At 38.0% G+C, this 60,948-nt stretch overlaps 7 protein-coding genes across 18 annotated transcripts; 3 read left to right on the forward strand and 4 right to left on the reverse strand.

Annotated features, from left to right (window-relative positions):
• Positions 1-4,335: 4,335 nt before the first annotated feature.
• LOC133716114 (uncharacterized) lies at positions 4,336-5,749 on the reverse strand. The gene is made up of 4 exons (XM_062142848.1): positions 5,378-5,749; positions 5,212-5,289; positions 4,907-5,119; positions 4,336-4,347 (listed from the first exon to the last, which is right to left on the reverse strand). Exons 1-4 carry the CDS (start codon positions 5,576-5,578, stop codon positions 4,336-4,338), a joined length of 504 nt encoding a protein of 167 aa, XP_061998832.1. The 5' UTR covers positions 5,579-5,749.
• An 8,229-nt stretch (positions 5,750-13,978) lies between these two features.
• LOC133714410 (uncharacterized) lies at positions 13,979-16,953 on the forward strand. Of its 2 annotated transcripts, XR_009848660.1 has the most exons (3): positions 13,979-14,250; positions 14,960-16,608; positions 16,729-16,953. XR_009848660.1 is itself a non-coding variant. In XM_062140520.1 (2 exons), the coding sequence occupies exons 1-2, from the start codon at positions 14,148-14,150 to the stop codon at positions 16,018-16,020; spliced, it is 1,164 nt and encodes a 387-aa protein (XP_061996504.1). In that variant the 5' UTR covers positions 13,979-14,147; the 3' UTR covers positions 16,021-16,953. The 2 variants fall into 2 exon arrangements, 1 of the variants encoding a protein (XP_061996504.1); XM_062140520.1 differs by having other exon boundaries at positions 14,960-16,953.
• Positions 16,954-19,439: 2,486 nt separating this feature from the next.
• Positions 19,440-23,515, forward strand: LOC133714409 (pentatricopeptide repeat-containing protein At4g20740). 5 transcript variants are annotated; one of them, XM_062140516.1, is made up of 5 exons: positions 19,440-21,670; positions 21,885-22,017; positions 22,199-22,311; positions 22,850-22,952; positions 23,035-23,515. In XM_062140516.1, the coding sequence occupies exon 1, from the start codon at positions 19,530-19,532 to the stop codon at positions 21,654-21,656; it is 2,127 nt and encodes a 708-aa protein (XP_061996500.1). In that variant the 5' UTR covers positions 19,440-19,529; the 3' UTR covers positions 21,657-21,670; positions 21,885-22,017; positions 22,199-22,311; positions 22,850-22,952; positions 23,035-23,515. The 5 variants fall into 5 exon arrangements, with proteins under 5 accessions (XP_061996500.1, XP_061996502.1, XP_061996499.1 ...); XM_062140518.1 differs by having other exon boundaries at positions 23,039-23,515; XM_062140515.1 differs by having other exon boundaries at positions 22,850-22,902.
• A 1,688-nt stretch (positions 23,516-25,203) lies between these two features.
• On the reverse strand, positions 25,204-26,333 carry LOC133717233 (uncharacterized). Its single transcript, XM_062143911.1, has 2 exons — positions 25,993-26,333; positions 25,204-25,616 (listed from the first exon to the last, which is right to left on the reverse strand). Exons 1-2 carry the CDS (start codon positions 26,269-26,271, stop codon positions 25,503-25,505), a joined length of 393 nt encoding a protein of 130 aa, XP_061999895.1. The 5' UTR covers positions 26,272-26,333; the 3' UTR covers positions 25,204-25,502.
• A 1,621-nt stretch (positions 26,334-27,954) lies between these two features.
• Positions 27,955-34,417, forward strand: LOC133717453 (protein MAIN-LIKE 1-like). 2 transcript variants are annotated; one of them, XM_062144168.1, is made up of 5 exons: positions 27,955-28,164; positions 29,416-29,671; positions 30,021-30,878; positions 30,954-31,367; positions 33,997-34,417. In XM_062144168.1, the coding sequence occupies exons 2-5, from the start codon at positions 29,417-29,419 to the stop codon at positions 34,024-34,026; spliced, it is 1,557 nt and encodes a 518-aa protein (XP_062000152.1). In that variant the 5' UTR covers positions 27,955-28,164; position 29,416; the 3' UTR covers positions 34,027-34,417. The 2 variants fall into 2 exon arrangements, with proteins under 2 accessions (XP_062000152.1, XP_062000151.1); XM_062144167.1 differs by lacking the exon at positions 33,997-34,417 and adding an exon at positions 31,447-31,707.
• A 4,232-nt stretch (positions 34,418-38,649) lies between these two features.
• LOC133715192 (glycosyltransferase-like KOBITO 1) lies at positions 38,650-45,019 on the reverse strand. Its single transcript, XM_062141585.1, has 11 exons — positions 44,573-45,019; positions 43,139-43,288; positions 42,930-42,982; positions 42,592-42,700; positions 42,334-42,468; positions 42,133-42,177; positions 41,234-41,421; positions 41,007-41,148; positions 40,229-40,275; positions 40,000-40,087; positions 38,650-39,310 (listed from the first exon to the last, which is right to left on the reverse strand). The coding sequence occupies exons 1-11, from the start codon at positions 44,918-44,920 to the stop codon at positions 39,026-39,028; spliced, it is 1,590 nt and encodes a 529-aa protein (XP_061997569.1). The 5' UTR covers positions 44,921-45,019; the 3' UTR covers positions 38,650-39,025.
• A 9,000-nt stretch (positions 45,020-54,019) lies between these two features.
• Positions 54,020-60,032, reverse strand: LOC133715909 (uncharacterized). 6 transcript variants are annotated; one of them, XM_062142601.1, is made up of 14 exons: positions 59,192-60,032; positions 58,693-58,858; positions 58,489-58,597; positions 58,163-58,238; positions 57,973-58,037; positions 57,304-57,405; positions 56,892-56,981; positions 56,670-56,744; positions 56,523-56,555; positions 56,315-56,395; positions 55,312-55,438; positions 55,078-55,207; positions 54,495-54,580; positions 54,020-54,376 (listed from the first exon to the last, which is right to left on the reverse strand). In XM_062142601.1, the coding sequence occupies exons 1-12, from the start codon at positions 59,286-59,288 to the stop codon at positions 55,173-55,175; spliced, it is 1,056 nt and encodes a 351-aa protein (XP_061998585.1). In that variant the 5' UTR covers positions 59,289-60,032; the 3' UTR covers positions 54,020-54,376; positions 54,495-54,580; positions 55,078-55,172. The 6 variants fall into 6 exon arrangements, with proteins under 6 accessions (XP_061998585.1, XP_061998584.1, XP_061998587.1 ...); XM_062142600.1 differs by having other exon boundaries at positions 58,693-58,888; positions 59,192-60,029; XM_062142603.1 differs by lacking the exons at positions 54,020-54,376; positions 54,495-54,580; positions 55,078-55,207 and having other exon boundaries at positions 55,921-56,395; positions 58,693-58,888; positions 59,192-60,025.
• Between the last annotated feature and the right edge of the window lie 916 nt (positions 60,033-60,948).

Consider the following 60,948-nt stretch of genomic DNA (forward strand, 5'->3'; position numbering starts at 1 on the left):
TCCCAAGTATTTCATGATTGCAGGTTCATAGCACTGAACCTTGGTCTCTGATTGCGATGTCCTTCCCCTTGGAGGTCCCTGCACAGTAAACACCAATTATACAAATCAAACATCATAACACCTTATGCAGCCACAAACGTCCAATAACCTTCTTCAATACTTTCTTTAGCTGTCTCTTTTTGTCATTACTTTACTCATTTACACTAACATTTGGCATGTCTAAACAGTTCAAATCCTTCCAAAACTATAAGCAATCACACAGCAGTTTCATTCCGAAGTGATAGCTAAAGATCTCAACAGCTAAATAATGTAACACCACAGATGAACAGAAACTGACTACAAAATGTAGAATCAGAAAGAAACACTTATGAAAACAAAAAACCTAAGAAACAGTACAATCAAAACTCACATATATGAAACTGTTCTCCTGGCTCTGATTCCCATCGTCCAACACTGCCATTGATTAAACCAGTCAAATCAATACACAAAGTTCAATCATATAAATTATAGGGATAATCATAGAGAATTCTTAAATCATCCAAAAATATGCTATTATAAAAGTAGAGGAAAAAACAGTTTGGCGTCAAAACATCAGCTCCATCATTTTAATTTTTGAGTAAGTTAAGAACTATCTATTTAATCAAAGCACCAAATGTTCACAACTCCCAAAATCATTTTTCCAGTTCATGCTTTTCTGCAATAAAGCACCAAGGCAGTCTTTATCACACTCTACAAAGTGATTGGCTAAGATTTAAGAGAAACATATGTATAGCATATATCATACTCACATAAATGAGCTTGAGCTTTTCCAAGTGGTGTTGTTGTGAGAGAAATCTCTCCATAGAAAATTTCAAATAATTAATCATAACAAAACAGTAATCTTATAAGAAATCGATGCTGCAGTTTTGTAGTTCATGCTTTTCTGCAATGCAGTCTTTATCACACTCTACAAAGTGATTGACTAAGATTTAATAGAAAGATATGTATAGTATATTTCATACTCACACACTCCCTCTATCACATTCAGTAGGAAGTGAGCTTGAGCTTTCCCAAGTGAAGTTGTTGTAAGAAAAATCCCTGCATACCAAATTTCAACTAATTAATCATAACAGAATAGTAATCTTATGAGTAAACAAAATAGATGCTGCAGTTTTGTATTTCATACACTGTCTTGATTTGTTTGAAGAACCATCCAGGTATAGTTTCAGTAAGCTTGTTTGCTGTAAAATATCTTTCTATGGTTATATGCTTTAGTTATAGGATATGAAGCCCGGCTGCGATTCTTTATAGTGAAAGATATTTATCAATGGATTACATACCCTTCTCCATTTCCTGCCCTACAATATTCCCTGAACTGTTGACATTCAGCTTTCACCTTTTTGGCTCCAATGCTGCACCAATTGGCAAAAGGAATTGTAAGATTAAATCTTGTTCTCTTAAAAGCCAATAGAGAATTTACTAATCGGACCATATGTTGAGATTGAGATGCTTACCTCGCGCTGCTTCCCTTAAAGGCTTAAACTGATGCATATGATTATCTAAATTATAAAAATCATGAGGGGTTTTCTCTCTGCACAGAACAAAAGCCAGTATTATTATTATCGGAACCAGCTAGAAGTGTAGGTGCAGAAAGTATTATTGAAGCACACTGACTTGTAGAATGATCAGATATGCTCATCAAATAAAGTATGAGACTAATGGAAATAGAAAAAAGAGGTGTGAAAAGCCAAAAAAAATTGAATGAATAGAAGACAATGTGAATGGCAAAGCACCCGAACTAATTGCTCAAATTGTTGGGAGCTGAGATTGAAAAGAAACTGGAACTAATTGCTCAAACTATTGGAGCTGAGATTGAAAAGAAATTGGATTCAAATACTACCTTGCAAAAACCCCATTACTCATCTAAAATACAATGCAGAAAAACTTACTTTTTAAACAACTCAACCCAGTACTCCATCGATCTCTTTCTCTGCCATACCAAAAAATCTGCGCACAATTATTTAAAAAGCATGAGTTCCAAGACAACAACTCAATAGCAAAAGAGTACCAATCCATCTCTAAGAGTAAAAATGAACCATCTTGTTGCCTACTAAACTTTCAAGAAATACCTTTGTTTCATTAAGATCAAACACTCATAACTGACCAATTAGACAATATGCCAAAATTGATTGCACCCAAATTCACAGAAAACACATGTTCCAAATACCCATTAAGAATTTCAATCACAAAATCCCAAAACTTGCCCAAAATCCAATCTTTGGCACACTTGAATTCCTTTTCACATTCATACATTTGCAAAGTAAAAGCAATGAAGAAAAGGGTATGTACCAGTTCCTTGTCCAAACCCACTGGAACATTGTTAGTAGCCATTGGACCCTGAAAACTCAAAATTAATTCACACAAACCCAAAATTGAATAGAATGGCAGAAAGGGTTTTAGCATCTTACTGGGTGTCTCACTCAGATAACCCTCTCTCTCTTTTTCTGTCGCCTCCTTGCTGCCTCTCTCTCAATGTTGCTCCAACTTTTATTTTATTTCATTTGTAGGTTTATTTCTGGCCAATATCGACCGTCATTTCAAACACAAATTCTTAAAACCTAGATCATGCCACAGCAGATATCATGTATAAGCAATGAGTAAACAGTTCTTTAAAACACTAACATGTGTGAGTAAGACAATTGAGCTCTTAAACAATAAGCATTCATTCAAATCAAATGTCACCCAAAAAAGCTAAACAATTATTGAAGCCAAGCTTAAACAGAGAAACGAAGAACTGGCTAACCTATGTAGCTTCTACAGAGGTAACCCAAATGATTAAGTATATATCACCGATCAGAAGCAACCCACCTCTGTACCTCCAACCTTTAACAGAACCCAGATAGAGGAATGAGAAACGCGATGGCTATTATGCACCAAATACCCAGTTGTAAAACACAAACAAAACACAGCTTCGTACCTCAATTGTTTTGTTTTAATACTGCGTTCTTCCTCTTTCAATTCCCAGAAGCTCCAAAATTATCTACAGGCTCCCTCAAAATCAATAACACACTTGGAAAAGCCTTTGTTACTCAAACTCAAAATCAATGACGTGTGAAATTTTACAGTTGTTTGTAAGAAATTTTTGGGTAAATTTCCTTTTACCACCTGATCTTTAGATTTTAAATTATTTGTGCCCCTGCACTATTAATTTCATAACGGGTGCTCCTATATTTACCAATTTCAATCAATCTTATCCAACCCTTGACTTTCTTACCACTATTGTGTAATATATTTTGAAATTGTAGTCACATACAATAAAATTTTGCATGCCACATTAGTGAATCATCATCATACATGAGAGCTCATTAGACCCACATTTTCAATTTACAAAATACTTGACAAAAAAACTAATGATTAGACATGATTGATTAAATTGGAGAGCACATGGGTACATATGATGAAATTAAAAGTGTAGGGCCATAACTGATTTAACGTGTAAAGGTTAGGGAAGTAAAATAAAATTAGCTCAAAAAATAACTCAAAAGTGGCCGGACCGTGGTGCACGACGGGTCTGGGAGGAGCCGGTGGACTGATCCAAACCAAGAGGGTGGGCCTGAGTGATCTCTTTGGTGACCCTATTGGGCTCAAGTTTTGGGCTAGGGTTTTGGCCCTAGTGCTTTATCTAGGATAGTATTTTATTACTTTCAATAAGTCCCTATTTTTCAGGGACAGTCTAGGTACTTTTGTGCATTTAGTTTTGGCATTTGGTTTGGTCTTGTCGACTTAATTCTCAGTGGATCTAGGTGTACACCAATTGAGGTCTCTAGGCAGCTAGGTTTATTGGTTAACGAGTTAGGTTGGAAGGGTCGGATCTTTCTAGCGCCTCCGGTGTAGTACCAAAGGGGGATTCCCGCTATGTTTACGTATTGATTGTACAATGAGTGGGTCTATGTTTCTATGTACCGTTGTGGGTACTACCACTATCTTCTTGTCTGTAAATGGCAGCGGAAGTGTATGCATTGCTTATTCTGGCTTTTGATGAATATATATATTTGCCTACTGGCTCCATTATCAAAAAATAAATAAATAAATAAAAATTTAGTATCATATTTTTTGTTTTCATTCAATAGTTGTATTATTGTGAGATTAGTTTTTATTAATAAACATATATTTAAGGACTAAATATTCATTACTCCTCATACTTTTGCATGAAAAATAGTTTAGTCCCTGACCTTTAAAATTAAATAGGATAGTCCCTAATCTCTCATTTCTCACACTTAAGGTCGATCCATTTCATCCAATCTCCGTCAAAAAAGTCTGTTAAGTTACCAACGTGGCAAATCCTACGCTGCCAGCTCAGCTGGAAGCCTGCCACATCAGTTCAAAATGTCCAAATTAACCCTGGCTTAATTTCACCCTCCTCCATCCCAAACTCCCACCTTCAACACCCCAAGTTGTTGAATTTTGAGGCTGCCACGTGTCATTTTATGGTTGGTTTAAAAAAAATTGAACTAGATAAATATAGGAGAACATATATGGTGCCAGCCCTAGAACAAACCAAGGTTACAAATGAAAGATAAATCTGGATAGTATGAAGCAAGATATTGCTGCCATAAAAATGATCCCAAAAATACATAGAAAACTAGTAACCTTCCTTCATTCATAATGATCCCAAAAATACAATCCTTGCAGCATTATCCAGCCTAAAACAACGCTCTAATTTACCCAAAAAAAAAACAAAATTAGAGCATTACATCCTCAATCATTGTTCAGAAAACTAACATATCTCTAATCATCTTATCAAAAGATTAAAGATAGCAACCAAGTGACACAACACAAGGTTGCCCCAAACAAGAGGATGTCTAATTCATTTGTTGGGCAGGCTATCTAAATTTGCATTTCAACAACTAATTTCCACTTTCTTTACCTGAATTGTTCTTGATCCTTTGTGAAGACCTTGTTGGTGTTGCAGCCTTGTCTCTTGATGCCCTGGAAGGTTGTACATGCCTTGAACTGATGCTGGTAGAGATGTAGCTTGTACAAGCCTTGGTCCTGTACTTGTAGTACTAGACTTTGGAGGCCTTCCTCTTGCAGGTTTGTTTGCATCAAGCCTTGCTGCCCTCAAGTTAGCCATCTTTTTCTGGACACACATTCATTTAGAGGCATATGAGTCAAGATAGCCCATTACAACAAAGATATACAAAACAATTACACAATAAAGTGGAGTATTACCCTTTGATACTCAACCTTCTCCTTGGCTTTTTGCCTCAGCTCATTTGCAGTCATGGGTGCTTTCTTCCCTTTCTTTGACTGTAGCAAGCAACAATCATATTAAATTACATAAATTTGATCAGCAAAAATGTCAAAACACATTACAAAGCATAATCTTAAATCTTACCATATTTTGGGAACTTTCTCCTCCATTAGTGTTAAGCCTCCTCTTCTTATCAATAGCAGCAGCAGTCTTCTTTCCCTTACTTGGCAAATGCCTCTGGCAGGTTTTCATATTGTGACCTCCTTGGCCACAATTGCTACACTTTAAGGGATCTTTGTATCCTTCCAATTTTGCCAGCACCATTGATGACCACCTTTGAAGCATCCTTAATCCTTTTCGTCTTCAGCCTACCGGGCTGCCTTGTATATTGTAGAGGTAGGATACTTGGACCTTCACCCTTGGACCACATGTCCATGCTATTAACAGGCTGTATAGGGTTGCTGTAAATACTCATATATGTCTTTTTGAGATAGCAAGGTGCAACAAAGTCATCTGGTTCCTGCCTCATGCCATTAATTGTACAAATGGCATGCTTGAATGGGATTCCAGTTAGGTCCCATCTTCCGCAACTGCATGTCCTCAAACCAATGTCGACAACATTCTTGGTGCCTTCAATATTCTCAATCTCAGCTTGGCCGGCACCATTGAATGTTGGGATGCAGTCCTCTGCTGCCTTCACTTTATTCTTCTCAATGATGTTCCTTATTTTGGGACATAAATTTCCATGGTATGCCTCCATTTTATCCCTTCTCTTATGAATCCTCCTCATTAGCTTCAGCCTTATCTCTTCCAACATAGTCACAGGTAGCTTACACCTTGCTTCTCGGATCAATCCATTGAAACTCTCACAACCATTGTTTATGAGCATGTCACAATCATAACCAGCAGGGAAATATGCCCTGGATCAATGTTTCGGGGGCCTCTCGGGCTCTGCAAAACAAAACAAAAAATTCATACATTAAAAGTGAGAACCATGTAGTGAAAAAGTAAGAACCATGTAGTGAAAAAGTACTGTAAATGATTTACCTTTCAACCATTTATAAGCATCCTCATCAAGGGACTTCAGCTCCTCCATCTCCTTCTCAAAATAAGGCAAAGTTGTTTCCTTTGCACACTTCCACATCTGATCCTTCATGACTTTTCCAGGAAACTTCTTGGTGAAGTTAGTCCATAAATGCCTTGCACAAAACCTGATCTGTGCAGATGGAACAACCTCTTCTAATGCAAGTTTCAAACCTTTTTTTCTTATCACTTATGAATATCCAGCCTCTACCATTATTCTCACAGCTCAAATCCTTGCACAACAACTCCAAAAACCATATCCAAGAGTCCTTTGTCTCCAGCTCAACCATTGCATAAGCCACTACCCATGAAGTGTTATTAGTATCAATACCTACAGCAGTTAGGAGTTGGCCACCAAAAAAAGACTTCAAATGAGCTCCATCCAATCCAATCAATGATCTACAGCCAGCCTTGAAACCATTATTCAAAGCTCGCAAGCAAATGTATAGCCTCTTGAAAACAGGTGCCTTGTCTGAGTTGTTGAAGTCACATTTCAGGTCAACTGTGGTTGTTGGATCAGCCCTTTAAAGTTCTCTTCCATAATCAACCAGCCTTGCATATTGCTCCTTAATTGATCCTTCAACCTCTAACAAGGCAGCTCTCCTTTCTCTATAGGCCATACTCTTTGAAATTCCAGCCCTAATGCTTGCCGACATCGTCTTAGCTAAATTCTCTTCACAATCAAACAAGAAGAATCAGTTAAAAATGTGAAACATAAACAACACTTAAGAGGAAAAATAACTTCAGAATATATACCTGGTCTTATGTCTTCATTTAGGGCAATTTGATCCTTGAACTTGGCTGTTAAGTATCTCTGCCTCACCATGGCATTGTTAAACTTCCTTGTGCACTTATGCATAGGATTATACTTCTTTATCATCAATGTGTCTTCATGTTGCATCTTGGAAGCAAACAACTCAAATGGACAGTTGTCTTCCTTGCAAACAACCCTCAACCCCATCTTATCATTCTTGATGAAAAAATACTCCCACCCTCCTTGGATTGCCTTCTCCCTCAATGCATCTCTCAAAATTTGGACATTTGCAAACTGCATCTTTAAACAGAAATTTGGTTGCTTCATATCTGCGTTGGCGTTGAATTCTATACCAACATCTTCTAATTCCCCATCTGAATTAATTGCATATTTCATCCTCTCTTCATCTGATTCATGATCCTTAAACATATCCTCATCATCATCATCACCCCCCATATCAGGTGCAGCTGACCCTAAATTGCTAGTTCCTACCCCTAAACCTTTTGCCTTTATAGCCTCATCCAAATCGGCTTCCTCCAACCAGTCATCCTCATCAGTACCATAATGCTCATATTCTTCATCATCGAACTCCGGATCATAATCACCATCATCACTTGTCTCCCCATCCTCACTCAACTCAGATCGGTGAACCCCGAATGTTTGAAGATAGTCCATCAAGTCTATCTCTTTCTCATAGTCTAATCCTTGCACACCACTAGCCTGCACACCCTCCTCATGTTTCTCATAGTCTTCATCTAGCACACCACTGCTAGGCCTTGAACCACTAGTGCCTACACCACTCCCAACTACCCCACTTGAACTACAACCTACACCAAAACCAGGATACTCTAACAGCAACTGTTTAAAACCTGAATCTTCTTCCAACAGTTTACTTTTCCCCTTCTCTTTTGCATCTCCTCCACCAGCACATCTTCCTTGAGTAGCACACACATCCTCAATCTCTCTAATAATTATTCCCTTGCTTCTGCTTGGTATAGGCTCATCAGTCAACTCCTTGATGACACAAGTTGGCTGCTTCCTAGGCTCATCAGGGAGTTCCTCTATCACCACGCTACTGCTACCACCTTGATTGAACAAAAAATCTTGTAAATCTTCATACATGTAGATGTCGTCATCGTCTTCCTCAAAAACTGCTTTAACCTTCATGTGGTCCAAGTATAGTGTAATAATCCTGAATTGGGGCACATCTTTACACATTGTCATCACATCACGATCTGTTTCCAGTTTGGTCAATGCAATCTGGTCATCACCCACCCTATACCAGTAGTCAATTTGCTGCTCTACATAGCCTGGATTAAGCTGCGTAACCATGTTATCCACTTCTACCAAGGACATCCTGTCCTTATATACATTATCGTATAAATCAATCTTCCCTCTCACATAGTCTTTGTTCCTTATGCACCCTCCATGAACCACTTTCATGGTGAAATAATCTGGGTGTGCTGCACAAAAAGTAAATGATAATTATTAGTCAACCATGGTTAGAACCAGCAAACAGTAAACTTCTAAAGCATGCAACCCACCAACTTAGGATTCCAACTACTTATTATACTTGCCCATAAAGAGGAAACTGCCAAATAGACCCCTTTACAGCCATATACTGATCACTAGCAAACAACTTAGGACCACAACAAACAATTCCACTGTGAATGCATTATTAAAAGCCAAACAACAATCAACTTTCAACATTGACAACACTCACAATATTAAAATCCAACCAACCATATTGAAACCATAGTTATTCATTCTGCATCTAAACTCCTCCGTACAAACTCAATTTTCATACTTTAAATCTCTAAACCGCATACTCTGCAACCAATAAAGATATAAACCCCATTTCTTAAATCCAACCAACCCATTTCAATAACCATGGTTACACTTTCTGAAGCTAAAGTCATGGTTACAAAAACAATTTTCAAACCCAAAAACCTAAACCCGAAACCCAGAAACCAATAAAAAAATAAACCCCAATTTTAAAATCGGCAAACCCTATAACTCGAAACCATAATCGACAAACCCTATAACTCAAAACCCTAAAACTAATACCAAATCATCAAGAGCTCAAAGAAAAACCCAGAAACCCCGAAAAGTTTAAAAGCCCAAAAATTTTACCAAACCGTAGAACTAGAAACAATCAAAAACTCGACAATAGGAAGTAAACTAGTTCGAATCAAAATTATATGGTTCAAAACATAATTAGAACTCACAATATTGTGGGATTTCATCCTTTCCGCCTTCTGCAGCTCGAGGAACCCACAAATCATCGTCCGCCATCCCAGCCACCGCCACCTCTATCTATTGGCCACCAAAAATCTTCGATTCGACTCAGATTTTCACTATCGTACTCGATGATGATTGATTCAAGATACGAGGTATGAGATTATGGTAGTTGATTATCGGGATTAAGATGCAGCAGTGGTTTAGGACTGATTTTGAATTTTTAGGGTTTTTTTGGGAGGAAATGGTTTACGAGGTCGGGCAAAACGGGGTTGAATTCGAGTTGGGGCATTTCTGACATTTTATCGTCCAATTGGTTTACGTGGAGCTGAGTCGTGTCAGAACGTTTGCCACGTCAGCCAACAAACGGATCCGTCAGACGGAATGGACCTTAAGTGTGAGAAATGAGAGATTAGGGACTATCCTGTTTAATTTTAAAGGTCAGGAACTAAAATGTTTTTCATGCAAAAGTATGAGAAGTAACAAGTATTTAGTCTTATATTTAATATTTAGAAAAAAAATACTTATGTCAAAACAAGGATATAATGTTTTATAAAACATGTTTTGAAGTTTGATAACAAAAAAAGTCAAGACAGCAGCAGCCTCTCTCTCTTGTTCCTAGGGTTAAGGTTATAAGTCATGTTTTGAAGTTCTGTTGATGCCATGGCTGCCAGTCTCGCCTCCTCTCTTGTAATCGCCGAGGGGAATAGGCAGGTGGATCTACGTCCAACACAAGGAAAAGTTTTGAGACAATCCGATGTTTTCATATTTGGAAAACTTCTCGCTACTAAGGAGTTCAAGGTTCGATCTTTCTTGGGTATGTTTAGTTCAGCTTGGAGGGTGAATGGTACACTGTAGGTGGAGGAGGCGGAGGGCCAGTAAGTACACTTTACTTTCTCGGACCCGGCGGATAGGATAAGGATTTGGAAGGGGGCGCCATGGGGTTTCAACTGTGCCCCTGTGGCGTTGGCTGAGTATGATAAGGTTGTTCCTGTGGAGACTGTGCCGTTGGTGAAGGCATCCTACTGAATCACACTGCAGGGCATACCTCCTGCCTTTCTTTATGAGAAAATCATAATGATGATTGGATTTACCTTGGGTGATTTCCAAGAGATTAACAAGCTGGGAAAACGGATGGGGGAGTATCGTATCTGGGTTGAGATTTCATTCTCTTGTCCTTTGTATTTTCAGCGTTCGTATTGGGTGGAGGACACTGTAGAGTTTCTGTGCAAGTTTCGCTACGACAAACTTTTTTGTCGTTGTGAGGTATGTGGTTTGGTTACCCACGTAGGACTTCAGTGCTCCTAGCCCGACACTGGATGAAGACGATGTGATGGCGAAGCGCATAATATTGGGGAAACTGAGGCGGTGCAGTTGGGGGCTGGTGTACAACCAAGTTCGAGATCGATGGCTTCTAGGTTGGACTCTACTAGCTGCGTAGGGTCAATGTGTTATTTCAACCTAGGGTTTTGGTCAACTACCAAACCCTAGCAAGGTTCTAAAAAACGCTAGGCGCTAGTCGGGCGGTGACCCGGGGACTAGCGCCTAGGGGCCTAGGCGGGGACTAGGCGGTTTTTAATTATTTTAATTTTTTAACTATTTTATAGTGATTTACCTAAGTTTTGAGATTTTGGAAATTAATTAAGGAAATAGAAAATGGGTGGAGCGATCCTAGCCATCCATCGTCTCCACCTCTTGATCCTAGCCATCCATTATCAATTGGACACATCTATATAACTTGGTGAACAGTGGGAAATACATGAAATTTCGAGAGAGAGGGAGAGAGAGAGCTCGGTGCTCTCTGACCCGAGACACAGCGACCCGACCGGAAATTCCACTTCCAGCCACCCCACGACGGCGCGCGGGCACCCACGTCTTCGTCTCTGCGTCGCCTACCTCCTTGCACCCTCAGATCGTCCATGCATCAACGGTGAACAGAGAAGCAATGACTGGAAGCTCCGAGACTTCCCCGGTGAGCTCTGCAATCCCCATCTGTTCCGGTCACCTTTTAGACTACCTGTGGTATGGAATCTCCTCCCCTCGTCTTCCTCTACATGTCTAAGTAATTAGTTTTCAGTTTGGATTGGGTTTTGATGGTTTGCGGTTCTGGGTAGCTATGGCTCTGCCTTGTTCATCATTACCGGCAACCTTTCCGGCTTCGTTCTGGCTTGGTTACACGCTCTTGATAAAGAAGTCGATCATGTTGCCAAGATTACCAGCTTGGGGCGTTACATACGGCATCGATTCGGATGAGGAGGAGGAGAAGCGGCGGGAGTGAGAGGTTGGTGGAGAGAGATGTGGTTATGATTTGCATCAGTCCGCCTACTTGCTGACCGCCCAACGCCAAGCCGGGGCCGCCCAGCCCGCCTAGGCGGCCGATTTTATCCCTCACGCCTAGCTCGATCGACTAGGCCATAATCGGAACGGCCTAGGCGCCGCCTAGTCGGCCGCCTAGGCCGATTTTTAGAACCCTGAACCCTAGTCTTCAGAACACATGTATCTAATGCTATGCCGAAAACTCTGTTGCACAACCTGACTTACCTTGTTCAAAAGCCACTCCGCACTGTTCCTATCAGAGAACTTGAGAGCACAGACACCATGGTTGAAACTGTGACTGGGAAACGAAAATCTAGGGTTGAGCCTGAGGTTACCATTTCTCCAAAGAAGCTGAAATTAAGCCTAGCTGTGGGTAAGAAGAATATGGAGTTGGTTGATATAGGATTGGTTCCAATGGCGCTGCAAATAAGAAGGGGGGAAGACCTATGGGGAGTAAGAACAAGCTTCCCTATGGCAATGCTAACAAGAAGAAGGCTTTGAAGCATGCAGATATTGTTGAGAACAAGAAGAAAGCAAAGAAGAATCTATTGGCTAAGTTGAATAATGCAAGTGATGGAACAAGCTCTTATCCGAAAGGAAAGGAGCTTGTGGTTGTTTGAAAATTATATTACTAGGGTTTCAAGCCTGTGTGAGTTAGGAGACTTTCTATAAGTTTTCGAAGACATTTCTAGTTGTTTATTTGTACCACAATTGCGTGATTGGCAGGTAAGGGCTAGTTGAATGATTTCCTTTCCTTGGAAGACGAGGTGATCCTTTATTGTGTAGGTTTGCATAATGCAAGTGCTTTTTAGAACTTAATTGTTTGCAACTGTTTAGATAGGTTGTATCGATTTCTTGCCGGGTTTCTTATTTGAGGCTTTGTAGGCTTTGGTTTTTTTTTTTTTGCTATCGATTCTAATGATATCAATTTCTATTAAAAAAAAAAGGATATAATGTTTTATTTCACTACTTTGACAACATTAATGAAATAGCATTGGTGGAATTGTCATGATATTTTGAACAAAAAATGTCTAATGTTCAAATCTTATCATTGTAATTTTTTAATATTTTTAAAAACAAAATGAAATTTTGTTTCATTTTGTATTTATAATAGGCCGGCCACAATATGTCGTGCTTGGGCCGTGTCAGGCCCATAATGGTCTCAGGCCGGGCCGGGCTAATGGACCAATATTCCTTGGTCCAACCCAACCCGATAGAATAACGTGCTCGGGTCGTGCCGAGCCACTAACCGGCTTGGGCCATGCCAAACCGCTTTTTAACGTGTCAGGCCCGTGCATTAGAATAACGTCCTTGGGTCGTGCCGAGCCGCTAACGGGCTTGGGCCATGCCGGGCTGCTTTTTAAAGTGTCGGGCCCGTGTTGTGCTCGTGCCTAGCAGCCCATTTGCCATCTCTATTCATTAGCCATTACATAAAAGATCCAAATAGCAAAACCAATTCAAAACAAAATAGAAAAGAGACCAAACCAAAATCAAAACGGATAATTTACCGGTTAAGTATTCTCCTTCACTCCTAGATTACTCTCTCACTTCACATTCACACTTTAATACCAACTGTAACCAAGTTAGAAGTTTAGAAGAGTCAATTACTTAATGTTCTTCTTGTCTTCCCATAGGAAGTTCAATGCTCTGATTTGTGGAAACATTTCATGATCAATGATTATTCTATGCCGAATTACAGAAATCCTACTTGTTTTGTTGCATTTTACTCAATTGTTGTCCAAATGTGAAGGCCAATCAGCTAAAAGAATGGAAGAAAGTCAAGAAATCCAGGCATGGAGAGGATATGGGAAGAAATCATCTCGTACCACTCATCAGCTACTTGTTGTGGGGAAGAAATCATCCCCTACAGGAGGCAAAATGGGAGCTACGGGGCTACAGCATGCCTCAAGAAAGAAACAATTTAAGCTACTAAACATCGGGCTCTGCTCTCTAAATGGATGAGGAGGCTCATGCAGTTTTTAGTTTAGTTTATGTTTTTTCATTAATAATGTAAACAGTTCACGGTAATGGGTAATTTTAGGGCCATGAGGCATTTATTTTGAGAGTTTTGCTCATCTCTTATTCCTTGTTTTGGTGCGTGCTGTGTTTGTTAGTACTATGTTATGTGTTGGAAACTTATTTTAATCAGGTCATCTCCGTAACAGGTTCCTTTGTATAATTGTTGGCCTCAATAATAGAAAGCATTCTCATTTCTTCTCAAAAATCCCATAAAATAAATAAAATAAAAAATTAATTTTATCGGAGAAACTCTCCTTAATTTGCATTGAAGTGTTAAAATGAGCATTTTTGAGGTTTGAACTCTTAGGGCCAAAGCCCAAAACAGTAAGAAGAATTTACATTGGGAAGACAAAAAGGTTCAAAGATTTAACCCAGTCTGCCGCCCCTCTCTCTCTCTCTCTCTCTCACAGAGACACAGAAAAGAAAGTAAAGCTTTGTTCTTTGACCTCATCAAGATCTTGGATTTAGTTGTTCTGAAAGCCAATCAGTCTATGATTTGATCAAATGGGTAAATGGGGACATCGCCCCAATCGCAGATTCTTCCGTCAAGAAAAGCTTCCAAGCCCATTCCCTCTTCCTTTTCACCCTCGACCTCCTCCCCCTTCAGGTAATTTTCTCTCTTTCTCATTCTATTCTTCATTTCAATTTGGATAATGTAACAGTGATGAAGATTTTTGCTTCCCCAGAAAATATTGAATCTTGCTAGAAAATTATTGAAAATGCGTGGTGGGTGTTAACACCCTAAGTGCCTGTGACCTGTTAGAAGTTAGAACACAATCTCTTTGGGTTTCATGTGCATGTTCTTTGTCCTCACAGTGCATTTCCTATTGAAATTGAATCCAACTTTGCATGCCTTGGGCTCCTAAACTTAAAATTTTGTAGAAGAGGATGCTTGGTTTTTTTATTTATTTATAAATGTGTGGTTTGCAGTTTGGAATGGCATTTATTTGATGTTTAAAATATTGGGTTATCTGAAGAAACAACTATTAGTTACATGATACATCAATCTGTGATATACCTGTTAGTACATTATTGCCAAGAAGACAAAGTCTTTATTTTCTTTAGGGTAACTCTCGTGCATTGTACAGTTTCTAACATAATTGGTAGTCCATAAAACAACTTTAGACTCTATAAGTCTCTTAGCACATTGGCACTAACTCTTTATGTCTTTGAAATTCATATGTATTCTCCTACTATCTTGTATGATCTCCTTGAGTATTGTTATGCTGGAGACTTCTGGCAGCAATACTGCAATAGTGTTGGATTTGGGTTCTTACTTATTTCTTTTATCTTTTCTTAACTTTTTATTTTATTAGAGTTTTGGCGGGATGGTGTACCTCAATGGGAAAAGGAATACTGCACTTTGATCGGGTCCATACCATGGTGGAAGGTGGTAGATGCCAAGAATTATATGTATGGCAGTAGTAATGTACTCAATTGGGACGATTCAGCTGGTGAGGAGGCATTTCAAAATGCGAAAAAGCGCTTTTGGGCAGACATCAACGGCCTCCACTGTGACATCTCTCTACCTGATTCAGATATTTATATTGATGAAATAGATTGGAACCCTTTCATCAATCCTGATATCGTGAAGGAAGTGGATCGTGAGTACTTTGCTCCTGATGATGGAGATGGAGAAGGAAATGACAAGTTGGGGCAGAAAAAGAGGAAGACAGAACATTCAGCTATTATTCCTTTAGATGGACATAACTGTCTTCCAGATACTCCTACAAATCCTTGGGAATGTGACAATATGCAAAGTAGTGGGGATTTGAAAAATGAAGCAGAGGGCTGGAACCAGGGGAATAATCATACAGATTTGGTTAGTGGTGAAGTCAACTCTTGGGAACGCTTCATTACTCAGAGCAATGAAAGAATGGAAAATACTGCATGGGAAGATAGGGATAAATCATGGAGATGGAGCCAGATGGCAAAAAACAGTCTCTCAAAGAATTGGGATGATGGTGGCAATCCTTGGGGACGGGACTGTCAGGGTGTTACCCATGTGAAAGTTAATAATAGATGGGGTGATCCCTTAAATAAGTCTTGGGGATCCAACCAGCCGGAGACAGAGAATTTGGATCATGGTGAAAATCCTTGGGAGTGTGGTCCTAGTCAATATAATGAAGCTTTAACAAAAGATCGAGGATGGAAAGATTGTGGAGGTTGGAAACAGTGTGACAGCCGTATTAACCAGAGAAATAATTTGGATTTTAGGATAAAAGGTAGCAGATGGGGAACTACGAATCACAGTGGCCAGAAGAGGGAACGGTCTCACCAATATATAGCAGGATCCCAAAGCTCAAGATTTCAAGGGAGTGATTGTCAAACAGGTGGATACTGGAGGAGGGCAAACAATAGAAAGAGGCTCAGCTGACTCAGTTTTGGCTTTGAGTAGCCAGTGATAGAGAACAAGGGTTCAGTTTTGACAAATGTTTTTGAACTGCTAACTGATGATAATGGATTTTGAAAACATCTATGGATGGAGACAATAGAACGGGACGTGTGAACATCATCTAAATACTATAGCATGTCATCTCTGTTGTCTCATGATAAGGCAATAGTCCAATCTTCCAGATTGGTAATGCTATTGCTACGTCAGCTATAGTTTGAGGGCTTTAATTTTAGAGGATGCCTAAACTTTTTTGCACCATGCATCCTTGTATAACTAGTAATTTCTTTAACTGAATAATAGTAATATTATTACCAGGACCAGTTTCCTGTTCTCCAGAAAGTACTGAGACGGGGGTGTGCATAATGTTGACTGGTTGAGCTCATAACTTGAAGTGTCCTTGTTACGTACCAGTTTTCTACTCTTTTGAAGATCAGCTTTCTGCTTGTAGCATTACACCAAGTGATTTGCTTATGTGTGCTCGCAGCTTGTGCAGACATGTGCTTTCATCTCTCTCCTAGACCAGCTTTCTGTTGATAGCATCGCACAAGTGGTTTGCTTGTGTGGTGTTTGGTGAGATAAATTGAAACGTTCTGTTTTAGAAAATGTCAGTCCCTCTTAGAAAAAATGTGTTGGTTCATTGATGTTGTTCCCCCAAATAAGATGAGGTGTTTTCATGTATATTGTTCTCAGGTGAAGTCAGCGAGTTGCGAAGTTGGTTTGCTTTCTGGGTTTCAAATTGCTACTGTGTCCGGTGTTATTGGTTTTATGCTTCAGAATGGAGTTAATACATTATAAGAATTTGTAACAACGTTGATCATAGGTTTTATCTTGAACAATACCCATCTCCATTGTTGATCATGAGCTTTGTGTTATAGGGGTAACACTTTCAAATCGACCTTCTGGATTTGTTTTTCTTTTGTCGAGCCATTTTCACGGATGATCTGATAAGCCAATGATTTTTCTTGGTGTTTCAGAATACGGTTAATCAATATGTTAATTAATCAATTACGATAAATTCTGAAAAAATAAAACTTATTGAAGAGAAGTGAAGACTTTCATAAAAGTTCTCGTAAAATAGTTTCATTATGTACATTGTACAATTGTACATGCCAGATCATTTATTAGTAAGATCAATCAGCCAAAATAACCATGAGCGGCTATGATATTATAAGGTTTTTTCCTCTTGACCAAATATGTCACCTTCATTAGCATATTAACTTTTTGGGATTTCCCCAATCAAACTAAAGGTTGAGCGAGTTTGTAATAAACGGCTGTCTTTATACATCAACGATTACAACAATTATCCCGAGTAATATTTGCCTCCAATGTTGATCATGACTTTTGTATTTATAGATTTAACACTTTCAACTTTCTCAACGAGTTTGTGAGAATAGTGTCTTTCCACAATAATAATTATCCTGGATATTATTATTTATCTTCGTTGTTCATCATGAAATTCAAATTTAACACCTTTTTTAATTTTATTTTTTTTCGAGAGAAGAGGAAAATATATTCCTCTGATAAAAAAATCATATGACCGTACTAGGTCAGGCTAGAGTAATCACATCACCAGAACAGTCTTATCATGGTGTCAAAGCAAAAGTTGGCCAGACCAGAAACCTACTTAACATCCTCAATACAATTTAACAAGCTCACTTATTCAAATGACTAAATTCATTCTCAAAAAAAAAAAGGACTAAATTAACCCAAAAAAAAAGAAAAAGAATACTAACCAAATGTAAATAAACTATACTAAAAAGCAAAATAAAAACCTAACATAAACCTTCTCTTCTAAGTTCTTCCATAACTTTATGCTCTTGCTTTGTGACCAGCGTTAGAACGTCTTTCGACGAGAAGGTCAGAAGACTTAGCAATCTCGCTCAGAAAGAGAAGCTTCCCGGTCAAATGGTGTATACTGTATCGGATGATTGAATTGACTCGGTTGAATACTCATATTTTCGGTTCGGATAGACTTCATTCAAGAGGGCGGCCCTAATCAGTTTCATTGCCCCTACTGACTTCACACCTTCGGTGCCTTTCTTTTCTTAAGGCTCTTCCTTCAGCAGTGTCAATCAGAGGCTAATGGTTGCCTATAGAAAGCGATTTGATACCGGTTACTTGTATGTTAACATTATTTCCTATACATCCAGTATGTCCCCCCTTATTCCCGACCTACTTTCCCAAAAGCTAAATGCAACCGCCTAGGAACATAATGTTGTACACTAGCACCAAAAAAAAAAAAAAAAAAAAAAAGGGAAGGCCACCAATTAAGGTCAAAAGAGTGTCACCCCCCCAAGGCACAAACCAACCCCATTCTAAGTGAGAGAGAGAGAAGGAGAAATGGACTGGCCCAAGGCCTAGCCCACCAAACTACATTCCGGCAACCAGTGGCGGAGCCTCATTATGCTATAAGATGAATGTGGCCCCCCCAAACCTCCATGTGGCTGCATTTGATTGGTCATAATTTTCATAAATTACACATTATAATCATTGAAAATTGCCCTCCCCCCCCCCCCCCCCCTAAATTTTTGGGCAAGCTCCGCCATTGCCTGCAACCCAGAAAGGCTGAGGCCCAAATGCCCAAGTCCACCACACTCATCTCTACCACAAAGTTCCATTCGGATAGAACCTTGAGGAATGAGGGGAACAGCCTACCATCACCACGCCGGCGGCCGGCCTCTAACCTCAGTCATTGACGCGGGTTATGGAGGAAGCCTCCTTGGACCCAACCTGGAAAACAACAAGCAAACTCAAAAGAGCCGCACTCCGATAAGCTAGCGCCAACGAGTTTTGAGAAAAATCAATGCCTCCGCAAGCCCAATGCCGCCACACAACAGACACACCGACCTCGATCTCAAACACAAAAGAGATCCAAACTTCCAAACTCATGTCCAACCAAATCACCACCGCTTCACCCAAAAAGTGAAGCCTTATCCTCCTGCTGCTTATGCCTAGAGGCTGGAGGTGTGACGCCAGAGCACCCTGCTACAATAGGATCCGAAGGGCACCACTGCATTGCTGCGCGAAACCTAGGGCTATATTTCGGTCTTGAGAGGTGACTATAACTCTTCTCAAATGTAACCATACGATTATTATATTTTGTTGCAAAAAATAAAAATTACTTTATCTACTAGATCAAATGTTAACTCGAACATGGGTTAATGGGTTATGTATGCAAGAATATATTACTTTTAAAATTTTTATTCCAAATTTCTAATCATTAAAGTACCGAAACTAGATCAAATCAATAAACAAATCAAATATGTCAATTCACCGTTCATATTCATAAATGATAAATCACGATTATAAATGCTTTAACGATTTTCAATTTAGTATAATATCTAAATATCTAACGAATCTGATTAGAAAGTTATCATTTTAGGCTAATATATACATTTTGTGGAAACCTTAAAATTGAAGTTGAGCTTTGAATCGAACCAGTAGGCCCATAAACAGCACTCCCTCCAAAATGTGACGGAGTAGCCATCAGAATGCCCCCTCCTCCCAAGTTCTCCTTATTCCACGGCCACCGCAACCCCTCCCGTAACCGCCCCACCGTCCGCGGCAGCCGCCTCTCTCCCCCAAAACCCAACCCCACCCCAACTCAATCCCAGCCCTTCGACCTCTCCAACTGGGACCCCCACCAATCTCCGCCGTCCACCTCCTCCACCCCCAACCCCAGCCCCGCCGTCCCCCTCTCCTTCCTCTCCCCCATCGCCCGCTTCATCCTCGACGCCTTCCGCAAGAACCGCAACCGCTGGGGCCCGCCGGTCGTCTCGGAGCTCCACAAGCTCCGCCGCGTCACCCCGGACCTGGTCGCCGAGGTCCTCAAGGTCCAAAACGACCCCGTTTCGGCCTCCAAGCTCTTCCACTGGGCAGGTAAGCAAAAGGGTTTCAAGCACACCTTCGCTTCCTACAATGCCTTGACCTATTGCCTGAACCGGGCCCACCGGTTCAGGTCGGCCGACCAAGTCCCCGACTTGATGGAGTCTCAGGGGAAACCCCCCACCGAGAAACAGTTTGAGATTCTGATCAGAATGCACTCTGATGCCAATAGAGGTCTTAGGGTTTATTATGTCTATGAGAAGATGAAGAAGTTTGGGGTTAAACCCAGGGTTTATTTGTACAATAGGGTAATGGATGCGTTGGTCAAAACGGGTCATTTGGATTTGGCATTGTCGGTTTACGACGATTTTCGGGGTGATGGGCTGGTGGAGGAGAGTGTGACTTTTATGATTCTGATAAAGGGGATGTGTAAATTTGGGAGAGTTGATGAAATGTTGGGGCTTTTGGATAGAATGAGGGTGAGTTTGTGTAAGCCGGACGTGTTTGCTTACACCGCAATGATAAAGGTGATGGTTTCGGAGGGGGATTTGGATGGTTGTTTGAAGGTTTGGGAGGAAATGAGGAGGGATAGAGTTGAGGCGGATGCTATGGCGTATACGACTCTGGTTACGGGGTTGTGTAAAGGAGGGAGGGTGGAGAAGGGGTATGAGTTGTTTAGGGAGATGAAGGAGAAGGGTTTTTTGATTGATAGAGCGATTTATGGTGTGCTGGTTGAGGGGTTTGTGGAAGACAGGAAGGTTGGGGCAGCGTGTGATTTGTTGAAGGATTTGGTGGGATCAGGGTATAGAGCAGATTTGGGGATATATAATTCTCTGATCAAGGGTTTATGTGATGTTAAGCGGGTGGATAAAGCTTATAAGCTTTTCCGAGTTGCAGTTCAAGAGGGTCTTGGGCCGGATTTTGCGACGCTGAGTCCCATTCTGGTGTCTTATGCTGAGATGAAAAAAATGGATAACTTTTGCGAGTTGCTTGCACAGATGGAGAAATGTGGTTGTCCTGTTATTGATGATCTTACGAAATTCTTCTCCAATGTTGCTGAAAAGGAGGATGGAGTCATGATGGCTTTGGAAGTGTTTGAAGACTTGAAAGTTAAAAATTATTCTAGTGTTGCGATCTACAATATCCTTATTGCCGGCCTCCACAAATTTGGGAAAGTGAAGAAAGCATTATCCCTCTTTGATGAGATGAAGAGTTTTGATTTCCAGCCTGACTCGTCCACTTATAGCTCTGCGATTATGTGTTATATTGAAGAAGGGGATCTCCATGAAGCTTGTGCCTGTCATAATAAGATAATTGAGATGTCTTGTGTTCCTTCTATTGCTGCCTATCGCTCTCTTGCCAAAGGGCTTTTCAATGTTGGAGAGATTGATGCAGTTATGCTGCTAGTCCGGGACTGCTTAGCCAGTGTGACAAGTGGGCCCATGACATTCAAGTATTCTCTTACCGTTCTCCATGCATGTAGATCCAATAATGCTGAGAAGGTGATTGATGTACTGAATGAGATGATGCAGCAGGGTTGTCCACCAGATCATGTTATATACTCTGCTATAATCTCTGGCATGTGTAAGCATGGCACAATAGAGGAGACAAGGAAGGTATTTTCAAATTTGAAAGAGCGCAAACTTATAACAGAAGCCAACATGATTGTGTATGATGATATGTTAATTGAACACATGAAGAAGAAGACAGCAGATCTGGTAGTGTCAGGGTTGAAGTTTTTTGGTTTAGAATCCAAGCTGAAAGCAAAGGGTTGTAAACTGCTGTCAGGTTGAAATTATGAAGCCAGGTACTGATTGAACAGATTACTATAGGTTTTACCATATTAAATATGAGATTGGATAAATAAAAATGAAATGCGTAACTGGATATCTCTAAATAGGAACATTCTGAACTTTTAAAAGCAAATGTGAAGTTGCATGAATATGCTTGCTCCCATTGCTATCTGTACAAATCTCAAAAGAAACCTGAAAGTTTCTTCTTCTTTTTTTTCCTTTGTTCAGCATCAAAGTGAAGAGAAGCTACAACATGCACCCCAGTGATATTTGTTACATAGAGTTGGCACATTTTGTCTAAAGCCCCATATTCAATCGACCATTCTCCTTTTCTGAAATTCATATATGTCTGCCACAGCAAGTGAGTTCCATATTTCCATGTCATCATCCAAATTTTAGAACTTTGTTAGGGTAAAGGATCTGAAAACCGTAAATCCTTGCTGTATGGACTGGCAATTGAAGCTTTAAGTAAACTTAGTTTTTTGGCCAGGATTTGGTGAACTGTTTATCATTTGTTCATAAATCATGTATGTCGTTTACAGATGTTGGACAACAAATACAAGTACAAGGTGGTGAAACTGGTGAACAATGGACCTGCTTTCATAATCTTGCGCTTGAGATCCGTTTCCTTTATTAATTGGAACAGATGAATGAGGTCAATCTTTCTTTTGTAATTTATGCCATAGTTAATTGGAAGTGCCTAATATGCTGCACCACTGATGATAATACAGTGTAGTGATAGATCCAGAAGATATTTGATTTTTCTGTTTGTGTTAGTTTTGAACTTTTATCCTATAGAAGATATATTGTAATGAAAATAATAATGCTAGTTTTTTTGAGTTTCATAATTTCTCATACATTCTTTTCCCTTAGGAGTCAGTGTTTTGTAATAAAATAGTGAGAGTACAAGAGTAAGTTTGTCTAACAATACTCTGAGGCTAGTAGGTATGTACAGTAGAGAGTTGACTTAGGCAACCTTTATACAGTACATCAGAATAGGAATTAAAAGCAATATCAATAGGTGATCTAACAAGTACTAACATTAATTGTAATAGTAATAATTCAAAATAAAAAAATTTGGGTTGCTGGAACTTTTTGAAGTTTGTTACAGCAGAATGCACGTGCAGTTCTTCAAGTTCTTTAATATGTTAGTGTGATAGTGTCGGTGCATCTGATGTAAGTCATCTTGGCAGGCTCTGTCCATTTCCAGAAAATAATGTCAAAATACCTCACATCCTTAACACAGGTATCCTCCATTTACTGAAGTGTCCCCTAGCTCACCTGTAAATCCCACAGGTTGTTGTTTGTACGTACAAATAGTACAGTTTCTTAATAGATGATGAATTATATATATGATTTGTCTCATTTGTTCATGCAGCTAGGCCCTGTGTCATTGAAGATTGGCTTGCTATCTCCTAGTGTACAAATGATCCAGTTATTTGCTGAGCAACTAAAGCATCTTGTGCTTTTTCAAGAACTCTTATGCTTTGTGCCAAACAGTGTGATGTTCTCAATGATGATTTTTTTTGGCATAGAAATTCGATTATGAAGGAATCAAGTTTGTGGCGCAATGTGAGGGAATTTTAAGGGACAAAGTATGGTGTGCAGCCTTTAAAGGGATGTGTAGTTTTCCAACTTGACGTTCTCTTGTCGTACCGGCGTTTGCTCTTTGCCAACTCCTACATTGGTTGAATCTGTGATCATTCCAGAGTCATTTTGTCTTATGTTCTGTAAATCGTTTTATCAGTGAGAACTTTTGGGCACAATTCAGCTCTAGCTATTCTAAAAGACAGCTTGAATTACTTGTATTTTACTCCCTGACCAATCATTTTCAATAAAATGACAGTCCATTCCCAAAATTATAGCATATATTGATTTAAATAAAGTTCTCACAATAATGGTTGAAGTAAATAAATTAACAGGAACTGAAGGCATTGATCTGCTTTTTCACAGAGTTAAAGGGAATGGAGTCCTTGTGAAAGTAGGAATATCCTACTGTTATGAAAGGAAGACACGTGTTCTCATGCTGGCGGATACTTCCTTTTTCTAATTGAGGTTTCCAACATGCAATAGGAAACATATTATTCTAATTTTCTATTCTCGTTTCCCTTTTTAGTCGGGAATCTAAATCATAATTTCCCAAAACGTTTACTATCTCTAATTGATGTTTTAAACATGCAATAGGAAACATATTATTCTAATTTTATATTCTCTATTCCCTTTTAGTCGGGAATCCAAGTCAGAATTTCCCAAAACGGTCATCTATTGTTACTCTATAAATCAGAGGAAGCCAATGTTTGGATTCCAGAAAGAGGTAACTGGGAGCCGGAACTACTTACTACTCAAACCTATAAGGTCAGAGCAAGCTCGCTTGAAGATAAAGTTCCTTCTTTGCATGGTGCTAGGAATAAGATCGATCGATATATGGCTATTCTTCCTTCTCCTAATAATAGAAACATGGAACTGTCACCTGATCATAGGAGGGCTCGCAAGAAGATGTATCGAGATCGAAAGATGAATATATTTAAGAAGGCGGAGGAGCTTTCCATACTTTGTGGTATCGATGTCGGTGTGATCCTGTTCCAACCAGCTGAGAAGAGTACTGCTACTACTCAACCAGCTGCTGCAGAGACTTGGCCTAAAGATCCTACAGAAGTCAAGCGCATTATCCGGAGATACAAGGCAAAGCCTGCCTACACTCTTGCTTCATCTCCTAGCGAAAGCCCGCCGGCAATTAAAGATACTATCAGTAGTACTCCTTCATCTTCATCTTCATCTCCATCTCCATCTCCATCTCGAAGTGTACTAGGGAAGAGAAATTTCCTAAACTTAGATTTGTCTTTGTCTGGTTTTTATGATTCGCGAAAGAAAATTTTAAAAGATGACAAAGGTAAGAAGAAGTTGCATGCTGATAATGATGAGAACATAAATTCAGAAGAGGAGATGGGGATGCAGTACGAGTTTCACACAAGATGGAATGCTGCTGGAAAAGATGAATTATACAAGGACGACGACAAATTGAGGATTGGATATGATGATCATGAGGCAAAGCTTGCTTCACTGGAAGCTAAGGGAGAAGCTATAACAAAGAGGATTGCTTCATTGGAGGCGACTTATGTTTAATTGTAACTCGTGTACTTTATCATACTAGTTTGATTCTTCATATACCTTTGTATCACTTTAATTGACCTGTTTGGCCTAACACCCAAAATTAGAAGTTGTTTGTTGTCTGGATATTAGTCTTAGTTCTTGATTCTTTTCAATAAAGGATGATTTTATCAGTGCAATTTGGGAATGCTAATTTCATGTAATCAATAATAGCTTAGGCCAATGCGCCGCATGTTAAGCAACTACTGAGCAGGATTCTTTTATCAACCTTTCTACTTTGTACTCTGCATCTTGAGATCGATGGTGGAGTAGGTAATACTTTCTCTTTCTGGTTAGATTTAGCCCCCTTCATTTCTGCTTTTCATGTCTCAGAATTGTGAACTGCAATCTATCAGTTCAGAATTTAAAAGACAACAATGAACATGCACATTGAAAACACCAGTAGGAAAATATCTTGTGCAAATCATAAGATTGATGTATCTTCATTCCATAGTTCTCTTTTTTACATACAAACATGGACACAATACATGCCATTGGGGGTATTCAACCTTTCAACTTACAATATTTGTCTTATAAGAAAGAAGGTGCAACTGGACTCAATGCTACAAAATTGTCAAAATAAGGTAACTGGCTGGAAGCTACAAGTCTACAAGGTTCCTCTATTCCCATTTTGAATTCACAAAATCACAATGAACGCCAGCAGCTGATCTAAAGATAACACTATTGCAACAAGAAAATCTAGACTTCCCTTTTGGGACGATTACGAGTGCGTGGAACGGCAGCTTTTTCTTCCAGAGACATGTCAACTTCATCATCCTCATCAGTTTCCCTGATAGCTTGGTTAATTGCAACCTGATTGAAAAGCTCATACATTATAATTTACTTGAAAATAAATACGAAAACAATAACAAAAACCAGTAAAACAAAAAAACACTACCAAAAACAGTCACTAATGATGACAATTACAGCTCGTTTTCCAAAAACATGTCATCCTATGTATTAAGTAATAAACAGTTACCATGGCTTCATAGCAAACCAAATGCCAAACAAAACTAGTTTGTGCTTCAAATCTAGTAAATGAACAAATCAAAAACTATCTCCACCCTGATTGGAACTACCAACCTTTCAAGTTCAACTAGAAAACCCAAAACCCTACATGAACTGAACAATCTAATGCATTGTTAAACTCATATAAAATCGAAAACCCAGTTGAAGAAAAGGGACAAACCTCCTCGAGATAGTCTCTGTCGAGCTTGTCAGCGATTCTGATGGAGGTGAAGACGGTGAAGGCGATGAGTGAGAGCGGCAAAACGAACGCGAACACGTACTGGCTCGTGGTGGGGCCCGCTCGAGTCACCACCGTGGTGACGCCTCTGTTGCTGGATTTCCCGGCGAGGAATAACCGAGCCGGCGGCACGTGCGGAGGGTTGAATGAAGCACGTGAGGAGGAGGAAGAGGGTGGAGAGAGGGAGAGAGAGGCGGTGTTGGAGATGAGAAGCTTTGCCATGATGGTAGCTCTGAGCTTTTTGAGCTTTTAGCTCCCCAGTGGATGGATAATACGGATCACCATTCCTTTGTGTTTTTATAAGTCTCTGGAGCTTACGTCAGCATTTCAAAATAAACAATCTGATATTTTTTATTAAAAATCTCTGATAGAACCAGTGGCGGATCTGGGATCCAATTGTTGTCTAGGCTAATTAGAAGTGCACAATTTTTTTTTTTTTTTTTTTTAAAGGTTTGGAACTCAGTGGGAAGCTCATCCTCACGCTTTTATTATTTTCAATCAAAACATACAACGGTCGGTAATTCTAACCAACAAAAGCTCATTCACTTATTGTTACTTTATTTTTCTTTTTTTTTAGCCAGTAATTTATCATCAAAGACATCAGTCGGTAATTCTAACTAAAAATACAATCATCATAGCCTCATAGGCTATCCACCGAGGCACCGACCATGATCCTCAGCTAACATGGAATCTCTCTCTCTCTCTCTCAATCCTCAACTCATACACAAAAGCCCAACTCACAATTACTCAATTACATCCGCTACTGGTAGCAATTAGCAAACAGAATCAGCGAGAGGAGATCTGAGATTTCTTTGAGAAAACCCCATTGGGAAAAACAGAGCAGGAAGAAGAACAGAGATGTATCAAAAATTCAAAATAGGGGAGATCGACAAAGCTTCATACCTTGTTTACGAGAAAGCGAAAGAAAGATTGTTGCTTTGGAGATTCCTTGGTCTGCGTCGCAGACTGAGGCTACTGGACAACAAGGGGTGAGATTTTCCACAAGAAGGGAATTTGGGTGTGGATTGCTTGAGGCATTTCTCTTTCGAAGAGAGACTTAGCTAGGAGTTGTTTCATCGAAACACACAAATCTGACCTACTGAGTGTCTGAGTAGTGTGACTCTGTAAGGCTGTGACTCTGTGAGACTGGGAATACACGCGACTTTGATGGATAATTTTTTTTTTTTCTTTGGGCTGGTATGGGCTGAAAGGTAGAGATATATATATACCTTAAGGTTTTTAACCCAAAATCTCGTCTAGGCTTGAGCCCATATAGCCTTCCATGTCCTTCCGCCACTGGATAGAACACGGAACTTAATTAATTAAGACAAAAATAGCTGAGAAAAACTGGAGCATCTACTGTAAAATTTACCTCTATATTCATATTGAAGAAAATCTTAGTAAAATGATCGCTTGTGATCAAAAAGTTATGACCTAATGGGGTTGGTTTAGTGGAAGCATGCTAGGCTACAAGTGGGGAGAACACTACAGGGCTTCTCCTGGTAATAGGTCTTTGGTTCGAACCCCAGCTTGTGAAAAACATCCCTTAGGAAGGGGTCATACCCAAAGTTCTCGGCTCCATAGTGGTAACTCACTCGGCCACCACTTTTGTGTTAAGAGAAAAAAAAAAAAAAAAAAAGTAGATTATATATCAACATACTTCGATTGTCCAGATTTTATGTCTGTCAGTACCGCAGGTTTTCACATTGGGTCTTTCTAGATGTACCCAGCAAATTTCTATTTAGACCCAGCAAAATTTTTACCTTCAGTAAAAAAATAGAATTTGTAGTTACACCCAGCAACTTTTCCAACAATACCCTTATTTTTAACTCACACCCAGCAAATTTCACACCCAAAACCTCACACCCACACCCACACCCAAATCTCACGCCCAAAACCTCACACCCAGCAAAACCCTGATTCTCTCGACATCAATGAGGGTCGCACCAAACTCGTTCTCCAACTGAGAGGAACTCGTGCAGAGCATTATTATAGAGGACGGACTCGACACCGAGTAGAGGAAAAAGAAGCGCAGTCTCAAACTCAAGAATTTCAAGGTATTTCTCAAACTCGGCACTGAGCTATTTCCTTCGCTCTCACCCGCCGAATTTCAAGGTATCTCTCACCCTCTCTCACTTCTTGGTTTAAATTTCTTTCCACGAGTACTTTATTAGTTTAATTTCTTAATTTAGGATTTGAATCTCGGGTTCATTTGTTGATATTTTCTTTTGATTCATGGGTATTGCTTTGTTTAATTTTGTTTTGCTTTGAATTCAATTTGCTTATAAGAGAGTTGATCAGTTTGATACGAAACACTTATTTTATGGGTATTTGTTTGGATGCTTTAACTCATATGCTTGAATGAAGTTGATGACTTGAGTTCTTTATGTTGATTACAACTGAGTTGTGACAATGTTTGGAATCGAGGCTTTGTTTGCATTATTTAGCATTGCATTTGCACTTGAGAGTCAACACAAAACCTGCTGTTGAATGATTATTTAGAGAAGCTTCTGAAAATTATATCTTACTAGCTGAATGATTATAACACTGGAGAATTTAAATAGGGTTTAGGTGCGTGAGAATGGACAGTTGTTTTGAGGAAATAGCTTTTGATTTTCACTTTGCATTTATCATGAAATTTCTACCTGATGTTGGAATGCCAGAACTCTATCTCAAAACTGTCTTCAACATGATATGATGAATAAACAAATGTTCCATCATTTCTACCTGTGGCCATAGTTTGGCTCCGTTTTGAGGTACACGTATAGTTTACGTTTGATGTTTCTCACTATAACTGTCTTCCAACATATTAATGTCTCCTTTTCATGAGAAATGCAATGTGAAAATCAAAAGCTATTTCCTCAAAACATAATTTTGATAATGAACTGTCAAAGTCAAAGGTAGCCTGGTAGGAGTAGGACACAATGTCGAGATTACCATAGAATTTCCTTCTCCTTGCAGTAGAAACCTATCTTTCCACCTAACAATGTGATAATGCAGAATGAAAGAAAGTAGTTCAGATGCAACGTACTAACAATGACCCTTGGTAGCATTTGTTCTATTCAAATTCAAAATGGTTGCCTACCAATTTCATGCACTGACTTTGTAATCATTTGCACTACCCAATTTACAATTTTCAAAAGTTCTACAGGGTACCACTATCACATATTCACGTTAGAAACTTGATGCCAGGACATGCATGGTTTTTTCACCCAATTTTCTGATATTAAACTCTTTGCAGAACCTTGTATATATATATATATATATATATATATATATATATTATTTTTTTCTCCACAATTATAGCTGCTTTGGTATTTAATGTTTTTCAACTTTACCTGATAGACATTATTATTTATTTTGTAGTATGGCTAGAGGTTCTAAACACCATGATTGCCCCATAACCTCAAAGACAAAAAGAAAATTTTGTTCTCAACCTTCTCAGTCAGTAGTGGATGATGGTATACTAGAGGCTGGTGTTGATACTGGGGAAGAACAAGCTTCTGAACCCTTTACAGATGCAGATGAGCCTCTAAGTGGTCCATTTCCGGGAGGTCCTCATGATCCATCGGTATTGAAGAGCTTTAAAAGTCATGTAGCAGCTGCTATATGGTTTAATAAGGTATGATTGGTTGCTTTGTTCTTACAATAACATTTCATTATATGACAACAGCAAAACTATGCAACTTGAATTTTTATTTTATTTTTTTTGGTCTTGCCATTTCTGGATAAATGAGATTAAGCTTCTGATTCATCATATACGCAACTTATACTGAGCATACTTGGACACCATTTACAGTTATATCATTAGACATCATTACTCTACTTTCAGTTATTTTTTTTTTCCTCCTTTTTTTCTCAAGAAACTTCAATTATATATTGAGGCATTTTATTTCTTTTATGTTCGTATTCTTTTTTAAGAGTCCAATTCATGTATCACAAAAGTTTTTATTCTTTATTTTTTTTTTCAGGAACGTGATCCGTTGAAACTTCAGAACCATTCATATAAGCTCACACAATGGGTATTTGATGAACATGTTACTAACCATAAGTTTTGGAGTTACATTGATGGGTCTAGGTTGAGGCCATTAGTTAACTGTTCATATTTAATTGGTAATAGAGTTGTTGTGTCAGCCTTTTGTGAGAGGTGGCAGCCTGAGACGAATACATTTCACTTACCCTTTGGTGAAATGACAATTACATTGGATGATGTTTTTAACATTTTAGGTATTCCAATTCAGGGTGATTCCATATCTGTACCTGACGGTGTGCGGTTAGACAAAACTTATTATGCATCTTTACTGTCATCTACACTAGGAGTTACTATAGATGAGGCAAAGAATGAAATGAGTCGATATGGTGGAAATGGGGTAACACTAGAGTGGTTGAGATTAAGATTTCAGAGTGTTTCAGATGATAGTTCTCTTGAATTTATTGAGTTCGCAGCAAGAGGATTCTTGCTATATATATTAGGTTGCACACTTTTTGTGGACAAGACTGGGAATAGGATAAATGTGATTTACCTACATTTTTTACGGGATCTTAATAGGGTTGGTCGGTATGCCTGGGGAGCTGCAGGGTTATCATTTTTATATCGACAGTTAGGACTTGCATCTAGAGTTGGTTGTAGGCAAATTGGGGGTTATTTGACATTGCTTGAGGCTTGGATATATGAGCACTTCCGGAATGTAGTTTCCCCTCATCTTCGTGTTGAATATTCAGAGAATGAGCCACGAGTGAATCGTTGGGAACCTCGAAAAGATGCAGGTTTGTCACTAGTTTACGTGCAAGCTCTTCGCCAACAGCTTGATCATATGCAGGCACACGAGGTATGTTGACATTTCTATATTGACAGTTAGAATATTGCTCTTTTTTTTATACCTAATTTATTTTTATTTTCTCAGGTCATATGGGATCCATATCGTGGTCATAGGGATGCTCATCCATTATTGGAAATCACATTTTACACAGGAATGCTTAAGTGTTTAGATATTGTGGAACCATATTATCCTGATAGGGTTCTAAGACAATTTGGTCGAGTTCAAACAATTCCTTGCAACCCTTACACCCCATCTCGTGTTCGACGAGTTTCTGATTCCAAATCGTACAAGGTTGTGTATGAGTACTTCGATGGATTGTGGCAAAGATGGCGAGATCACGTGTTAGCAGATGCCAACCGAAGCACTCCAGTTAAGTTTTCATATGACTGCACTCCAGAATACTTATCGTGGTACCAAAAGATCACACATCCCTATGTTCAACACCCTGATCGGGTGTCTGCTGCAGTTGATTCAAATGAGGAAAATCATCCATTACAGGTATATATTTCTTAAGGTTTAATTTAATTATTTGTCTAGCACTACTAACTTACAAATTTTTAATACTTGCTTGATGCAGCGTATATCACGGGCATTGTGTATCACTCAATCTATTGTTGATGTTGGCCGAGATGATGCTATAAGACAACCAATGAAGCTATATGAGGCAATTGAAAGCATCCAACATATACTATTAGGTGACCAAGTGCAAAATACACGCACATATCAACGTCGGCGGCGTGTACAAAATAATGAATAGATTTAATTGTATTTGAAATTTTTTTCATACATTAATGTCAACTATGATTGACTTGTAGTAGAAATGATTTTGTTCTTTTCCTTTTTAATTGTTCTATATGGATCATAAACATAAACTAAAAGCATGCAGTAGCATTTACAGACTCGTTTTTTGAATGCAATCATCAATCCAATTAATAATAGAAACACCTATGTCTTTGAAAACAGTAACAATTAAGAACCTAAACTAGCTCAAGAGACATAACGAGCAATTCATAAACAAACTAATCACTATCAAGATGATAAACTTTTTCATTGTCTGAATAATTTGGACAAAAAATATCTCTGCCATTATGAAGACGATCACTATAGGGAGCTAACCATCCATTTGCACGAGGTAGAGAGTATTTAAACCAACAATTGATAACAGGTGGCATAGGATGCAATGACCTCAAATGAACCTAATAAGACAAGAGAAAAAGATTACCAATTCGTTACAATTATAAGACAAATACAGTATAAAAAAATGTATTTTAGCAACATGTATAGAATACCTGGACAAAGTGACATCTTTTGACAAAACCAATTGAAATTTCACGACGATCAACTATAGGAAGTGGGATACTATTCATTGGTAAGAAGGTAAAACAAGACATCAAAGGCAAACCAAAATGCATCAGCACAACGTTGTAACAATTTGCGACAATGTATCCCATATCTGGTATTAAGAACCAATGTTCTTCAGGCGGAAAATCATTAAAATAATCTAATCTCCTCTCCACCTCCTCCAGTCGCTCAGCATATCGGAATAGTAATCGATATGCATGCTTATTTCGATGAAACTCTTGCAACAACTCCTTGCGTACACGGCGCCAATTATTCTCACCATATCCCATAAACTCAGCTATAGCTCTAAAACCACAATTACCATCATCCTTTACATCATTGGCTCCTAAGAAAAATGGCCACATTTCTTGAGGAAACCAGTCATTATACTCCTGTGTCAATTCAGATGGATTGACATGTTGACGTAGATTCAACTATAGAATACAAAATTTAGGTGAGTATTGCTAAACAATTAGTGAAACAAATCTACCATTATAAGCAATAAAAAAAATGAAATATTACTAAATCTACAAACCTGCGTGGGAATTAGTGAAGGACTGATATGTTCTCCCACTTTGGATGGTCGTTTCTTTGTCTTCATGGTTGTCTCACTAGTACTAGTAGTTCCAGGAGTTAATTTTGCTGATTGAATATTACCTTTTGCCTCTTTTGGTCGTCTCCTATTTGGTCTCTTCAATGCAGCTTTCATTATAACGCTCCCGACACCTGGTGTTTGTGAATGACTATCTTGACCTGACAATGCAATCTCAAAAGAAGATAACATACGACGAGTAGAGGCTTCTTCTTTAGTTGGACGTCCTTTTGTGTTGATCTTCGCTAGTGGTTCTGTAAGCAGGGTACATCCTGGATTCATAATTTCCTCTAACTTTCTCCTTACCTGTCTCTTGGTGTCATCGTCCCTTTCATGTAACCAGGTCATGAATCTTTCCTCTAGTGACTTCAATGGAATATCTATAGGGTCATTACTTTGTGGGGAATGAAACAAATCTAATTTCCTCCAATGACGATGAACACAATCGAGTGGAATAGGGCTGCCATTCTCCTTATAAATTGCCATCTCATGTGCACATGGCAACCCATGTGTTTTTCTCAAAGTACAACCACATGCATTCTCATTAGTTCCAATAACATCGATTCTCTCAGACTCTCCCAAAATATAATCTAGGGCAGCATGTGATACAAAACCCACTATTACCTTAAACTCATTCTTCATGAAGTCATGTCGGACAAATATAAGACTTTTCTCAAATGAAGCCTTTACTTCTGTGTGTTGCAACACCAATAAGGCGTGAATCTTTTTCCATGATGTGTCAAAGTTGCACAGACTAGACATCAAATGTCGCTTCAATTTTGAATGAGCACTTTCCGCCCTAGTTAAAAGTACACATGAACAGTATATGAAAATTCAAGTAAATTATATGAAACAATACGTAGTTTATTAACAAATAAAAAATATCAATTGAAAATTACCTGTTTGAAGTCATCGTTCCAAAATGCATATAATTGTTCGTCCATGCTTCAACAAATCTTTCCTTATATTCATTCAACCAAGTGCCTTTCACATAGGTTAGTACTTCATCATATTTTTTGTAGTCTCTCTCGAACTCATGTAAATGTCTTTCATAGTCAGGTATCGTATCTGAAAAGACCAATGTGTTCCATGCCTGCATCAACTTTTTAAACTTCACTTGGTTATCAACAAGCTTTTTGCATTTTCCCAACACTGCCCTATTAATATGCCATCTGCACAATAAATGTTGAGCAGCAGGGAACACTCGACGAATGGCATTCATGAGTGCTAGCTCTCTGTCAGTAACAATCACACTTGGAAGACAGTCTTCATTCATCACACTCTTCAATCTAGATAAAGCCCAAACGTAATTTTCCTCTTTCTCAGCATGGATGTATGCAAATGCAGCATGGAATGTTAATTCTGTAGATGTCACCCCCACAATCTCTAACAATGGATATCGAAACTTATTTGTCTTGTATGTGGCATCCATTATTAAAACATAAGGAAATGCACGTAGCAGATTTACACTATCAGGATGAGTCCAGAACAAGTCACTCACAATGTTCTCTGTGCCATAACTCCTATGCCACTCCACATAATTGTATTTCTGCAAATTGTTTAGCAATATTTGCATCTCTGACCTACCAGCTTTTTCAACCACCCTTTGAATATGTCGAGCATTGTAGATTGTCTTCATAGTGCTTGAATTGAGTGGGTCATTTTGCTTCAAAGTGTATAATATTTCTTTTGGATTTACCAAGTTCTTTGACATATCAACCAACAAATTATTTTCTTCCTTGGTTAATCGCCCCAGGAAGGAATGCCCTTCAGGATACTTTGCAGCATGATGGTTATGCATCCCATTTACCACCTCAAGGGTCCACTCATCCTCAGGGCCAACATTTTTGCCCTTCAAGCGAAATGGGCAACCACACCTCTTTGTACCACCACTCCTTTCACGCTTCTTCTTTTGAGGATTCAGATTGGCATTAAGCTTCTTCTTTTGCATGCATTCAGAGGCTATACTATTCTTTTGATAAAAGCCACCTCTCTCACAACCAAAAGTTATTCGCCCTCTTTTTAACCTACAATTCCCTGGAGCATCAGACCTCCTTATTACAACTACTATTCCACACTTTCTTCCTTCTTCACGAGTCCAGTTAACTAATTCATTTCGACTTTTGAATACCTGTACAAACAAACAATTACTATTGAAATTGAATGGAAACCCGAAGCTAATCATCTTGACAGTTTACAAGCTACTTACCTCACTAGTTATAAATTGATTTGTTGTTTCAAAAACACATTTAGTCCAACCATTGCCACTTTCAATAGACTCAGATTTAATCTGTTAAAAAAAAAAAAGACGTCACAATAATAAATAAATAAATAAGCTATAAGTATTTTAGATAAAAGGAAAAGAATTTGACAAGTAGTAACATTCGGTGGTTGTCTGCCGCAAATTATACCAATATTCGGTGGTTGTCACCCGAACAAAACAGTAAAATTCGGTAGTTGTGCTCCGAAGTTTTGACAAAATTTCGGTGTTTAGCTGCCGAACTTTCCTATGTTTTCGGTAGTTAGCTGCCGAATATTCTAACTTCTTTCGGTGCTTGTTGACCGAATGAAGTGCGATAAACTGCACTAAAAATTATATTGTTTTTTCTGGTTCTATGATAAACAAAATGCACAAACCTTATTTGACTCCTCCGAAATCATAATTGCAGTCACAACTCTGTCAATATCATGCGTATTAAACCCTTGAAGCAATTATAAAGGAAAGTGAAATTTGGGTTTAAGGTTTTGCTCGAAGAAACAACGTAACAACGTAAACACAGTGAACTGCTGGGTACAAATAGAAAAAAAGAGTTTTGAACTTTATGGTTTCTTTTATTATTTACCATGACTATTATTGTCATTTCGTACGAGGATATAAGTGTCTTTTAATGCAAAACTGATTTGCTGGGTCTAAATAGAAATTTGCTGGGTACATTTAGAAAGACCCTTTCACATTTTGCACTGATAGTTAAGGCATTCAACTTGATCAAATTACGTCTCCATTGATTTCATTTTTCAATGGAAAACTCAACCAAATTTGGTAGGAACCTCCATAATTTTTAGCAAATTTGATTCTATGTTTGTAGGCGGGCTGTGCCCGCGACTATTGCGGTAATATCCATACAGAATCGAATAGCTCTCTTTTTTTTCTTTTTTTTTTTGTGAAATAGAGTTGAATAGCTTTGTAAGTAGTCGTGAAGAGTTTTATTTCACTAGTTTGTGGGAATACTTTTGTAGAACTGATATCGACCTGCAAGTCTGCAACTGTTGTCTCTAGCTACTATAAGATGCAGACTTGCGACTCTTAAATTCAATGACTCCCCTGTCAACAGACTCGTAGTCTCCTCTTGGTGTCTTACCGTGGTGCTTTCAGCTTCTTCCTTTTGACCTTTAGGCCTCGTTGTATTTTTGGTGCTCTAGCTTAGCTTTTGCCGTGGTGTCTTGCCGTCGGACGGAGGGTAGAAATCTTTTCCGAAGAAACCCTAGCAGCGGCGCTTGAGAGAGAAACTTTCGAGCTTGGAATAAGTTACATTTCCCAGCCAATCTTAGCTACAAAGACACAACTTAATCTTAGTCCAAGACCCCAACCAAGCTAGCTCTTCTCAAAATCCAGATTCCTGTGCATATATATATTAAAACCATGGAACCCATTTAATACGTATATTAAAACGGCAAATGGGACAAGTATTACTTATTTGCAGCCACTCAGAAAGGCAATTTTTATGAAAAGCGTGCAAGCAAGGCAATCGACTACCGTCAAGTTCGACATCAAAGTCATCCAAACACAAAACACAGTCTCCATGTCTCGTAGAGTCCATCTTATAATGTAATTTCTTTTCGCTCCAGCAAGAATTAGTATGATGCACAATCACAAGCCCATCTATCGACTTCACATCGATAACACGATCAGGAGGCAAAGGAGAGCCGATTGAGTTCTGAACTAGTTCAATTACCTTGTCCACAATAGAAGACGGTTTTACTTCAGGAAACTCGGTTTTAATGAAGTCCTCGATCATACATATGGAATGAGATTGCTTAACACTAGCCATATCCTCAATACATAACTCAGAAGGACGGATCGAGATGAACTTTCCAGCTTTACTGATAAGAAATCCTTCATAAACATTTGCAAAGGTTCCAATAGCATGTTGGGTTGACCTGCCGAATACAAATTGGATCCTAAGCACATCAGCACTCGTTGGCTCATCCGTATAGCTGCATGGTACAGTATTCCATTCCACTTGGGTTTTCTGAACAAATTCGAGGGTAGAATGTCTAGACCTTAAATTTGATGGTGCCATGCTTGTTGAATTTGTCTAGACCAAGTAGAGTCCTATATATAGGCTGGGAAGCCTATAAAGGTTTTCCTAAACCTATTAGCAATAGGAACATAGTTCCTGATTCATGTACAGATTCTTTATTGAACTTAATGTACCATGCAGGTTTTCCTAAACCTATTAGCATTTTAGCAATAGGAATGGCCAATAACGTGAGTTTCCCACAATGAACTAGGACTCCTAATTCATTTTATGAAAAACTGGGAGACGGGAAATTTTGCACTTCCAAAATCACACAGCTTGACTTGATGAGTATGCCCCAACGTATTGTGGTGGTAAATACAGTCCATCATATGATGACATTAAAATATAGAGGGGAGAAAAAGAAAGATGTTCTAGTACAAGCCAAGAGATTCTGTGGCTTAATGTCCCTGGCATACTCCTATGCCTCCATGAATGTGTGCCAAACAGAAGGTGGGTGTTTGCTCTTGATTGGTTTTATAAGGGGGGGGGGGGGGTGTTTTCCTTGACAAACAGAAGCATCAAACCATTAACTTTTCCTAAGGAACATAGACAAAGAGGACGGCTACTGAATCAAACTATATAGTTCACACCAAACCCTTGGCAGCTAGATTTTAATAATTAGAGTTAGATCTGCTTATTATTAATGTTTTGTATTCGTAAGCCACCATGCACTCTTCATCTTCTGTATAAATTATTTCAGGTATTAAATGATCAGATAGGATCGGTAACTCAAGTGGAGAAAGCGATAGAGTCTAGTTTCGAGCATCTAACTTTCCATCTTTCGTCACTGGATTGGGTATTTGGATTTTCTTTTACACTCTGTACTGAATGCAGCAAGCCATGAGGTGTCCAAAGGAGATCTTGTGAGACAGGTATTTGATAAGGAAATGGATAATCATCATAAGGAAAAACTTCTGATCTGCCAGCTTTGCTGTTCTCAATTAGAGAAGCTTCCGATTACAAAATCTTGTGCTGTCGACATTCCACACAAACAGCAGTTTAGGGATTATTATAATCGGAGACTCGGGTTTTCCTGCCAATTGATGTCGCATAGAAGCACCTCCAACCAGGTTCAATGTCGCACAACGCATTTCTACGACACCGAATTTTCCCTCTTTTCTTTTTCTTCCTGGCGTTTAACCATTCAATCATTCATACTCTTCTATATGCTTCTACATACACATATATATTGCGTATTCAAATAAAACTAGCGCAAATACTCATCCGAATTCTCAACCTAAACCCTAACTATTTCCTAAGCTATATACCAAAATCTATTTCATATCAAGATCCAAAACGCAACAGAAGCATGCATGTTGAAGATTAAAGTGAAATTGAATGCAGAATCAAAAGCGATTGAAGGAGAGGGAAGAATTAGGTACCTGAGAAATCCGAAGGAGATGAGCTCTGGACTGTTTGCACTTCCTTCTTGGAACCAAAACGTCGCCGTTCAGGGCCGTACAGGCTGACAGGAGAGGGGGCGGGCATAAAGAAATGTCATCTTAGTAAATGATAATGAGCTGATGGCCATACTTTACGAATCATGAACGACAACAAGCTATCTAATATTTTCAAAGACAGCATATAATAATAACAGATCCAAAATGTATACACAGTAGCTTAGTATCCTAATAGACAGCTTTCTATACTACAGAACAATTCCAAAAATAAATGACTCATCACAGGTTTCTATCTATACACAACAATGGAAGATTTCTCGTTGAACCCCAACTAGCCTAGTACAAAGAGGCTTGCCCAGAAATCCTAATCAATTGTTCACCACGCTTGGATAATGATCGGGAAGAACCAACCCGAATGAACCTCCAACAACTAGCCTGTTTACTCTCTTACTTTTCTCTCCTGATTCTTCATGTCATTTAACTTGTTCACATTCAGAATAAGCAATCAAGTTGTGAGATCTATTACACTTCAAAGCTGAGCTGGTTATCATCCATTACTGGAGGGGATAATGGTGGAACGGCCAGTTCTTGGAATTCAGCAACTTCAACATCCAAGGTCTTCCTGGCAGTAGCCATACTCTCACTGCTTCTACTAATCTTCCTCGACGGGTGGGATATAGAGGCAGTAGCTCTAGAGGAGTTACTACTATCAATTGTTGCCAAGAACTTTTCCTTTGAGAGTGTAGTTGAGGCAGATGCAATAACAGAGCTGAAGACTCCCGACTCCTTTAGTCCTTGGATTATGGCCTGAGGTGTACAAAAGACATAAACTTCAATATAAAATAGATACATGTATCCATCAATCATTAAAACCGATTAAATGTGTGTTTTGAAGACACTTCAGTTTCAAACCTTTTGACTCCTAAAAGTAGTAACTTCATCAGTTTATTATCAGAAACAAACAAAAGGCTAAAACATACTTTCATAATTCTTTCTTTGTATTCTTTTTAATTTATAGATAAAGCACTTTCCACTATAGTATGAAAGATCGTTGGTGAGATTCAACAGAGAGAGATGGGGAGAGAACGATGAGATTTAATGAGGTGGAAAATGATGGGAAACGGTAAGGAAAACATAAATAACAAGAGATGTTGAAGGTGGAAAACTGACAATGAGGACAATGAGAAGTTAAAAACACGATAACAATAAGACAACTGCCAAAAGAAAAAGAAAGACGTCTACAAACATTATGAGACAAATGAGAATGTTAATGTGTAGTTATGTGATTTTTTTTACTTCATCTTTCACAATATATGAAAACAAAATTACCACGTATCACATAATGCAAAAATATAACTACAGTAGTAAAATTCAAATGTTTCCTCTTCTATATATAATGTCAGCAGATAAAAACATTTTCCTGCTCTGATAACTTGAGTCTTTATCTCGTTAAATATTCCTCCTGTGGGGCTAAGAGAATTGGAAAAAACGCTTACCATTGGAGCATATATTCGAGTCAAGATGCCTTTCCTCAAAAGTTTTATTCTTATATCTTTGTCATCCCATACAATGTGTTCATGGTACCTAGAACAGGATCAGAGAACAGAAGTCAATTAGCAGCAAAAGGATTAAAGAGAAACGAAAAAAGTAAGCTACTGTCAATCGGTTTCTCATAAGAGTAAGCAACAAAATTAATGTTAGCAATTAAAAAATAAATGAACTTACCATTTGAGCATTTCCTCCTCAGTTGCAGTTGAAGCAATTATGAATGCCTGCAATGCTAATTGCTTAGTTGAATATAAAGGAGGGGGGGGGGAGAAAAAAACAGAGACTAACAGCTGGCACATAGTATAACTGTTACGGTGTTACCAAAAGAAATAATAAAAAGGGGCAAAAGCTAGTTTGTATACTGGAATTCTTAGAATACAAGTCAAATCCCCTTAGTGGTTTTACAAGACGTTCTTTGCTACATACAGTCAGTTGATGCATGGAGATGTATATAATGAACCATATTCTTCTTTTAATATGGCAAATAATAGCTCTACCAATAAGCATATATTCATATTTTCAAGAATTTTATATTTGTCCATAATTATGCACAATAGTCACCACTGAATCCCTAGTACCCCCACTGACTGCTTTCAATAATAATTGACCACTTACAAGAAGTAAAACATTTTAAAAACTTTTTAGATTATCATTAATCTAACACAAATTGCAGCAGCATCTCATTCTTGGTCACCAAACTATACCCTAGGCTTGAGGTATAATAATTGTATCAGTATTTCTTGTGAATTCTCCCTTTCTCTATATATAGGCCTTTGAAGCACACCTTAACACCTTTCACCTTTCATATGATACAACTTTGCAGTCTTTGCTCCACATGGACCAACTAATTGATTCATCTAAAAGATTATAAGCTTAATTGGCCATTTCATGTACTTCATAAGGCTGTAAAAAGCTAAAGGGATAAACAAATGACTAAATAATGCATTGAACTCACAGCTCTATCAAATTCCAACATGAAGCATCTTTTGACATCTTCCCTTGTAGGCTTGCAGCCACACCGATCACGTCGTGACGTTAAGTCCGAAAATTTGGCATATGTGTAGTGTAGAACAGCAGCCTCTTCCAATTTGATCTCACTAAAAGGAATTGCAAGAAAAATGATTACTACAATCAATAAAATAAAAAAAAAACAGTGCTCTTTTCAATACAAAATTACTGTACTTTGGGGTTTTCATATAATTGTGCCATCTGTGTGCGCCATTAGGACGGAGATGATCTTGGATTCGAGCAGCTGATTTCCCATTTCCATAAGTCAAAAAGTAGTTTGGGTTGCCACGAGTTGATTCTTTGTACATTCCAAAGTATGTATCTTTTGGTACATGATCGTAATTCTTCTTGAACATGGATACCTATTAGTGTCAGAAATACATGAAGAAAACAGGTCAGGAACCATATATGCATTTCTAATTAAATGCAAATAAACTATAATAAAAAGAGAACATGTAACTTTTTAGGTATCAACAAGGACAAATTTCTAGCAACCTTTCTCACTGTGGATGCCACAATAATAAATAAGGACGATACTTACTGCTCATAACTACCAAATCTTTATGCAGCACAATCCTTGTGACATCTTCCTTCTCCTAATCCCACACCTACTTCTTGCCAAACTAAAAGCCCGTATTTGAAGTTTTTGACTAACCACTTCAAAGTCTATGTCTAGATTGTGAAAAAGGGCTAGACCAAGGTGGGTGTCTTGCAAATTGGATATAGTTCTGTTCTTCAGTAAAAACTTGCATTGAATGGCTGGTTTAATCCATTTAGTTGGGTATAGAAAAGATAATCCTGTGTCTATAAACTTTATTGTTGCAGATTTCGATTAAGCAACAATAGAATTCTGTCTTTCAGCATTTCAACTTAAACCTACGACTAAGACGAGGATACAAGCTCATCACTGATTAACAATAACGGTACACATAATAAAAGATGTCTCCAATCAGACAGGCAGCATGGCATGACAAGTATAATAATTTACTACTATCTATAAGACTAGAACAAAATTAAAACGAATCTACTGAACCACGTAAAAAGCAAGAATAATGGACAATAGAGAAATTTACCTCGGTAAAAGGTTCCTTAATATCATCTCGTTCAACACTGCTCTCCTACTCAACAAAATATCACCGTTAATTACATTTACCGAATAACAAGCATCAGGGTTGAAACGAGAGACTATGTAAAAGTACAAAACTAGCATGTGCAATTAAGTTTAACCACCTGCCTACCACAATGTTTAAAAGTACCACTACAAATTCACTTACATAGTTCGAAAAAATAACCATATCCACATTCCCAGGCACATCAAGCAGCAACTGCCTCAAAGAATACTCCTTGGCACCAGCTGGGTGTAGTAACTCATCAGTATCAAGATGAATAATCCAGTCCATTCCAGCATCCTATTGTTTTTGTATGCAAGAGAAAATTCCAAGAAGACAAAAAGAAAGAAATCAACACAAGCTCGTATCAGAAAGTAAGAATAACAAGAGGGGAAAAATTATATGAGATAACATCTTTCATACCCTTGCCATAACAATAGCCATCTCCATATTGAGAGATTGCTTCACAAATAGCTCATAATTGCATGGTTTGTAAAAGAAACTTGACAGCCATGTCTCATTCCAAATCCGACTGATGGTACCGAAAACAAGAAGCATAAGAACAAGTAAATCAGTAAAGATATATCCAAGAAACAACTATAAGAGATAAATGTAGAACAATGTGGAAGCATTTAAAGATGATTATTCACTGATCACGAGCTAAGGAAAGAGCCTAAGCAGCCAGGAATATAGCAATTATAAAAGAAAACTACATTAGCAGTTAGCATAAGAGTGGTCCTAGCAAAAAAGTGGCAACTCACCTTCTAGCTTGTTGCTCCTCGAGCTCCTTTGTTCTGTATATCAATTTTACTCCCTGAGAAAATACCAAAAAGTTTATCCTCAAAAGATTTTACCCAAAGAAAATGACAAGATATAATAGAAATGCATTTGAAGTGGGGGAAAAGAGAACCAAAAGAAGAATAAATCAACTAAGCTGAACATAAGCAGACCAAGGCATATTTTGACTCACAGGTATAGACTCCAGAACTTTGGATACTTCAGGAGACGCAGCCTTTCCTTCCACAAAAAGAAAAAAGGTGGAAACTCCAATAACCTTGTGATAAAACATCCATGGTAAAATCTGATCTAAGCCTGCCGACGTACTTGTAGTAATTACTATCTGCAAAGTCAGAAGCAAAAAAACACAAACAATTCATTAAAGTTTGTTTTTCAATAGAAATAATAATAATATGAGTCATTGAGAGAAGGACAGGGTCATTCCACTGAAATGTCTTTCTGTCGAACAAGTGATCGTATTAAAATCCAGTACTCAAACCTAACAACTATCATTCATCATCTGAACAATTGGGTTACACGAAATGTCATCAAAAGTGTTATACAATGGAAACAAGACATCACATTAAATCCTTATAATCACACTACTTAATAAAGTAGAATGGGATCTCAAAAATAGCCGACTCACATAATCAAGTTCTACTAGCCAAGGATTCACTCATAGTCTATATACATGTGCCTGTGAAGCAATGGTATTGTGTTCGTCTATTCCAATACCCAAATTGCTCGAGTTAATACGTTACTTAATCAGTCATAACCACATAAAACTCATTAAATGGATGTAGCTAATTCACCATTACTTTCCATTAGTATTAACTGGTTTAGGCTAATTCTACCACTGTAGAACCACTTGACTTGCCCAGTTGACATATTGAATTATCAGAGCAGGCATGCATAGGGTTTAAATAAAGGAGATCCCTTCTTTCAAAAATCTAAAGCAAATGTCACCGTGTCTATTTGGAGAGCAAGGTTAAGTTGAGGTTGCCAGAAAACAGATGGAGTTACTTCACATTTTACAGCATGTGAATAGAAATGCTTTGTAATTGAGATGATAATACAGAGATTAGCATCATACGTAATCTCCCGTGAAGAGCAAAGTCTGAGTACCCATATCACAAGCTGTTGTAGCTACAATGGTGAAACAAAATTCACTTCTGTCGTAGGTTTCGCTATTCATTTCTGTGTCACTCAATTTCTAGCTGTGGCTGATCTCTAAGTATTTGCCTGTTGAAAAGCAACTAACCATCTCGCAAAAGCAACTTAGCAATTGCTTGTGCCCATATTCAAGTCAAAAATCGAAAGCACATCTCTAAATTAAAGCCTATAGTGATACTTGCTAGCTCCTAGTTTCGCAAAAATAGTAAATTCCTAATCAATGCGCTAACAAATCACACCTAATAGCCACAACAAATCATTTCGATCAATCAAGAAAAATACAAAACAATAATCAAGAAAACCAGATCATCCATGAACTGAAATCACTAGCATCAATCGGACGATCAATGAAACACTAGCATGAATTTGAGATGCGTTCAGATACAGATCACAGCGATCACAGAGGAATTTCTAACACCACATGAATCTGAAATTTCAAAGAAGAAAGACGAACCTTCGGTTTCAAATCGGCGGCAGAATCAAACTTCCAGTTCTGATAGTAAGGAAACGACGGGGAGTTGCTGCGGCCGAGATTGACGCAATCGGAGGAGGAGGAGGAGGATCGGACGACGGCGGAGGAGAGAGGAGAGGCCTCCATGCCGGGGAAGAGGTGGTTGGATCCAGGAGGGGACCAGCGCGTGGTCGGGTCGGGGATGCCGCCGCGCCATTGGAGGATGAAAGCCAAGGCGGCGAGGGAGAGAGGGAGGAGAGTGAGGAGGAGGAGGAGCTTCGCCGTGAAGGTTTGAGAGGAGGATTGAGGGGCGGAGCGCAGAGGCGCGTGGAGGTGGTAGGGGTTGGTCATGGCTGTTGGGTTCGTTTATGGCATTACTGTTTCAGTCTTCACTGGAAATCTGAGAGACTTGGGAGAATTGAATTGAATTGAATACTATATCTTTGGTCTGATGTACATTTTCCTTTGTTACTAAGAAAATTAAAAGGAATTGATCAAAAAAAAAAGAAAATTAAAAGGAAAGAAACACACGTCGAACGAGGGGTAGAGTTCAATATTAATTTTTTAATTTCATGACTTTTCCAATTTTCATTCGTATTTTTACGCTTTTAATTTCATTACATGTGTTTAAATTATTAACTATTAGAGACCGTGGATATATATGAAAGAAAGTTCTCTCTCAAAGAAACCCTAAAGGTCCGCGGTGGCTTCCACTAAGAGATCGCTCTCGTCCTGTGGCGACTATGGCATTTGGGCTGGCCTTTCGGCCTTGCCAATGACGCGTGGTTTGCTGCCGGACGAGACTTGATGCTAGCGTTCCGGAGATTCTAGTGTGGGTGTTGCTTGAAGTTTTGCAGGTGGTTTTGGCTCCAGGTCCAATGGAAATCTTTGAGATGCGTGCGGTGTAGTTATGGTGGGTCTCGGTTGCAAATCAACGGTGTTGCAGATGTTGAGGTTTTGACTTCGGTGGCGCCGTAGGATCGCGGGGCGCTGGGTCGTCGCGGTTTCGTGGTGACACTATCAATGGCAGCAGGGTTTCGTGGCGGTGTTTGCGTCGTGACTGCGGGAATCCTAGCGGAGCGGACGTGGACACTGTGGTGGCTGAGGACTACTGTGCTTGCTGCACGTGGTTGGAGATGGAGGTTTGGTTTGGGCCAATCCAGGCCTGTTGGGCTTTGGAGTAGGCCCGCTATTGGAGCTTCTTTGGACAAAAAAATTTTGGGCTAGGGTTTTTTGCTCTAAGCTCATCCCTATGTTTTTAGTTTTGTCTAATTACAATAAATTTCCTTGTATTAGGAACCTAGGCACTTGTGTGCACTCTTGCTATTTCTAGCGCCACCGACGTAGTACCAAAGTAGGATCTCTGCTATCTCTACATATTTGAATGTACAATGAGTATGTCTATTTCTATGTACCACTTGTGGGTACTACCACTATCTTCTTGTCTGTCTATGTCCTTAAATGACAGCGGAAAGATATGTAACAGTCTATTCTGGCTTATGATGAATATATTATTTCCCTTTATTCAAAAAAAAAAAAAATTATTAACTATTTTCTCTAATAATCCCCTACTTTTGGGAACTATGCTTGTTATTTTTAATGAGTGCTAATTAGTTGTAGTTTTTACTTTGCTTGTTTGCTAGTTCTAACTTACAGGCTCACTTAATTAAGTGAGCATTGATTGTATAATGAATGGTCTACACGTATGTACTATCGTGGTACATGTCTGTCTCGCGATTGGCTAATGACAGCGGAGGGGTATGTAATGGTTATTCTCACTTGAGTAATGACAATTATTGATAGATTGATTAAAAAAAAAGGGCTAAATACTGGTTACTACCCTGTAGTTTAGGTCCATAATCAATTCAGTCCCTGAACTTCTAATTTCATCAAAAACACCCCTGTATTTTAAATTTTGATCTAATAGGTCCAATTCGTTAATATTCTGTTATGAGTTCAAGTTATAGTTGGATTATTTGTTGAAATACTATTTATTTAATAGATTTCTAATAGTGGGACTCACTCCTAAATTGACTATGTAGGCCACCTTAACACCACATCATAAAACATAGGTCATATATGAGTCACGTCAACAAGTTAAATGACTCAATTATCAAAAGACTAACAAATTGGACCTATTAGATCAAAATTGAAAGTGCAGGGGTGTTCTTGATGAAATCAGAAGTTTAGGGACTGAATTGATTTTGGACCCAAACTACAGGGTAGTAATCAGTATTTAGCCAAAAAAAAATAACTATTTATTGCCAAAAAAAGTTTATTGTTTATTTTATTACTAACTTGGGTAGATAGCACTTTTTTTTTTTTTTAATCAGCAAAGAACTTTCATCGGTGAAGACCTCAATTGATGTATTTACAATCGTGATTGAATACATCACGAATACACTCAGGGACCTGCTCTACTCATACTGAACTGTGTTCAGCCTCAAAGCCTATACCAGCCAGTCTATGTGCTACCATATTATTAGACCGGGGATGGTAACAAATTCGAATTCTTGGGATTCTTTTCATGGCACACTGTATGTCATCAATTAATCCCCCATTAGCCAACATAGTGTGGTCTAGGAAGAGGGTCTCAACAATGGCTACCGTGTTGTCACTTTCGATAACAGCATGTTGTACTCGACGGGAAACTAGGAAATCAAGTCCAGCTCGAATGGCTAAAAGCTCACAATTTTTCGGAGATGCAGCATGCTCTACTGGACTAGCAAATGCTGCAACAAAACACCCTGAGGCATCCCTCAGAACTCCCCCAATACCGCTCTTAGTTTGTTGGGGTACAAAGGTTGCATCAACATTCAGTTTTAAGGCCCCATCTTCTGCAGGTTTCCATCTTGGTCTCATTTGTCTATGAGGTTGCTTCACACTGCCTCGAGCTTTCTGAAATTCATCAAGCCATGTAAAACTGCTTAATATCACATCCTGAGATGTTTGTAGTGTGTGTGCTTGTAATAGGTTGTTTCTGTTCTTCCACAAGGCCCAGATTATCATCATTAGTCGTGCAAAGAGCTCTGAATTCAAAGTTAGTGCCTTTTCCAACAACCATTCTTTGAAGTTGATAGATGGCAGTTGAGTAGCTTGCAAATGAAATGGTGCTTCTAAAAGGATTGTCCAAGCTATATGACACTTACAGAAAAGGTGTGCCACATCTTCTAACTGATGATCACAAAGTAGGCATCTTCTGTCTCCATTAAAACCTTTAGTAGGTAGTCTTTCTCTGGTGGGGAGTAGGTTATTGCATGCTCTCCAAACACAAATGCTAACCTTCCCAGGTACTTTAGCCTTCCATATATATGCTCCTCCAAAGCTCTTTGTATGGGTTCCATTTGAGGTAGACGTGAGAGTATTCTGCATGACATCCAACCTTGCAATCCAATACGCTGACTTGACTAATGAATTTACAACAAATGAATTCCTGAGCTAGGTATGAATTTAAGGTTCAAGAAATAGCCATGGTCTAATAAATCCTAGGGTAATTGAGTGAATATGAAATCAAAGTTCAAAGCAGCCAAGAGACCAATAGTAATGATATGCTTTTGAACTGCATAAATTTCTAACAATAACCCAAACAAATACACTGTTAGAAGAGAGTGTGATACTCACTGAAAAGTCAACAAAGAGGTGAGTTTTTCCCAAGGAATTCAACTGGAGGAGAGATGATGGAATTATATTTGGTCAAGTCCAGTTGTATGCCAAGAAGCTTACTTGAATTCGGATATGCAAAGTTAAACTAAATTTCTCAATGAGTAGGACAATTGTGTAAACGTATTTGACCTAAAAATTGAGTGAAAATATATGAACTTGATTGTACAATGATCTTACTAATTATTGAAATTAATTTCAAAGGAAGTTTAGGGAATCTGGGTTGATCGCAAGAGGAAGAATACAATCTAAAATTCAGAGCAGACTCGTTTCTAAGTAGCTCCCACTTCGATTGATGCAAAAGTCTCAATACACCTCTGATCGGGCTGGAATTTGGAGGCTAGATAGAAGAGACGAAAATGAACAACTTTGATAAAGAAAACTTTTAATCACAGGTTTCGAGCTAGATGTTTTTAGATGTACAAACAGGATGATGTGCTCAGGGATATGAGAGAATTTGAGAAGATGAGGTGAGTGATTGTTCTAGCTGGGATGGTTTCTTTTGAAGGCTTGGAAAGTTCTTTTGGAAACGTCGCCATATGCATGGTGGCAACGTGTAGGAGATTAATTGAACGAGGCTCTCCTTTCTCTTTGTTCAATTTGATGAAAACAAGTAAATAGTAGCTTGGGTATTGTGTTTAGAGTAAAAGACTTAAATTGGATAATGAAAAGAGTTTGAAATCAGCTAAGTTATGTCGCAAGAAAATAAGTTTTTAAATAAAAATAAAAGGAGATGAAAGTATAATAGATTAATAACAAGAGAAACTTCAAATAAAAATGTTGACAAGTTCATCTTAGAATTGGATTTTCTAAACTTGTATATATATAGACAGGAAAATGGCGGGCAAGTTTAATCGAAAATTGCTAGAGTTAGAACAATACATTGAGTAAATAAAAAGTAGGACTAATTTCAGTTTACCTCCCTGAGGTTAGGGGTCGTCATCATGTTAGTCCCTCTAGTTTCAATTTAATCATGTTAGTCCCTGTACTCTCAAATTTCATCATCCGTGTCCAATTTTTAGACTTCCGTCCAAATTGGACGTTAAATCAGTCCAGTGGGCCCCCTTTTGGGGGTAAAATGGTCATTTTGAGCTCCAAATTATATTTTAAAAAAAAAATTTAAAAAAATTATGTTTCCTTTTTTTTTTTTTTTTTCTGTTTCTTTGCTTATTTTTTTTTTTTTTTTTTTTTTTATAATTTTGTCTTCAACCTATACACCACAAGTTATAATAGGTTTATAAAGTGAAGAATAATAGGATATATCCCCAACAAAGTGAAGAAATATCTATAAAATATGATTAAAAAAAATAAATACAGATATTTCTTCACTTTATTGGGGATATATCCTAAAATTCTTCGCTTTATCGGAGATATACCACAAGTTATAATAGGTTTATAAAAACAAAAACAAAAAATAATCTAGGTGTTTCTTTTTTATTTTTTTATTTTTTATTTTTATAAATTTTTTCTTCAACCTATACACCACAAGTTATAATAGGTTTATAAAAAAAAAAAAAAAAAAAAAAACTCTAGGTGGTTAAAAAGTCGCTCGCTGGTCTACGATATTTGTGATATATCTTCGATAAAGTGAAAAATTTTAGGATATATTTGTAAAATATATTTATAAAATATAATAGGTTTATAAAGTGAAGAATAATAGGATATATCCCCAATAAAGTGAAGAAATATTTGTAAAATATGATTAAAAAAATAAATACAGATATTTCTTCACTTTATTGGGGATAGGGGATATATCCTAAAATTCTTCGCTCGCTGGTCTACGATATTTGTGGAACATCTCCGATAAAGCGAAGAATTTTAGGATATATCCCCAATAAAGTGAAGAAATATCTGTATTTATTTTTGTAATCCTATTTTATAGATATTTCTTCACTTTATTGAGGATATCTTAAAATTCTTCACTTTATAAACCTATTATATTTTACAGATATATCCTAAAATTCTTCGTTTTATCGGAGATATATCACAAATATCGTAGACCAGCGAGCGGCTTTTTAACTACCTAGAGTATTTTTTTTTTGTTTTTATAAACCTATTATAACTTGTGGTGTATAGGTTGAAGACAAAATTATAAAATAATAATAATAATAATAAGCGAAGAAAAAGAAAAACAAGAAAATAAAAAAAATGCAAAAAAAAAAAACAGAAAAAAAATGCAAAAAAAAAAAAAAAAACGAAAAAAAGAAGAAAAAAAATCTTTTTTTTTTAGTTTTTTTTTTGTCTTAAAATGACCATTTTAGCCCTCAAAAGTCAGACTTAACGGTCCAAATTGGACGGAATAGTAGAAATTGGACACGGATGATGAAATTTGAGAGTACAGGGACTAACATGATTAAATTGAAACTAGAGGAACTAACATGATGACGACCCCTAACCTCAGGGGGGTAAACTGAAATTAGTCCTAAAAAGTATTTTTGAAAGATAGAGAAATGCATGGTTGATAAGTAAACGTCAAATAAAACGAATTTTTTTTATATTTTTTTTTATTCCGAGAACACGTCCATTAATTCCAGAACCCAATTCATTCCATCAATGGTATTCATCCCAACATTAACACATTAAACAATCCTGTCTATACCTAAAGGGCAAAAACAGAGCATATCTCTTCAAAAGAAAGAAAGAAAGAAGAAAAACCCACAACACACTTTTACTGTTGCCTCCTTGCATTTTTCTTTGTCTAACTTTGAATTCTGCAGAAGTAGTAAGCTACACGAGAGCCTCTCTCTCTCAACTTAGAGAGAGAAACCAGATCTAGAACTATAGCTCTCTCCCCCTTCTCTCTTCCCCAGATTGTGATCCCTCCGGATCTCGATCGGTGGCTTGAGAGTTGGGGGGGGGGGGGGGGGACTCTCCTTGCTCTGTCTTGCACTCACTTCATCTCCCTTGATTCTCTCACACCCTCTGTGATGGTTTTACATCCTTTGTGGTGGCTTTATACCCTCTTTGTGGTGATTTCCTGACTTATGTTCAGATTTAGAGGACTTTGTTCCTTCTTTCTTTGTCAAACATCCCAGAAAATTTTCAAATCCACAAACCTCCATGATTCCCCTCACCCATTTCCTCACATAAACTCCCCTCCAACTACCAAAGACTTGTTCCTTGAAGATTCTTATGGCTACCTCATAAAAGTGAGAAACACTTACCTAGAGATGTATGGGTGCTCACGCATGGGTGTTTCACCCCCCATTCACCATTGTATTTTTTTTTTGCTATTGGCTTCTGTCCCATTTCGGTGGCGTCGGTTTCTTCCCGGTTTGAGTTTATCTGGTGGAGAAGAGAGTGTTAGTGTGTGGGTTTGGCTCCAATTTATCATCTCATTACCTTGGTTTCGATTGGATTTGTATTTTGGGATTGTTTTGGCAGCGATTATTCGGATTTTATCTCCTCGATATGGCACTTTTCCCTACCTTTTTACTCTGGGTGGCGGCATGGATGGCTTGGGTGGCGGCTGTTGTATTGAAGGAGATGATGTTTTTCTTAATTTTTAGGGTTACACTCTTTTGCCCTATCTATGTGGATTTGGGTTGAGTTGTAATTTTCCTTGTTAGGTTTACTTGTAATTGGGCCTTTTTTGGGCTCTTTCCATTGGGTTCTTCCCCTTTGGTTTTTAATGAATGATTTCATTGACCAAAAAAAAAAAACTTTGAATTCTGTAGAAATTACCTAGTTCCATTCAAATTCTGTTTCTCCTATACAACCATAATAAATACACCATAGTTTTGATTCAAGAAACAAAAGACATAAGCAACTAATCATTTTTGCATGAGACTTGTGGATTCCTTGTGTCATCATTCCTTATCTGTCTTAGCTGCTGCCTCTGATGCCTTTGCCTTCGGTGGAGCATCCTTTGCCTTAGATGGTTTCTCTGGAGATGGCAGAGCATCCTTTCCCTCCGGAGATGGTGACTGGATCCCAGCTATCTTTTCCACGGCGGCCACCAGACGTGAAAATTCCGGAGCGGAGCTTTGAAACTTGAAGACGGTATAGCATCCGAGAGACCACGTGGACACCACAGTGAACGCAGCCTGATTTTCCTCTGAACCTCGACCACATGAGCCTATGCAGGGCTTCTTCACGGAAGTGGCGGAAATGGTTGGCCCCCCTCCTCCACCCCTCGCGCCCCGCCATGCCGTAATTCAGTGCGGCTAAAACCCTAACCTGAGTATCAAATAAGACGAATTGAAATTCTGTCTAATAACATTGTTACTATAATTCTTTTGAATCGTCAGCCTAAATAGCTGAAATATTATTTGTAAATGACATGGCGTCCTAAATTTCACCCATTGTTAAGAAATAAAGTTAAATAAGAAAATTGTGAATACATGCAAACGTAGATTGTGAGATTATGCAAAGATGTTATCATAAGTTACAAGAAGCTTATCGGGTCAAGGGAAATGTTTGGGTCAACGGTTAAGTAATTTGTTGGACTAAGTTCACTAACACACTAGCTTGTTGGGTGTCCAAAGTAGATTACGGACTCTAATCCTAAGCTATTTTTGGGCCTAAAGTCTAAAGTCCAATCCCAAGCCATTTTCTAAAGTTCTTAGTCATTCATAAGATCGTACCTTATCTACAAAAGTATTGATGGGGATCCGCCGGCCGATCGGGCCATCACTCGTGTAGAGAAGAGGATACCGGAAAGATCGAGGGTATGATAACAATTGTCCAAATGACTGATGAGGGAAAACACTAATCTGCCATTTAATCTTATGATCCATCAAGATAATTTAATTTTCGGGTAATGGACCCCATGAAATGGTTTGCAATTTCCACCAGAAATTTCTCTCTCCTAAACATTCCAACCGAAGATTCTTTATTCTTGAGGACCTGTTCAATCCAGAGATATTTTCGATCTCATCCGATTAACAGACTTGATGATATTGGGATGATTTCAATAATAATAGTATTTATGTTTTGGTTGATCGTGGAATATATAAAGGAGGCACTATGCCAAAAAGGCCTTCAGACGACAGAACTGTTCTGTCGTCTGAACGAACCAAAATGTGTCGTCTAGTACGGTGTCGTGTCTTGGGGGTATCAGATGACATAAGTGTTCTGTCGTCTGATTTTTCAGACGACATAAGTCATGTGTTGTCTGATGAGTTTTGCATTTTGAGAACATTGTGATTTGTCATACAACAACAATTAAATGTTGTGCCAATTGACTTTAAACGACAATTATCTGTGGTCGTAAAGCGCATCAGAGAACAATTAAGTGCTGTTCTAGGGTAGGTTTATATGACATTTAAGTGTTGTGTGAAAGCTTTTGAAATTATACGTATGTGATGTTGGGAAATGGTTTAGACAATAGATATCATATTCTTTCTGTTATGTCAGTCTCATTACAACGACAATTTACTGTCGTTTGAGGTTATTTAAGACGACAAATATTTGTGATCTGAATATAAAAAAGACCACTAATAGTACATGTTTTATATTGTCTGTGATCAAGGCCAACCACACTTATTTGTTGTTATTATATGCTTCAGCCAACAATTCCATCTAACTTATGTTATTGTTTTGCCATTTAGACTACAATTTTCTGTCGTCCTAAAGCCGAAAAGACAATAGATTTCTAACTGGTTTTTGTGTTGCTTTTGTGCAGCTGCAACCACACATTAGTGTGCTTTTGTTGTAGCTTGCAATTTGAGATAACACATAGTAGTAGTCCTTTGTTACAATTGGTATGCATGCATTTTGGAAATTAAAATTGCCCATTCATGAAACCATAAAATTCACATCCAAAATCATTCATTGCAATTTCCATTAATCCACCATTGTCTCATGTACACAAACCTAATCATCAGCATCAGTTCTAAATGGCCCATATCTACTAATCTGGGCAGCCAGCAAAATATATGCATGCAGTACTACAAGCTAATAAAACAGAAGCAATACACAATCTGAGCAACCAACTAAACAACATAGCAAAATAGCTAGCAGTACTGCAATCAAAATCTGGCCTATATATCAACTATGCATGTCGAAAAGCTGATGCTACATATCTCCAACTACTAGTTAACCTACACACTAGTTATCTTTGAACTTAAGAACATACTTTGCCCACTCTGCCCAGACAACATCAGCATTCTCCATTGTGTAATAGTGATTTATATTTCTTTCCCACTGCAATGACAACGATCAGAATGAGGTATCAGGAGCAATCAAAAGTTTGACCTTAGGGTTCAGGAGATGCCAAGCCAGTTTATATATATATATATATATATATAAACTGAGAATATACCTGCTTAAGTTGTAAAAAACCTCTGCTTTCCCTGGCTTCCTTGATCAATTAATGAATCCTCCTTTACAGCAAAAAAGAATCCATCACTGCAATAGAATAAATGGAGAGTGAGTGAAATAGAGAGTGAAAACATACAAGAAAAACATTGTTTAATCCATTCCCATACTCGTTTTATCCCTTGTTTTCTTTTAACTTTACATGTTTTGGCTAATAAATCTTAAAGCTTTGAGCCAACGTATCAAGGAAAATAAAAAATCACTTAATTTTAATTACATGTACACGCCGTCCTTCCTATAACAAGAAGCAAATAGATGCTTAACTCAGAAGCCCAAATTAGAAGGCACTAGAGCAAGACTTCCTAAACCTGAATGATAAGCTAGCTATAATGATAAGCAAACAAAACTGGTAGCTATAATATTTCTGTTTAAGGAATGACTAAGCCATATATCAGAAACCATTTCTATAGTAATAAACAAACAACAGACAGATAAAAGGAAATTAACCTAAGACAATGCTTTGTGAATTGCTTCCGAACCCCATAAATAAAAACCACCAAACATAGAAACTATGAGTATAGACATACAGATTGGTTTAGGGAATGATGGAGCCATCCTGGTTGTATGGATTTCACTCTACCATTAGCTTCCAAACCCCCAAAAGCACCTGAGCAGTGACCTATCATAGACTGAAACATCGCAAAAATGGGCAAGCAACTGCATAGATTAAAAATAAATTGTCATTATTAAAAATAACCGCAAATGATTCACAAGTATTGTCATCATCTATTAAAAATAAATTGAACTGCAATATCCCATACCTTGCTCCAGTTTTGACAAGCTATCGCTGCACCTATTCATGGATAGTTCAAATTTCATGCTATCAACTTCTTGAATATATAGATCAATAGTTTTCCACCTAGATAAAAGTGAGACATCTTTTATGACCTGAAGCAATAGAAAGAGGCAAGTTGATATAATTGTGTAGAAGAGCAGCAATCTAAATTTTGCAATCTAATCATGAAATCTAGCAGCAAACCCAAAGAAAATAACAGGGAAGGGAGAGAAGATCGAAGTGACGGGTACACTGATGGTCTAAAACTTTACAAAACTAAGTCATGCTTATTCATCAATGTCTTTGTACAGTTTAGTAATTAATTCTAAGTACCAAGGCTTGCTTTATTCCCTCAAAACATAATTTACTGCTCCATGAATTACCAACACCATCACCATTACAGTAAATTAAGTTATGTATAACAGAGATCTAAGATATGCCAAAGTTATGATTAGTTCATGCTTTAGGTCTTTTGTTGACATGAAAGGCATGTTCTAGATTTAAGAGAGTAATAATATCATTAGGAGAACATATATGAAATTGAGAAAGAATTTGGCATCAGTGAACACTCCCAAATCCACCAGGCTGAGATTACCTGCAATCTACATGTTCTACTTCCCATAGAGCTCCGTATTGCCTCGCCACAATCTCAATCAAAAACAAAATCCCTCAATGCACATTCACAAGCAGATAAACACAAAAATTCTACCAAACTTTCATAAGCAAAACAATGCCTTGCCTCAACTCGAAACACCATACAAAAGGATACGACGTGCACAGAAAAAAGGGAAATGGGTCAAAAGAAACCAAAAAAAAAAAAGATTGCAACTTTATACTTATTTCTACATTCTAATAAGACATAAGTATTGAATTTTTCATACAACCATGATGAAATCAATCGTTAGACCGAAACAGAACCTAAAATTCTATTAAATAAGACATAAGAAATGGTCTGCCAGTAGTGTTCACAGGAAGAGTTCAATACATGCCTGAATACGTTCTGTGGCTCTGCTATTTTCCAATCTCTTGGCATAGTCACACAACCTCCACACTCTGTCATTAGTTGAATCCTAGAGGTGTCAGAAGGCCAGAACAATTAGAATGAAACTCTATCTTTCCTCAAAGATAATGCATCATGAAGTATATAAATCATTTGTCAAAAGTACATGTATCATGTGGTCAGTAGTACTATAATACCTGCTTGCCTTCTATTATGTTAATCTTAGTTTCCTGAGACAAAAAGAAAAAAAAATTCAGATTTTGAATTCATATCTGTGAATCTACTTGTAGGAGAACAAGAAAGATATATAAATAAATAAGATAAAACAAAATAAAATCAGTTACCAGAGTCAGCACTGCATGTTGAACTTTTCTAAAATCCGTGCTGATGGAATCTGTTTTTCCTTGTAGTTCAATAACCTGCAAATGTCTTGAAAAAGTTAAACTTAACAAAACCAGAACAATAAGAAGAAGAAGAAGAAGAAGAAGAAGAAGAAGAAGAAGAAGAAGAAGAAGAAGAAGAAGAAGAAAAATTTAAGTAGCTCATTAGTATCTGACAGGGCCCACCTCCTGTTGTGTCCTAACAGTAGTTTCAATACTCTCAGCTAAATTACAGTCCACACCATCCAAGTTTGAAGATAATTGTCGCTTGGTGACCTGAAAACAAGCAAAATATCAACAGAGTAGAAACTTGTTTATGCACTTATATTTGAGGTAAATGTGTCTATCAATTTGAAGGAATTTACCAAATTTCCTCAAGAACAACAGACACTGAAATTGCATTATTTTATTGACAAACAAAATTAAACTGCATCAATTAGAATCAATGACCAAAGTTAACAGAATATCAAGCACCATATATACGGTGCTCTTTAATGGTAGTTGATTAAGCCATCATCTAATCCAACATGATCTAATAAAGAAGTTTCAGTTGTCCCCATTTCCAAAGTACACATAAGATGAGAAAAGGAAAACTTACTGAAATCGATGAAAAGACACCGTCAATCTGTTTAGAAAAAGACTTGCCAGCATCAGCTAAGCTACGTCTTGTTGCAAACATCATATCAGGAAGTTTCCACCCCTGAAAACACACATGTAGAGTAAGAAATTTTGACAGTACAGAAGAGAAGGAAAAAATATTATAAATATTTAGTCATCCAATCCTTTATTGTCCTGAATCATAATGAATTAATGAGTTTATCAAGCCAAGGTGGTTATTATTTGCTGAAACCAATCATAAGTACAGAATTGACAAGCTATAAATACATAATTTTAGGCAAGAAGCCCTAGGTACAGAGATAACGACCAAGCCAACACTTTAAATTGCATTTCTTAATCATTGACATGCTCCTCAAATTAGAAATAATTCATGTACTCTAAACCTATATATATATATATATATATAATAAACTTCCAATGTATGAATAAAATGGAATGCTTTGTAACGTGGCTAGGAAACATAAAACATCACATGAGACTTCTTGTTCTATTTTTTTGATATGAACAAAAAAGAAAAGAGAAAGAAACTAATGTAAAAGTTTCAAAGACCCTAATAAGGGCAGAAGGGTAACTTGGACTATGGAAATTACAATATCAGTATTACAATGTGAACGTATATCAGCATCATCGCACAAAACAAACCTCTTACCTTCCACCAAAAGTAGCCATATCCTGCCACTACTGCAACAATAATTATACCATATCTGCTAGCACCTGCACTAACAAAAAATAAAGAATCAAAGAGTACCCATAAACTACTAGACATTTAAACCATGAAACACAAATCATATAATCAATAGCCCAGAAATCTTAGAAAGTCAAGAGAAGAAAACTAAAACCTGTTCGACTCCCAGTCACAATTGTAATTGGTCCATTTGACGAATATGACTGCAGCTCCTGCCGTATTTTGTTCATCTGTACAATTTGAAATATCTAGTCTCATTACACCATCCTCAAGAATGTTAATGTCCATGAACTTTCAAATGAATTCACATTGATTCTGACTAAGAACAATTGATTTAGAACTCCTCCATGTGCGTAGAAAGAAAACCTTATTCTAATACTCAACTACATCTCAAACAAATTTTCAAAATAAGTATTACATAAACCGCAAAAGTAACCTGAGCTATCAAAGCATCCAAGAGTAAGAGAGTAAGAACGGTACCAGGAACAACATGGCACAGATTATCCAAGGCATATGATAGATTAGAGCTGTGAAACACTTCCATGCTGTCGATTTTGAACGGTCCAAATGTATAGGATTCCAAAGCCATCTGGGTTCATTTTGCACCAAAAAAACCCAAATCAAAATAGATTAAATTCAGAAACAACAACAATGAGAACAAGGAAGAGTTGGAATAGGAACTACCTTGGTAGAGGCCTGGAGAAGATAAGGCCTGGAGAATCCCTCCTTGGCTTGACGATAACGTCGTTTGGACCGCGACGCAAACCTTGGAAGCACGTCAATGGCGGCTTTGAGTTCTTTGCTGAGATTGAAAACGGCTGACAAGTAATGGGAGACGATCTTTTCCTTACTGCAACAGTCACCCAGCAGATTGAAAACACTAGAAAGGAGAGAGATCCAAAATTAAAAGGAGGGGAGAAAATCAGTTAATCAGTAACATTATCTTTGTTAAAAACTTAAAATTACCATCAAGATCAAAATATCAAATGAAAATCGTCAAATCAAACCCATTTCAACTTTACCCATTCAAAATCTAATTTCCCATCATAATTTCCCAACAAGATCAAATGGAAATCAAAGTAGCGAACCCAATTTTACAGATTAGAAATTTAGAATTCAGAAACTCAGAAGAGAAGAAGAGGAGGAGCAGAGCTCGGAGAGGGAGAGAGAGATAGTGAGATACCTGGAGCCTGGAGGCGAAGCTCAGAGATTGCAGAGGCGGACTGGCGGAGACGGGTTGCTGGTTGTAGCCTTGCAGGTTGTTGTGTTCTGTGTTCCATCTTCCGTGTTCGGGTCGGGACTCGGGAGTGCTCCAATTCTCCAACCGAGTTCGGCGATGGGGCTTGAATCCTACCCAGTCAGGGCTGAATCCGCCCCTGCTCTGTGATTTAGTTCTTGGGAAGTGAAAGACTTGTGGTGATGGACAGGTCCCCATCCCTAAATAGAAGAAAAACCTAATCGAAATCAAACCCTAAAATCGAAACTAAGAAGAAGAGGGAGAGATTAAGAAGAAGAATCGAGAGAGTGAGAAGACGAAGGAGAGGGTGAGAATCGAGATCTGAGAGAGCTGAGTGAGGATGAGAGAGGCTGGTTTTTGAGATTTTCAGTTTCGCGAGGTCTAGGTCGAGCTGAGAGAGCAGATCGAGTGAGAAGGACAGAAAATGACTTATTTGCGAGGCACAAGTCAAAATAACCTAGAATATTTTAAAACAAGCACTACAGTCCGACATTTAAATGTTGTCTGAATGTCACAACATTTTCTAGTCAACTAGAGCTTGGCTATTAGAGAGGGAAAAGTACTTGATCAAATTTTGGATATCCCTCCAAATTTGAGATAGGAAATCATCATTTTTTACAACAACAAAAATGTGTTGTCTGAATGCTGGTCATTTTTCCAAATTGAACTCGTATGGTTTTAGCCTATATTCAGACAACATAAAAAAAAATTATGTCGTCTGAAAAACTCAGACGACACAAAACAATACTTGTGTCGTCTGAAGTGTGTCGTCTGAAGGCCTTTTTGGCATAGTGAGGAACGGTAGCCAAATTGGAAACAATATCTTGTCCGAAGTAAAAGTACAACATTTCGTTAATTTGTTGATAATGTTGTATATAGCACCAATATTGAAAGCAGAAGCTACAAAAATACCCGTAGCTTTTAGAACACCCAGTATTGAAAAGTTATACTGGGCAAGAGTCAAGTTTAAGGTGGATTCTAACAACAACTTGTTTGATATACAATTCAAAAATGAGATTCTGGAAATTCTAAAATTAAAAATATTGGATTTAACAGAGGTTATACTTAAAAATTTAGTTACCTATGAACAATGTCTTTTTGGAATATCGAAAATTCTTCTATGTGCAGATAATGTAAGTCCACATACAGTGATATATAATCTAAGCTATCGATACGTGGGGTCTACAATTGGTAACGTTTTAACTGTTCATTGAAGCTAACTATCCTATGCATTGTCAACGTCAATCATTAAGGGAGTTTTTTTTTATTTATTTTTTTTTAAGACGGCTGAAACGGCTGCCCTCAAGCCTTGATTAATGAAACTAAAAGGTGAGTCAACGGTAAAATTGATTAGATGGGTAAATATCATCACAAATTTATAAATCTAAGGTTAACTTCATTAAACTTTGGGAGGTGGTCTGGGCTACTTGGTGTCCAGTTACACGCTCACTCCACTTTTTGTGAAGATCATTTGTAAGGAGGCGAGTTTATTGATTGGACAGACTGAGTGGTGGTTGGCTCTTTCAGAGGATTGGAAGAGAAGACTTCATGATGCCTATGCCTTTCTTGTTGTAGCTTTGACATTGTTCTTTGGATTTCTTATTGCCAGGACTACTGGCAATGATACGAAAGATTTAATATTCCTAATGTGTTGTAATCAAGGAGGGAGATCTTTTGTTATGAGATTGCTCTGACATGGACAT

This window comes from Rosa rugosa, chromosome 6, assembly GCF_958449725.1.
Source record: "Rosa rugosa chromosome 6, drRosRugo1.1, whole genome shotgun sequence".
In the NCBI taxonomy this organism is placed as follows: Eukaryota; Viridiplantae; Streptophyta; class Magnoliopsida; order Rosales; family Rosaceae; genus Rosa; species Rosa rugosa.

Excerpts from the sequence above, each read along its gene's own strand:
- LOC133715909 (XM_062142600.1), bottom strand. The coding sequence starts at position 59,288 with ATGGAACACAGAACACAACAACCTGCAAGGCTACAACCAGCAACCCGT. Across the intron at positions 58,239-58,488 it reads TCTGTGCCATGTTGTTCCTG|ATGAACAAAATACGGCAGGA; the intron begins GTACCGTTCTTA and ends CAAATTGTACAG. Across the intron at positions 56,396-56,522 it reads ACATAATAGAAGGCAAGCAG|GATTCAACTAATGACAGAGT; the intron begins GTATTATAGTAC and ends TGACACCTCTAG.
- LOC133715192 (XM_062141585.1), bottom strand. The coding sequence starts at position 44,920 with ATGACCAACCCCTACCACCTCCACGCGCCTCTGCGCTCCGCCCCTCAA. Across the intron at positions 42,701-42,929 it reads GAGGAGCAACAAGCTAGAAG|TCGGATTTGGAATGAGACAT; the intron begins GTGAGTTGCCAC and ends CGGTACCATCAG. Across the intron at positions 41,422-42,132 it reads TTAAGGAACCTTTTACCGAG|GTATCCATGTTCAAGAAGAA; the intron begins GTAAATTTCTCT and ends TGACACTAATAG.
- LOC133714410 (XM_062140520.1), top strand. The coding sequence starts at position 14,148 with ATGGGTAAATGGGGACATCGCCCCAATCGCAGATTCTTCCGTCAAGAA. Across the intron at positions 14,251-14,959 it reads TCGACCTCCTCCCCCTTCAG|AGTTTTGGCGGGATGGTGTA; the intron begins GTAATTTTCTCT and ends TTATTTTATTAG.
- LOC133717233 (XM_062143911.1), bottom strand. The coding sequence starts at position 26,271 with ATGGCAAAGCTTCTCATCTCCAACACCGCCTCTCTCTCCCTCTCTCCA. Across the intron at positions 25,617-25,992 it reads ACAGAGACTATCTCGAGGAG|GTTGCAATTAACCAAGCTAT; the intron begins GTTTGTCCCTTT and ends CTTTTCAATCAG.
- LOC133714409 (XM_062140516.1), top strand. The coding sequence starts at position 19,530 with ATGCCCCCTCCTCCCAAGTTCTCCTTATTCCACGGCCACCGCAACCCC.
- LOC133716114 (XM_062142848.1), bottom strand. The coding sequence starts at position 5,578 with ATGCTTCAAAGGTGGTCATCAATGGTGCTGGCAAAATTGGAAGGATAC. Across the intron at positions 5,290-5,377 it reads GAGAAAGTTCCCAAAATATG|TCAAAGAAAGGGAAGAAAGC; the intron begins GTAAGATTTAAG and ends TGCTTGCTACAG. Across the intron at positions 5,120-5,211 it reads AGAAGGTTGAGTATCAAAGG|AAAAAGATGGCTAACTTGAG; the intron begins GTAATACTCCAC and ends ATGTGTGTCCAG.
- LOC133717453 (XM_062144167.1), top strand. The coding sequence starts at position 29,417 with ATGGCTAGAGGTTCTAAACACCATGATTGCCCCATAACCTCAAAGACA. Across the intron at positions 30,879-30,953 it reads ATCATATGCAGGCACACGAG|GTCATATGGGATCCATATCG; the intron begins GTATGTTGACAT and ends TTATTTTCTCAG. Across the intron at positions 31,368-31,446 it reads AGGAAAATCATCCATTACAG|CGTATATCACGGGCATTGTG; the intron begins GTATATATTTCT and ends TGCTTGATGCAG.